This window comes from Mizuhopecten yessoensis, unplaced genomic scaffold (assembly GCF_002113885.1).
Source record: "Mizuhopecten yessoensis strain PY_sf001 unplaced genomic scaffold, ASM211388v2 scaffold11115, whole genome shotgun sequence".
Classification (NCBI taxonomy): domain Eukaryota; kingdom Metazoa; phylum Mollusca; class Bivalvia; order Pectinida; family Pectinidae; genus Mizuhopecten; species Mizuhopecten yessoensis.
Genome location: NW_018408887.1, coordinates 84,823 through 156,911, shown reverse-complemented (window position 1 = coordinate 156,911; position 72,089 = coordinate 84,823). Strand labels below are relative to the sequence as shown.

At 35.9% G+C, this 72,089-nt stretch overlaps 2 protein-coding genes across 12 annotated transcripts in view; one reads left to right on the top strand and one right to left on the bottom strand.

Moving 5' to 3' along the window:
- LOC110466056 overlaps positions 1-6,641 on the top strand; it is a 10,952-nt gene extending 4,311 nt beyond the window's left edge. Inside the window, exons 2-5 of the mRNA XM_021522311.1 lie at positions 2,962-3,082; positions 3,932-4,029; positions 4,504-5,023; positions 5,756-6,641. Coding sequence (XP_021377986.1) covers positions 2,962-3,082; positions 3,932-4,029; positions 4,504-5,023; positions 5,756-6,090 — 1,074 coding nt within the window. The 3' untranslated portion in view covers positions 6,091-6,641. The remainder of the gene's footprint in view (positions 1-2,961; positions 3,083-3,931; positions 4,030-4,503; positions 5,024-5,755) is intronic.
- An 8,740-nt stretch (positions 6,642-15,381) lies between these two features.
- Positions 15,382-62,771, bottom strand: LOC110466062 (thyroid receptor-interacting protein 11-like). Of its 11 annotated transcripts, none has more exons than XM_021522325.1 (26): positions 62,526-62,771; positions 53,075-53,151; positions 51,767-51,877; positions 51,038-51,146; positions 41,548-41,687; positions 35,161-35,235; positions 32,807-32,972; positions 32,506-32,555; positions 31,877-32,045; positions 31,533-31,636; positions 30,461-30,595; positions 29,990-30,107; positions 29,415-29,803; positions 28,894-28,956; positions 27,852-28,019; positions 26,998-27,046; positions 22,898-26,727; positions 22,502-22,573; positions 22,196-22,317; positions 21,745-21,908; positions 21,367-21,470; positions 21,099-21,198; positions 17,985-18,066; positions 17,473-17,587; positions 17,095-17,226; positions 15,382-16,856 (listed from the first exon to the last, which is right to left on the bottom strand). In XM_021522325.1, the coding sequence occupies exons 1-26, from the start codon at positions 62,617-62,619 to the stop codon at positions 16,539-16,541; spliced, it is 7,056 nt and encodes a 2,351-aa protein (XP_021378000.1). In that variant the 5' UTR covers positions 62,620-62,771; the 3' UTR covers positions 15,382-16,538. The 11 variants fall into 11 exon arrangements, with proteins under 11 accessions (XP_021378000.1, XP_021378001.1, XP_021378004.1 ...); XM_021522326.1 differs by having other exon boundaries at positions 31,593-31,636; XM_021522329.1 differs by lacking the exon at positions 27,852-28,019.
- Positions 62,772-72,089: the final 9,318 nt, after the last annotated feature.

Sequence of the window (72,089 nt, the reverse complement as noted above, 5' to 3'; positions counted from 1 at the left end):
GTTGACCTCAACCTCTATTATAACACTGACCTGTGTTGACCTCCACCTTTAGTATAACACTGACCTGTGTTGACCTCCACCTATAGGATAACACTGACCAATGTTGACCTCTAGTTTAACACTTACATGTGTTGACCTCCACCTCTAGTATAACACTGACATGTGCTGACTTCCATCTCTAGTAAATAACACTGACCTGTGTTGACCTCCACCTCTAGAATAATACTGACCTGTGTTGACCTCCACCTCTAGTATAATACTGACCTGTGTTGACCTCCACATGTGTTGACTTCCATCTCTAGTAAATAACACTGACCTGTGTTGACCTCCACCTCTAGTGTAACACTGACCTGTGTTGACCTTCACCTCTAGTATAACACTGACCTGTGTTGACCTTCACCTCTAGTATAACACTGACCTGTGTTGACCTTCACCTCTAGTATAACACTGACCTGTGTTGACCTCCACCACTAGTATAACACTGACCTGTGTTGACCTCTAGTATAACACTGACCTGTGTTGACCTCTACCTATAGTATAACACTGACCAATGTTGACCTCTAGTTTAACACTTACTTGTGTTGACCTACACCTCTAGTAAAACACTGACCTGTGTTGACCTCCACCTCTAGTATAACACAGACCTGTGTTGACCTCCACCTCTAGTATAACACAGACCTGTGTTGACCTCCACCTCTAGTATAACACTGACCAGTGTTGACCTCACCTCTAGTATAACACTGACCTGTGTTGACCTTCACCTCTAGTATAACACTGACCTGTGTTGACCTTCACCTCTAGTATAACACTGACCTGTGTTGACCTCGACCTCTAGTATAACACTGACCTGTGTTGACTTCTAGTATAACACTGACCTGTGTTGACCTCCACTTCTAGTATAACACTGACCTGTGTTGACCTCCTCCTCTAGTATAACACTGACCTGTGTTGACCTCCACCTCTAGTATAACACTGACCTGTGTTAATCTCCACCTCTAGTATAACATTGACCTGTGTTGACCTCCACCTCTAGTATAACACTGACCTGTGTTGATCTCCACCTCTAGTATAACACTGACCTGTGTTGACTTCTAGTATAACACTGACCTGTGTTGACCTCCTCCTCTAGTATAACACTGACCTGTGTTGTCCTCCACCTCTAGTATAACACTGACCTGTATTGACCTCCATCTCTAGTATAACACTGACCAGTGTTGACCTCCACCTCTAGTATAACACTGACCTGTGTTAACCTCCACCTCTAGTATAACATTGACCTGTGTTGACCTCCACCTCTAGTATAACACTGACATGTGTTGATCGCCATCGCAAGTATGACACTGACCTGTGTTGATCTCCATCTCAAGTATAACACTGACCTGTGTTGACATCCACCTCAAGTATAACACTGACCAGTGTTGACCTCACATCTAGTATAACACTGACCTGTGTTGACTTCTAGTATAACACTGACCTGTGTTGACCTCCTCCTCTAGTATAACACTGACCTGTGTTGACCTCCACCTCTAGTATAACACTGACCTGTGTTGACCTCCACCTCTAGTGTAACACTGACCTGTGTTGACCTCCATCTCAAGTATAACACTGACCTGTGTTAATCTCCACCTCTAGTATAACACTGACCTGTGTTGACCTCCACCTCTTGTATAACACTGATTTTCTTTGACTTTCAACTTCTACCTATAGTATAAACTGACCAGTGTTGACCTCTAGTATAACACTGACATGTGTTTATTTCCATCTCAAGTATAACACTGTCCTGTGTTAATCTCCACCTCTAGAATAACACTGACATGTGTTGACATCCACCTCTAGCATAACACTGACCTGTGTTGACTTCTAGTATAACACTGACCTTTATTGACCTCCAGCTCTAGTAGAACACTGACCTGTGTTGACTTCCATCTCTAGTAAATAACGCTGACCTGTGTTGACCTCCCCCTCTAGTATAACACTGTCCAGTGTTGACCTCCACCTCTAGTGTCACACTGACCTGTGTTGACCACCACCTCTAGTATAACACTAACCTGTGTTGACCTCCACCACTAGTATAACACTGACCTGAGTTAACCTCCACCTCTAGTATAACGCTGACATGTGTTTATTTCCATCTCAAGTATAACACTGACCAGTGTTGACCTCTAGTATAACACTGACCAGAGTTGACCTCCACCTCTAGTTTAACACTGACCTGTGTTGATCTCAACCTCTAGTATAACACTGAGCAGTGTTGTCCTCCACCTCTAGTATAACCCTGACCTGTGTTGACCTCCTCCTCTAGTATAATACTGACCTGTGTTAATCTCCACCTCTAGAATAACACTGACATGTGTTGATCTCCATCTCAAGTATAACACTGTCCTGTGTTAATCTCCACCTCTAGTATAACCCTGGCATGTGTTGATTTCCATCTCAAGGATAACACTGACCTGTGTTAATCTACACCTCTAGTATAACACTGATCTGTGTTGACCTCCACCTCTAGTATAACACTGACCTGTGTTGACCTCCACCTCTAGTATAACACTGATTTTCTTTGACATTCAACTTCTACCTATAGTATAATGCTGACCTGTGTTGACCTCACTTCTACTTATCAATTATTGTCTTTTACATTTGTTGAGATAAATATGTACATGTTGTTACCTGGTATATGAACCTGAGAACAAAACACTTGCAGAGACAAAAATGAAATTTGTTTCAGTAAAAGTCAGTTGGTGTATACATTTTTTATCTCTTCTGTGTATGACAATAATAAATCTCAATGACCACTTGCTATGGTGTTCAAAATTTTGAATGGGAAGACTGCCAAATGTTTGATCAACATATGTATATTTACATGTTGTTCTGAGTCTGACAACAACCCACTGTACATACCTTAGTACATTTTGTTACATATTATAATTATGTACATGTATATAATTGTTTTCAACTCTTCAGAAAATTCCCCAGAGTCTGTGGTTCTTGTCTGTGGCTCTCCACAAAAGACCAGACTTTCTACTGCAGCTCATTCGAGAAGAAACTGAGCGAGAAATGAAAAAAAAACTAAGAAAACCAGGAGGTGAGAAAATATGTTTAGTCTGTAAAATTAGTCTGCATATTTCAGGATATCATATTTATACAATGTAACAGGCCACAGGACAGCCATCAAATCTCTTTGTAGTAGTCGAAGTATAAGTGGTATACCTAAAGACTGTAAAGCCAGCCTTGGTAAAATATATCGTCCTTGGGTTGGTAAATTCTTGTATCAACCTTCATTAAGGTTAATATTTGTATATAGCTGCAAGAATTAATTAATAAATATCAACATTAGATTGTTTTTTTAAACACATGTCCATTCATTTTATATCAGAAATTAAAACAGATTTTAATGTATCTATAGCTGGCCATAAAACTTTTATTTTGAATATTTTAGGGGTTATGAGATTAAGTTTTGTTCAATATACATGTATAGTTAACTTTAAGTAGCAGATAAGTTATAACAGCACATCAATCTTTTGAAATTATGGAAACATCTGTCCTTTATATCCCTGGTGTGGTAAAATATAAGCTGCTGTGACTACTTGGCCACATGGTCTGTTGTTATTTCTAAGTTGTCTGTTTTTGAGCTGGAACATAATTCACTGCCCCTAGTTTGAAACTTGATCATTATCTCAATGAAGGATGCCATCCTCTTGTTTCCTATGATTTGACACCTGTGACAAGAACAATTGCGATAATGTGTCATGTTCAAGGACACAGCCATGATTAGCTTGTAACTGTCATTCTGTGAGGTTCAGCACCAAAGGTCAGTAGCTATATACACTGAGGCTGACACACTACCCAGCTGTGCTATCCTTCCTCACTGTTTAGTGGTTTTATTGTAGTATCTAATGTTCTGAATTTTAATTTATCTATTTCCTTTCCTCAGTGACTTTGCTGTGGACCTATTTGAATAACCACAATTTCACAGAGTTCCACCTGGACAGCATATTTAAATATGGGGATGACAACAAACTGCCAAAGGAGGTACATTCTGTCAGAACTAAACATTTGCTATTTGTATGTCACAGATATTTCAGTAGCACCTGTCTTTTACATGTATATAAAAAAGTGTTGGACTAACGTTTGTGTAGCTTCTGAAATTGATATATATACAAACTGTTTGTGTAGAATGAAACCGTTGCAGAAATTCTTGGTTTACTGTAAGTTTAAAGAGTTAAATAGTAGCATGATTCCACTGACCACCAAGAAAATTCTTTTAAAATACAGTACTGTACATTGATGTTGAGGTTTTCATTCCTGCCACTGTTTAAGTGTACCGATATTATTGTAATTGTAATGGAACTCTAGCAAATACTCTCATGTGTCTTTTATTGTTCAATCTACCAAACATAGTAGTAAGTGATACATTGAACATTGGTTATCACCCTTTATTGCCATTATGAGAAGGATGGGAGGCTCACAAATGTTAAAGAAAATTAAAACATGTTTTTCTTTCAGATCTTCCGGTGTCCGAATGTTAAGTTCTTGTCCCTGAAGTATAACTGCCTAGAAAACCTGCCATCTGACGTTGGTCGGATGCAACAGTTGGAGTACCTGGCCCTTACCAACAACAAGCTCCAAGTGCAGTCCATTCCCTACACACTCGTCTTCTGCAGAAAGCTCAAGACCATTCTCCTGGACAACAACATACTAGATGCACTCCCAGGGTTCCTCCTGAAAATGCCTTCCATTAAAACAGTCCATCGTCATGGCAACCATAATTATTTCAAATCCACTTTTATGTGGTACCACACAGATGTTGAGTTTCGAATTATTCCTGTGTCGGGGACAAACACATTTGGAACGAGTGAACCACAGAGCTTGCAGTTCTGGGCAGCCAAGGCTGTGATTGGATCCAAGCTAGACTTCTATAAGGACCCGTCTGTGGCCCTTGTGTTAAAGGACTATATATCTGACATTTATCACATGTTTAGAGTGTGTCATTTCTGCACTACAGCCTGCCTTCCTGACCAGATAGGTAAGAGAAAGGTGATACAGTCAGACCTGTATTGAGAGACTAGTGTTAGAAATTGGTTGATTTTATGATTGATCTTTGGATTAAATCACTCTACTGAAAACTCCTTAATATCTACACACAATTAATACAACTGAAATTCATCATGAATTCTATAGTCGATTATAAACAGTTTGTTGGCCTAACTGACCGATAGTCAACAAAGTCGATGAATCAGAACACCACTGTGATAATGAGAAACCAACCTTGGAAGTTAAAACAATGGTCTATTAATGAAGTTGATTTCATAATACAGGTTCAATACACAATGAAATCACAACAATGGGGAACATTAAAAGTGGTCTTTTAATGGAAGTGGTCACATGACTTTATCATTTTAGTACTGCATAGATATTATAAAGACAGTTTTAATGATGTCTAAATTAGCAGGTACATGTAGGTTCATTGATTTTGTAATCACATAACTAAAATTGTGTTAAGTTAGTTTTCAGGGCTAAGTGATGGATCAAGTTTAAATAACTATTGTTAGACATTCATGATTCATACAATGTATTGTTTTCTAAGTTCAAATTTAGGATTCATGTACCGACCACATTGGTTACATCAGTAATGACACATTGGTTACATGGGTGATAGCTATTGTACGGTAGTTCATCATAGAGATAGCGTTATAAATACCAATATATTACATTATGATACTGTATACCTCTAACAACACTTGTGTATATATTCCAGGTTACAAGGTGATAACATTTAAGAATCCTTACCTGGGAAACACCTGTGTGCCCTTTCAGCATTGGGCCTGCTCTATAGACTGTGCTAAAGCCTTGGAGGTTCCTGCACGCATGGAACAGATCCAAGCTGCCCTGCGCCTTGACAGTCTGTACGAAGAATACGTGGAGGAGTGTACACAGATGTTCTATCACACGCGCCACAGTAAGGCTGTCTGTTCCTGCTTCACCTCTCGTACGACCGAGTATGTGCCACCTTTGAACAAAGAAACATGGCTTGCCACACCTCACTCCCCAGGGGCCAGTAGCTCCAGGAATAACCAGTGTGCAATATCCTGATGGCAAATACATGTACTTGTTTTGTCTCTAATATCTTACATCTGATGAGGTGTAGATAAAAACATGAGTCCAAGATCCATAACATTCCTGATTTTCCCGAAAACCTTGTTTAGTTGATACCAGTGGGTGAATGGTTACATGTAGGCCTTATTGGTGTGTATATGTAATCATCACAGTTGTTAGTTTAAGCATCAAGTTGTAATAAGTTTTCTCGTTTTATTCTAATTGTATATTTAATTGCAAGTTGTCCAAATTTAATTTGGATTTTCTTTTGTGTCAAGCATGCAAAGTTTTACTTTCAGTCTATCGATAGTTTGGTATTTATGTGTACAAAATGAAATGCAATGATACATTTTAAACTAACTATCTCTGTATTACATGTACTATGTATGGATAGTTAAGATACCTACTGGGAGTTGACAATATAAATCAAAACTTACTCCAATCACTAGCAGAAGAGAAATTCATTGAACAGTGACAATCCTGAATGGTGCATGATAACATGAATATAATATTTCATCGCTGGACAAAAAGATTTATTTCATAACAAATTCAGAAGTTCATTTTATTATATTTTATTATTTTAATGCTGATTATTACAGGACAGGATATATTTTGATAGAAAAATTATCTCGGCCCAGGATCAATGTAAAAATAAAGATGACTCATTCCAGAATGCTGTATAATTTGAAACAGGATCTTGAAATACCAGTGCAGCACTCAAATGAAGACACTTTATACAGATTTTTTTCTGGCTGAACATGAAATTTTCTTCCAACAAAATCAATCAATTATAGTTTGAAAATATCTAGTTTTGAGAGAGCATGTACCCATTTAATGTTTCATGCTATATGAAGCAAGTGGGAGAATAAGAGTTTGAAAGATTTAAAACAAAAAAACCATGGTGGCATAGTTAACCTGTGTACATGGATATTCAATATATCAATTCAGATTTGAAATGTGGTGTAAATTAGATTGTGGTGCACAGAACAAGAGGAGGAAGATACTATGTGATATTATAATTAGGAGACAATCTCAGAGGTCAGAAACTGTTTCAAATCATTTCCAAAGAATTTTTATCAACGCCAATACTTATTGATGCTTTAAATCATAAAGATGAAACACCTTTTTTGTCACTACTACAAATTGTTAAAGTTGTCCACATCAAATTCCACTGTAACATATATCGTACATGTGCTTTTAATAGTGCTGTTAGTTTGTGTCTATACATTTGAGACACCTTTGATTACATTCTATAGTTTGTTAACATGTCATTTGCATAATATTTACACTATGGTTGAAATCTGGAGGTCAGTAACTTTGGTTTCAGAGAAGAAGACTTTCAATGAAATTATCTACTAGCTTATAGCTGTCCGCAGACAAATATTATCTCTGAACAGGAAAGTAGTCCTGTGTGTAGATTTGGAAGTTGCTTGAAACAAAAAATGTTAAAGTAAAAACCAGTTGTTATTTGCATGTTATTCTTGAAGTCTCTGCTTTATATGAACACACTAAATGAAGAATTATTGCCTTCCCTACATCATGTCATGTAACCACAGAATAGATTATTTTGAAATTTGTAATATGATACTTCTTTCGTCCAAAATAAATTCTTTAACCCTTTCACCACTGTAGACCATAATGGACTCGTCCAGATCAATGTATGGTTGAGTCTACTAAAGTTATCTAGGGGTGAAAGGGTTAACTTCTTACACATAATGTTTTACAAATACAATTGTATGTACATGTACATTATTTTTTCATGGATAAATTCATCATTGTTGGAAAAGTCCAATCACATACAGACCACTTTGTCCAGAGTGTATACGTAGTACCTAGCATTGTGGAAGGAAGTCTTTAATATCTGTTTTAGATAATAGAGGTATACTGTATACTTACTATGCTAGGGATCAGTCTTTACAACAAAATGTTTTCTTTCAGATTTTCTTAAAAATCGCCTCATCAGGTTTACTATTTTGTGAAATTCAGTCAAAATTTCCATCATACCTTAAAGGCCAAAAAATTACATTTTAAAATAAACTTTATAGCCTAAAAAAGTGTTTTACCTGTTTGATCAGGCAGGTGCCCCCATTACCATTTCATATTCAGTCAGGGAATCAAACCCCGGCTGTCTGTGGAAGGGGAGTCTGGTATTCACTGTACCACCGGACCACTTGATCTATTGAATGCTTTGATATTGTAGTTTTCTTTCTGAAGTACAGTGATATCATTATCAATCATGACATTGTCCGAAATTAGATTTTGCGTCACAGCTGGCCTGTTTTTCCTGCCAATGCTCCGTATTATTTTGCCTCAGAATCAATCTTGATGCCAAAACTCAGTTGCCTATCGATCTTGTTGTTTGTCATATGAACATTTTTGTTACATTATTTTGTTATTTCTGATTTGTAATCTTCCATAATTATCATATATATTTTGTTGTTGTCAGTTCTAGGTATTTTGTATAATTATAAAAAACCCACTATTGTCACTTATGATTTTAATGTTTCTCACTATACTTATTTTGTTGTAATGTGATTTCGTATATTTAGTACAAATTTAAATTTCTGCTTTGTTGATTTGTTTAACCATGTATTTATGTTTCAAATGTGTCCCGTTGACAACTTTGATCTAAGGCATTGCCATACTACACTGTAGACTTCTCAGCATTTGGTTTAGATTTTGAACGTTGACCGACTACCATACTGACCCATTTTGAACCAGAATCTATTAACTGTCCACCATAATGCATTGTATTCAGTAAAACCTTGTTTTACCGCCACCATTTATTTGTTCAGTCAAATATTGGTGTTTTAAAGGCGTTTGGCATCATATCAAGGGAAAGGTATGAAGGATTTAAAAAGGGGACAGTTAAATATGTTGTTGGTAAGTAAGAAAGCAAATGAAACAAAGAGAATTACATTAAGGCTCATTTGTACAAATGAATATAAAGGATAAGTTCTTGTCAGACAGTGAGTTGGAATAAGTTTGACCAACCTGGTATGTAAAGTTTGACCTTGAAACTGAGTGTAGGATCTAGTGGGTTAAGATAGTCCTCTACTATCAAGCCTATGACTTCAGAAAACAGAATTGTGCTGAAAATATGATTTAATTCAGTCATAGCCTCAGTTTCAGCTGGGAACAAGTGCTTGGTATAAAGTGGGGTTTGATCATGTAGCATTTAGCGGGATAGAACAGCTATAGTCAAACTGACTAGTTGTTAGTACAGTACTGTTTAAGATTTCTGCAGGATCAGTAAATCTGCAGCTTGTACGAGAAAGGTAGACAAGGTAATGATGGTCAGTGTGGGTTTGTTAGGACAATTAGATAATAATGGGGTTCTGAAGAAGCCGTAAGTCGATGACACAGTGAAACCTGTCTAAACTGAAACCTAACATTATTCAAGTTCCAACATGACAAGTTGCTGTGCTATGTATTACACAGGTTCTATAAACATACCTAGTCAAAATGGTAATTGTCTGACCTAGTTAAAGTTCCATTTTATACAGGTCTCCAGGTTACATAGGGTTTAGTTTGGACAGGTTATGATTCAATTGCAGCCTAGAACAAACTTGTGTTGGGAGATATATGACCTAGCCAACTGTAGAAATACTGGGTATAATCTCCTATTACTGAATATTGATCTGTGAACACATACATTTATGAAAGTCATGCATTAAAAAGCACTTGGACTACATATAGACTTAGTGTATATATATAGACCAATGGCTACCTAAATATCTATATTTAGACATGGACTTGAAATGGGACTTGGTGTCTATAAATAGACCATGGTCTGGGAGTGTGACCAAGTGCTTTTATAAAGACCACTAGCTAGAAATAATTTTTGACATCAATACTTTAAGTTTAAAAAAATGAATGATCTTAGTTACCTGAGAAAAAACGAGAAGGAGAGCACTTGAAGAATATAATAAGAATGAAAAAGAATGAGAATGAACTTTGTTTTATAAGCAAAGGATCGTGTCAACTGAGTCATGTCGACTGAGTAAATGATAAAGACTGACCTGTAGAACGAGTAAAGATTGACTTTGTGATATGATAGCAATGAGGGTGACAGGATAAGAATGACCTTTGATGAATCAAAGGTGAGAATGACCTTTGATGAGACTGAGGTTTTGATGAGTGAAGAATGAGATGAAAAGAGATTGACTTGTATTATGAAAGAATAACCTTTGATGGTTCAAAGGTGAGAATGACCTTTGATGAATCAAAGGTGAGAATGATGGCAAGGATAATAATGACAGGATAAGAACGACCTTTCATGATTCGAGGATAAGACTGACAGGAGAATGTTTTGATGAGTCAAAGACGAGAATGACTTATGTATTAGAGAACCTTTGTGAAGTAACACAAGAATGACATCGGGAGTCCATTCTGTGATCGCTGTTTCAGCCAAATATTTGACTATATCCTTGATAGATTTATAATATGTTACAAAAGCTTTGAATCATGCCATGTTTGCTGCATTAATTTTTTAATTAATGTTACATGTATTTATTGTAATAAAAAGTTTAACAAAACATTGAAATAGTTTTTGTTTTTGGCTCACTTACTCAAGAGTTGAGATTATGCCACATGGCAAAGCATCTGCCCGTCGTTGTCTACTTTTCCTTTTAAGATAATGCTATATTGAGCAACCTTGGCTTTAAAATGTGTCGGACCAAATTTAGTAAAACTCTGCTCAGCAGTTCTGATGGCGGGTGTAGCACACTAGGAAACAGAAGAGGCAGACTCAATAGGGGAAGTAAAGGTAAAGCTATAAATCCTGCTTTGTAAATCTTGTAAAGGCATTTTACCTAAATTTGGTCAGGAGTATCCTTTGCACTGTGATAAACAACATTTTATGAACAGAAGTTGAGAAGGTGTTCAGATGGACAGCAGATGCCGTGTCATTTCATAAGCTCGCCGCAGGCCACAGAGGTCAAGGTGACAAACACAGTGAAATATGCTATACCGGTAATTATCGAGGCACAAAAGTATTTGAAGTAACATGATCCTGCAGTACTGACCTAAACACAAAAACCTACCCAACTGTACATACATATTGCGAACGTACCAGGGTAACACTAAATGCCCTTTACCACTTGGTGGCAGGACATAAAATAAAGACCAGCCAACAAGTTCACATGGTCAAATATGTTGAATTTTTGAGGAGAAAAAAACTAAGAACCAGAGAGTCATGGAGCCATGATACTTGGGAACGTAGATCAGCAGTGCAAAACCTTTTTTGAAATGTGTGCTGGCTAAGGTCAAGATAGGCTATTATAGGTAAAACCCTAAAGGACACTAATGAGTGCAATAAGGCCCAATGCAGAGTCATGTTTGACTTGAAGGATGGAGTGCTTTAAAATTTCTTTATATAAATGACCTTGACCAAGATAACAGTAGTCCTGCATATTTAATATCAAAACAATGGACTTGAGTCATGATACGTTTGGTACATGTTTTAGAACAGTAGTGTCAATCTTTATGTAATTACCTGTATAAAATTGTGTAAAGGTTGAAGGTCAACTGGAGTTTTGGGTTGAGGTCAAGCACCGACATGGGCCATAACGGAGAAACAAAATTAGAAAATGTTCTTATCAGGCTTATTATCTTGATATTAAACCTGTCGTTAATGGGCTGAAGCATTTTTTTATAAAGCTGTAAAATGACCTTGACTCACTTTCATTATCACAAAATCACAAAAGAAATAAGTTTGACCAACATTCAACTTACAAAAATGGTTCAGTGGTTCAGCTCATCAAGTTTTCAAATAAATGTGCTAAACACTAACCATACAGGTGAGCATTGAAGTAAAATGTCATTTCTGTGTGTGACTAATCCCATTAAATCTGAATTCAGGAATATATTTCTGTCAATCCTATCAATACTCATATGGTATCTGTTTATGCATGTTCCCATGATTTCCAGACCAATCCTCACAAATTAAAGTTTATCGCAGCTGTCATCAGCAAACACATGCTTGACTTATCTTTTCAATATCTTCAGAAATTATGATAATACATGTACAAACACTTGTCATGTAGTTGACCTTTGATATCCTGAATGAAATGCCCCACCTTGAGCTGCTTCCTTCCCGATACATGCCAGCAATTCCTGTATAATCGAGTTAGGAATGTTTTCATTCAAGTAATACACTTGCCCGAAGGACAAACTGCACATTTGAGTTCATGCTATGGCATGGCATCTTCATCAACTTTTCTTTTAAAAGTCTACACCAGTATTTAATTCCCAAAAGCTGAAGAAAGTTTTTACTAATCTTGGCATGTCGAATCATTGGTGGACCACAGGAATTTAATTTTGTATAAATGAAGGGTGTAGCCTTCTTGGCAAAATGGGGGATAAAGGGATTTTTTTCTTTAAAAGACTACTTTTTAAAAAGAGGTGAAGGAATTTGAACCTTTTACACAGAAAATCCCTGGGCCATGATCATTTGTGAGAGTATAACTGAAGAGTGTTGTCTCCAATGATTTAAAAGGGTTGAAACCCAAATAGGCGAGGTAAATCTGCTTCTTAACTCATTCACCCCTGAAATTTCATACTGAACTATTCCAACCTTTGAATTGGAAGAGTTCAAATGTGTCTTCAGGGGTGAATGAGTTAATATGTATGGGTGAAGCCATTTAGACCTAACTTGGCTTGAAGCATCCCTGGTACAAAAACAAATTCAACGTTATATACTGGTAAATGAAGGGTGTGGTCCCCTGGGGGCATATTAAGGATGAGGTTTAAAAGAGAAATAAAAAAATTATGTTTAAACCTGAAGTAATGGTGATCCAAGAGACTTTGACCAAATTTAGCACAAACCATCCCCAGGCCTTGGGTACTCAATGTTGATTAATGAAAGGTATGGCTCTCAATCAGAGAAGATATGCTTGGCTAATTAGGAGAAATTCAGATTTTTTTTTTTTAAGACAAAAATAATTACCATGGAGACATTTCAACTTCCTCTCTCCAGATCACAAGAAAATAGGAATGCAATAAGACATCTTGTCAGATGTAGTTCCTTGTGCATATATGTTGCTTATAATGAAGAGGAATATATCCAACCTTTGATAACTGTGATATACTTGTGTCCAATTAAGCAACTTTAATACTGTACGTTAGTCTTCCGAATAAACTCATGGAAAGGCTGAATTTCCCGTACCGAAATCTGGTCTTGTAACCATTGTCGAAGTCATGGCCTCTTCATCTGTTTTTGATACCAAGGTTTGTCCAGAGCATAGCTTCCTGTCCATGTCACTGATGATCACTATACTTCATATACTTATGCATTTTTAGAAGACAAAGTGTCCCATACTGAAATCGGGGCCTGTATTCATGAAACCGTTATTATACTGATTTAATGCTCAGAAATATACAGAACTATGGCCCTTTGTACATCTTTTGACAACTGATACCAGTTTGTCTAGAGAATAACATCTTTGCCATTCCACCTATATTCACCTAATTCTCTAAATTAATAGACTTTAAATATTGGGAAGTGTTGTAGTTCAAATGAATGTCTCATGCTTCACTATATATAATGTTAAGGTCCCTTGTTAAAAAAATATTTATAAAAAAAAAACTATATATAGAGTTAAGGCCCCTTGTTCCTTTTATTCATTAAAAAGACTATACATCAAGTTAAGGCCCCTTGTTCATTTTATTCATCAAAAAGACTATACATCAAGTTAAGGCCCCTTGTTCATTTTTCATACAAAAGATTGTCTGCAGCATATTTATCTTGCTATTTCACTTATGAGAACCAAACTTGCTGTTTGTGTTTATTAAGAAAAAGCAGAATGTTGTGCACCATCTTCCATTTGTGTATATTTCTAAACATCAATCACTGAACATGATACAGATCTACATGGATACTACATGGTATGTAATAGGTGTATATTGTCCACTACCTCGGTACTCCTGGTGGAGTTCCAGAGGAAGTGTTTTATTAACTGCTTTTCTACTGTAACAGATTTAGTTAAGATGTAGACTTGTATATAGCATGATCTGGATTATTCAGTATGTTCATATGGGGTCAAGAAGACTAAGCACAAGCTCCTATATATGTACATACACCGAAAACTTCTCCAACAAATGGACAATTGATTTAAAATAATCGTGTTCATGTAATTTTGTTGGTGTCCAAACTGGATTTGATAAAAAAAAAATACCATTTCACCACTGTACTGCTCATATCACTTTTATGTTGAAGCCTTGCTCTTCCTTTCTTCACAAACCACATCATAGATATCACAATTCACTATATCAGACCCTAATAAATGTCAGCCCTGCTCAAGTTTTAGAATTGTTAAGATAAGAAGGCCAAATTGGCTCAAGCATTGTTTTAACTAGGTTAGCATTCTTGAAATTTCAAGGTCATACATTTCCTTATGTTCTCCTTTTAATTTTTAAAAGCTATACCCAAGATTTTTTTTATTAATTCAAGACATTTTATTATTTCAAAACAAAAGGATCTGACAACAGGCAAAGCCTATATAAGTCTTTCCAAAAACTTTAAGTGGATGTAGAAAATATGTAGACATTTGACCTTATACTGAAACCTTGGCCTTGGACTCAAGCACATGAAACTGTATGTGTCACATGGCCTTGTGGTGTTACAAGTGTCTGAAGCTTGTGTTATATATCTGTAGTATTGTGGAAGTTGAGGCCCACACCAGGAAAGTGCTGTATGTAAACAAATGTTGGTAGCACCTTATATACCTAAAAATATTTTCATGTGTGGGCACAAAAATTGGTTTCAGTCATTCAGAGTGGTGATTGGAAATCGGTTTAAAACCATGATCAATCATCAGTTTGTAATCGGAGGTAGTAAACTGATTGATGATCAGTTGTATAATCAGTTGATCATTGTATGGGACTGAATACCCAAATAAAGTGACAGTTACATCAATAGATAGAGTTGTTAACTATACATTAGGTGTCCTTTTTTACAATGGATGGATATCAAACTTTTATAATGGATGGATATCAAACAGTTTTGATTTTTTTCTACATTACCATCATCCATATCACAAAAATCGTAAGAATAAATGTATTTCAATGCATACTTTACAGTGTATACATTTGACACTTTGAGATCAATAATGAACTGATTATGGAATTTTTAAAAGATTAACGGAATCAGAAAGGGCAAAGCGATCAACTATTGATTATAACCGATCATCAGCACAGAAAGAGGTACCTGTATATGTCAACAGTTCAGAGTTCCCCTGTCTACAGGGTATTTTGATCGATACAACCAAGAAAAACAAAACAAAGTAATGTTTTATAACCTTTTCTTTATAATCTCTTTCCAGTTGTCGGTTAAACCACATGTACATGTATAACCTATACCAGTACATACAGATTCTATGTACAACCTGTACAGATCACAGCGCACTTATAACACCATCTTCCCCTCCTTTGCTATGATATTTATACACATATACACAAAGATTTATGTAATGTGTATGCCAGGAGTACTAAGTTTAAGATTTAATGCTTTTAACTCATTCACCCCTGAAGAGACATTTGAACTCTTCCAATTCAAAGGCTGGACTAGTTCATTATGAAATTCAGGGGTGAATATGTTAAATCCTATTTAGATGAATTAATAAAGTAGATCCAGCTAAATTTTGCTATTTGACATTATTCTTATATAACAAGGAAAAATGATATAATGAGCATTTTTAAGTAACATTTTTATCAGATATGGAAAACCAAAAACTGGAAAAATATGTCTGACTTGATAAAGTATGATAATTTCCTGTTTTATTTGCTGTGTCCCTATATAGAGTTCCCACTTCATTCCCTCTCAGTCGCATGTACCTGTACACCAACAACTTACAATGTCATAAATAAATTACTCATAACCTACTTTAAATTATGTACAGTATACACCTCAATGAGGTGATATACAAGTCTAAAGGTATTATTTGTGTACACAGTACTTTAAATATTTACAAATTAAAGATAAATTTGATGATATTGATAATGAACACTCAATCATACATGCTGATGTTTCATTCATATTTCAAACTCATTAACTTACACACATTCACAAAACATTCAATCATGCATTAAAAGTTGTTCCCAGCTAAAATGGAAATGATCACGAAAAAACAGGACATTTCATAGCATAAAATCAAATTCATTATCCCTGTTTATTTACTCATTGCACAGTTCTGAAAATGTTCTCACATAACTTCAATGTCAATTGTGTCCTGTGTAAGACTCATTTACTAATTAGCTTTCTGCAAAACCAGAAATGTAGGTCCTTGATATGTTTTCCTAGAAATCAAATGACCACTTCCAACAAAATGAAATATTTTGAAAGAAAAAATTCATGTATATATCTTACAGATTTGTTTTAAGGACAACACTTAATTTGGAAAAAAGAAGTTTTCAAATTGATCACTGGCACGAAACATTGTCCTTTGCTATCTAGATGATAGCACATCTTTAAGAATTTCACTTGAAGTGTTTATAGGTGTGCTATGTGCTGTTATTGGCGTGAACACGCCTAGCGTTGGCGACATGGGAGCGGAGGACATGAGGATATGAGAGTCGTAAGAGGCTGTACTGGTTCCTGTCTGTCCTGGCATGGCCACATGTCTGGGCGCAGTAAAGGGGTTGTAGGCCGCCTTGTCCTTGTGTCTCTGCACATCAAGGACCATCTCCTCTGCAGGGAGGCGAAGACTAGGAGGGGGAGGCGTTGATTCCTTCTCCAAGAACTTTACAAACAACTCAGAAAATGACTGAAAAAGATTGAAGAAATATCCAATGAAAAGAAGTTATTAACAAGATATGTTCTAACCCTTGATGATGATCCAGCAATTTATAAAACAATGTCATTTTCTTCTTTTTACCGATGTTTGAATATTTATCATTTTTTTTTGTTTTACTGAATTTTTAAGAACCTCTACATTTCCTTTTCTCCAAAAAGTTATTTTCTTCACATGTATCACAAAAACTTGTTTCATAAAAGTGACCTACTTTATCTGCCCGTGGTGTTGACATGTTTAGTCTCTGAGGTGTGTGGACAGATGAAGACACTGGGGAGGGCGAGCCAGCTCCTCCACCAAACCTTAGGAACCCTGGTATCCAGCCTTTATTCAGAACATTTATCTGTAAACAACAATTTCAAAGCAGTTTTAGTTCTGACAGGCAGAATAACAAGCTAATCTGCTATAATTGTAAATTTGACTTCTTTCACTCCCAAGATTTTTATATTTTCAATTTATCACATTAAAAACAACAACATGAAAGAATAGTAGAATTCACTGCATAAATGTATCCTCCACACATTGTTATTCAGTTTTTTTACACAGTTTCCATGGCCATCACCTCTATACAGCCTATTAGAGTAGCTACCTTCTCGAAGTCTGTGGGCGTGAAACTCAACACACCGCCGATTGCCTTGAGGACTTGATACTGTTGATCCTTAGGTGTCGTGAAGTATCCCAGGAATAGGTTCCTTATCACAACCCTGCAGGAAATTTAGTTATGGATACATGAACGGTTTGTACAACATGGTAAGACTAAACTTGGTCAGTACATACACCTATACAAAATTCATCAACACCCTGAAAAAAATATACCGGTAGTACTGTGTTTTAATTTATGAAACAGAGACACATTTGTCTTGATATCAAAGGCGTAACGATAAAGCCACACTTGTTACTTTACTGTAAATATTCAGGAACTGTTAACAGAGTTAAACAAAGGAGAGCCCTACAGAAATGGAATAAGTAACTATAAACAGAATTTAAGCCCCTCAAATATTGACTTTATAGTACATGTGATTTGAAATTTATCCATCACAAATAAATACGGTTCAGGATAGATCTACTACTTTGTTATATAGGTCTATTTAAGACACTCACTTTTCAACTTTAGACTCTCGGATCGTTTGTAGTTCAGATATCTGCTCCTCTGCAGCCTTTAGTGTGGTCTCTCGTAGTTGAACTGTAATGTTACACAGAGATTGAGATAGTGTTACGGTAATGTACATATAACAAAGTACACATTCTGACAATATCTGAAATATATGTAACAAGTAATGTAATACTTATATCAATATCTACAAGTATTCATAGTGTTAAATGTGGTATCATGCTGTTGTTATCATGGAGGTTAAGAACAGACAGTAAGTAAAAGTTAATACTAAAAGGCATTCCCACGTTAATATGATATACATATATGAATTAATTCTGTGAACACAATAAACATTTTCTGCAAACGTTAGTACAAGAAAAAGATAAGAAATGAGGAACTTTATCTGTCAACACTTGCGCAAGAAACAATTAATAACATTTACTTCAAATTTTAAAATCAAACAGTCTTTCAACAGAAACTAGTGAAAAGATTCTACAGAGTGTTGATCACATTACAGTTAAGATTTCAGTATTTTTCTGTGATAACCAAATTGAATATACCAGTATGTCTACAATTTCAATATCATAACAGTTTATAGAGAACTGGGGCATACATGTACAGGTCTGCAAATATTATTAAAGAAAAGGTAGCCTGTCCATCTGGTTGGTGGGTCGATGGCGCTCTGAAGTGCTGGAGCTACAAACTAAGAATACCACAAAAGGTACTGATACGTGCAATCTTCAGTACCTGATGTAATACTCACAGATGGTACTCCTTCATGCTCATGCTCACACGGTCCGCACTGCAGCCATAGGGCGAAATGCAGTAACATAATCATTCTGTTACCTCTCAAGAGGGTCTATACTACAGCAGGATACATCTATTGGAAATGAGGACCTCTCAACAGGTCTTACAGCCATTCACACAATGCAATCAGGCAAGGACATAGATGGAGAGAAATTGTATCACCCAACGTTATCAACATGTAAATATTAGATATATATAATTCCTGAAATAAAATCTTAATCCTCACATTTAAAAGAATTGTTATAGAAATATGATTTACTCAAGAAAAATAATTAGTGAGGAAAAAAATACAAACATAAATGAATCAGAAGCACCTGTTCCCCATTCATGTCATGCTGGTTACCACGGATACTGCAGGTGGAGATGCAGCATGCTGAGTTATAGTGTTATGTGTCCGGTGTTATTCTGTATTAGTGCTCGTTACCAGACGCTGGGTGAACCAGGAAGTATTTGTGTAGTCTCGGCTAGTAACTTGAGGCCTGAAATATCACTCAGAATTACCAGCTGAGATTAGACAAACACCAACATTATTGGCAGCTGCAAGGCAGGACAAGAGATCAACGCAGAAACCATGCACTATTTCAGTCACAAAGTCACCAGATCACGCAGGGCAACTCTCTCAGGGAAGCTCGCAATACTATCACTGTACTATGCCTACCCGGTCTACACTAGGGATCCAAGTATATATTGAAGATATCTTTTAAAATTTCCCATATGATATGAAAATTCCTTGTACATACTGACATGTTCAAGTCAAGGTAATACTTTACTGATAATGGAGAAGCTTTCGTATAGTGTATATGGTTCTCTGTTTATAAGTCAGCTTTTGTTAAGACATGGAAAGCAATGTGCAAGACAGGATAGCATGTTAGGTGCAGAAAAGACAAACACACATAAAAATGAAATGGCGAGTTATATACTAGAATTTCACAAGCAGAAGAGAGCATTTATGACTCAATGTATAGATTGTATTTGGATACTTTTTTGTCCAAAATCATTTAAATAAAAATATCACATAGTACATTTAATTAGTAAATATACTAGCTTCATCTTATTCATAACAGACTCTACACATAAGGATGTCATCAAACAGATGTCTCAACTCAACCTATGTTTACTTAGGTCTCTGTATTTACCATACTGAGCTCTTTTGAAAACATAAACTGTACATTTCAGTTTATTTTTTTTACTAATTTTCCCCATCTTTATGTATTATTATCACATTGAGGACTGATTTAGCAGGATCTACAAGCAAATTCCTGTGCCCCCCTGGGCACACTAAGCAAAGAGACTACAGGGAGGGATAGAGACCACTGCCGTTCTGCCCTGGACCGTTCCCCAACTGTTTGGGTAATATCTGCCAGCATCCTGAGGAGTACTGCCTCATCTCAGGATTACCAGCTGATATTAGACAACCAACTGGTCGTGTCAATCTCCTCGACATTATCAACAAGCCAAACAGTGTTTGTACTAGACAAAGCAAGATTTGGGAATTTAAAAACAAAAAAGCAAATGCTGTTTATCGAAAGAATTTTTCTTTTAAAAAAGCAGAAGGCAGAAAATAGCAAATTCAAATCGGAAAATCAAACAAAAGCCAGGAGAAGAGTAAAGCAAACTCTTTGTTTCAATAGAAAACAACACTTGGTTTGGACAGGGCAGTCAGCAGGTCTGGGTCGGAGAGAGGTTTTGATGCGGGGAAGGTAAAGGTCAATACTGTTTATGCTTCATATAAAGCAACATTAGGTTCTTTTTCACAATTATTTTTTAATTTGATTACTATGTACATGGATGTGTTACTTGGTATACCAACGATTCACTAAAAGAGTCTCATCACTTTGCATTACACTGTCATACTTTTGGAGATTATAAATGTATTTTAACACTTTGCATTATATTGTAGAACTTTTGGAGATTATTAAAGTATTTTTAGGCTTAACATATATACTAAAGATATAAAGATGCAGAAACGAATGCATGCTTAGCCTAATACAGTGTATATTATTTCCTTATCATCCAGCCAGCCATGCTTAAACAGCATGCTTCATAGGCAGACAATGAAGCTTAAAAAAAATATATTAGGCCATTAAAAATTCCTGAACACCTGATAATTATTGCATTTGGAGCATTAGCCTATTATAGTAGCTTCCTAAAATGCTTACATATTTTACATTCATTGCAGCTAGGCTAATATTATTGATTATATCCAGTGAAATAGCTGCAGAAATTGCCTACACCCAATGAGATTGCCCATATCAGTGCTGTGTGCAATATATTGTCATGTGTTAGAAAGGAAATGTTAGTGGAAAGCACACTACCTTCCTCCTTCAGGGCCGCCAGAGCTTCATCCTTTTTGTCCAGCTGTTCCATCAGACGAGCAGCAGCTTCCAGTCCATCCTCTGCCTCTGAAAGACTCTCCTGCAAACAAGAGATTGAGTGACCATTTGAAATTTAATTTATAAAGATATTGCAGGTCTTTTAACTGAATATGTGCTATCTAATTAAAATGAAATTGTTTTTATACCTTTATATTTTGAAGTTCAACAATGTTTTCATAGGCAAAATCATTCCTTTTCATAAATATACCTTAGTCTGGGTTAATTCTTTCTGTAGTTGAACTTTAGAATTCTGGAGAGAAGAATTTTCCCTTAGGTAGTGCTCAACCTCGGTGGCCACTAAAGCTTCCTTTTCTGAAAAGCAAGGTGTTTTGAAAATGATAAAACAAACAAATCATCTGAAACTGTTAGTGACACTCCCACTACAATACTTTCTGCTTACTTATTGATGAAGCCAATGTTTAACCTCTTCTGATTTCAGAAAACGTCTGTACTGCTTAGAATAAATGACAAATTCTGCAAAGATTTCTTATTCCACAGTATTTAGATTCAGATAATAGTGACACAGTATATTATTTTTTTTGCTTACTTTTTTTTTCAATAATGTTCTTTGTAGAATGAAACTGACCTTGCTGAAACTGCTCGAGGACCATCTGTAGATTTGCGAGAGACATGCTGTACTGCTGACATTGGTCCTGTAAAGCAGAGATCTGTAGATAGGCTTGGTCCCGTTGTGTAGCCGCCGCCATCAGCTGCTGGTGGAGGCTGCCAACTTGTAGACTGGCTTGTTGGCTGCACAAAATTAAATATATGACATTGTACATGAAGGGTTATGTGACATAATCTACACTTGCTACATCTCCAGTTTCGGTGGGTATTCCTTACTACTGACTGTACTTACATAATTCCTTTGATTTTTTTTTCTAATGTTGTTTAACTTCTGGGGTAAAAGTTTTATGTTTCTTATCTGCATAACTTGCATAAGCCTGAGCTCACAAATTGTTTCCTGTCAAAACAAATGTTGTTCACTTATTTTACCCAAACATATTACTTGTAAAATGTCTAGAAGAGCAGCTTACCTTGCATTTTCTACTGCGGAGGATGATGAAATCAGTGATTCCTCTGCCCCTGCCAGTCGGTTCCTAAGATCTTTCTCCCTTTCCTCCGCTTCTAGAGCTTCCTTTGTGTAGCTTTCTTCCACCTAGAACATTGATTGATGTTGCAATAGGTGAGAATTTTGAAAAACAAACAAACAAAAACTGATCCATTTATTTTAAATTTCTAAATGATGTTTCATTAAATTGTCATATATGTTAACTCTCAAGCCAGTTTGAACCAGTTTAATTAGCAGTGGTGGAGGTGTTTGAATGGTACACCACAGTTACCTGTAACAAGTGTCCTTTGAGTCTCTCCAGCTCTCGCAACGCCTTAGCTTCTCTTTCCTTCTGTGACGCAGCCTGGAGAACAATAATAACATAATTTATACATAGAAGAATGTCATGTACCTAAATTGTATGATAACACCACACATATTTGTTAGATATATATTGTATGTACAACTACCTATAATGTTCTGTAAGTGTTTTTACATGCTGTATACCAATTAGTGATATGATTATAATATTACATGCTGTGTTAGTAAAGTGAGGTACCAATTATAAGGAAGGTTTAACATATAGTACACTTATATCATATCAGCTATTACATTGTCTAAGCCATTTTCATGCACTCTGAACTTAAATACTCGTCATTACAAATCCCGATGCACAATGCTGGCTTACCTCCCTTTGTAGCTGGAGTACAGACTGTTGGTGCTGGGATACGACCATCATGGCCTGGTCACGTTCAGTCTGTAGCTTCCTGGCCTGGTTCAGTGTGGCCTCATTCTCCTGCATGAGGCGGTCAACCTGTTCCTGTTGGTCAGTACCTTTCTGCTGGTCCTGTACAATAGCTGTTAGTGTCTGGCTCTTTTCCTCTAGACTTTTTAATTGAAATTCCCGTTGCTGTAGCACCAATGTTAACTGACCATTGGCATTCTTCAGGTGCTGGAGCTGGGCAGCCTGCTCATTGGAGTTCTGTTGGAGTGATGACCTCTGGGTGTTGAGGTCCTCAAGCTCGGTCTGTAGACCCTGCAACTGGAATGTCAGACTGTCTAGTTGTTTGTGGAGGCCACTGATCTCTGTGTCCTTGCAGGCAACACTCTCCTTCCACTCCACACACTGTTGGTGTAGTGACTGGATTTTACTGTCCCTATCATTCAAGACCTCTATCATCTCAAGATTTTTTTCCTGTAGAGACTTAACCTCCTCTACACGACTGTTATACGACGATAGATCTACCGTCTCTGACGCATTTGACCGCTGAAGCAACTCCCCATGTTTCACCTCAAGCTCTGTATATTTCTGCTTGTAGTTAATTAACTCATTCTGAATTTTTAACAGGGCCTGTTTCTTGTCTTCAAATTGGGGTTTCAGTTTGTCAAAGTCCTGCTGTATTAGTGTATACTTTTCAGACTCTGAGGTCATATAACTTCTGAGGCGCTGGATCTCATTGTGGTAGGCAATACTTTCTTGGTGTTTTTGGTTGAGGAAGGTGACCATTTGCTCCCTCTCTGCCTGAAGGGTGGCCAGCTGCTTACTCAGGTTATCCTTGTCCTGCATAAGGCTACTGACCTCCATTCCCCCTGCAGATGACTCCTGCAGGACCTGAAGCAGTGTCTGATTCTTCTGTGTAAGGGCCTCTACCTCCATATCCCTGTCCCTGACAAGCCTGGACAGGTTTTGTAGTGCCTCCTTGTGCATGTCTTCCAGAGGACTTTCTTTCTTCTGCATTAATTCTTGGTTGTCTGTTGTTAACTTGTCTAGAGCAACTTTCTCAGCTGATATGATGTTCATCAGGCGATGAACTTCACTCCTTTGGTTACTACATTCCCGTGACTTCTCATTCATGACTGCTAAAATCTGTTCCCTTTCCATCTTAAGTGCTCTGACCTCGTTCTCCAGCCTGTGTACATCCAGGATATTGTGTTCACCCTTGGCCGCCTTGTTATCCATCATCTTCAATAATGAGGTGTTGTTTAGCTGCAGCTCTCGTATCACTTTATCCTTCTCTTGAATAATCTGTTGCAGCTGCTCCATTTCCTCAACCACCTTACTTTCCTCACCTTCCCAATCCTCATCCCCTAAACCTCCATTCTGCATTGTCACCGTCTGTGCTGAGGACTTCACTAGAATATCCTCATTCACCTCTGTCTCACTCTTATCTGGATAGTCCTGGCTTCCATTGGCCTTAAAATCATTTTCCGTGGATGATATCTCTTTCAGCTGTCTACCGAGTTGACTGATTTCTGAGTCCTTTTCCAGTAAAGAATTTTGAAGTTCCCTGACTTTGTCATCTTGTGAAGAAACAGTCTGCCTTGAAATAGCCAATTCTTCCTCCATCTGTGTTACTTGCTCACGGCTAAATGCCGATTCATTCTCAACAAAACTTGTGACCTTAACTTGACTTTGGTATTCAGCTATTTCTAGCTCTAGTTCTGCTATCCTCTGTTTGGTTAAGGTGAGTTCAGATTCTAGATCTGTAACAACATCAATCGTACTGGAGTCTGTACTGTTACCTTTTGAATGCTTAAGGTCCTCTAATGCTGTCCTGAGGCCCCTGTTTTCCTCCTGGAGGGTGTGTAAACTCTCTTCCAGACTTTGTAGATTCCTCAGCATTAAATCTTGTTCTCTAATCTTAGCTATAGATGCTTCCTGTTCCTCCTCTAGTTGGGCTTTTTCCTGTCCAATTGCCAGGATGTTGCTTTCCTTCTCCCGGAGAAGGTCTGACAGCTGTTTATGATTGTCCAAAGCCGATTCCATTTGTTCCCTGAGGTCCTCAGCCACACCTTTCAGGTGCTCAATCTTGCCCTGTAGTTCAGTGACCTCCACATCCTTCATGTGACAGGCCTCAATAAGTCGTTGCCGCTCCACATCTAGAGAGGTCGAGTCCAGCTCTTGCTCCTTCTTTAGTTCCCTTACATACTCCTCCCAGTCTTTGATCTTGCCTTCATACGTTCCTTGTGTTATCTTAAAGTCTTTCTCTTGTGATTCCTTCTCTGACTGAAGAGCATGTATTTTCTGTTCAAACTTTGCAATTTTATCAGATGACTGTGATAATTCAGTTTCAAAGCACTCTTTATCTTTAGACAATTGCTGGGTTAAGTCTGCATTAAGTTTGGAAGATTCCTCTACTTTTGTATTTAATTCTTTAATGTGAAGCTCAAGACATTCCTTTTCTGCTGTAGTTTCCTCCTGTTTTTGTTTATATTTTTCTATGTTTGTTTTAAGGGAAGAAATTTCCTCATCTGTAACCCTCAAACGTTCCCTCAGATTATCTGATTCCGAATTTCCTCCATTCTCTTTCTGAAGAGATTCATAAGATTGCTGTAAAGAATAAAGTCTGACCTCTAGATCACTTATCTTAGTTTGTAGCTCAACTTTGGAAGTTCGGAGTGTCTTAATAGTTGCCACTTTTTCTGATATTGTTTTATCACTTTTCTTAAGACTGTCCTCCAGGTCTTTTATGTCCATATGGAGGTCATTTACGGCTAATGCTCCACTTTGTAACTTCTGTTTCATATCTTTTATTTCATTATCCTTTTTATCACAGACTTGTTCGAGTTCTGTTAAGGATTGTTTTAACCTATTCACATCATTTTCAAGAGTCAAGTTTTTATCTTTAATATCGGAAAGATCTGTATCTGACACATCTGCCTGGTCGTCCATACCCTCCCACTCCCTGAGGGACATGAGTTGTTGTTGGAGGTTGGATATCTGCTCCTCCTTCTCCTGGGTCAGCCACTGAGCCTCCTCTAACTGCACCTCTAACTTCTGAACCATCTCCTCCTTCTCCTGCACCTGACTTCGCGCCTCTTTTACCAGTTCAATTAGATCATCTTTAGCTTGGGTTAAATTTTCAACTTCTTCTGATGAACTTTCCCCTTTGACCTCTGATTGACCTTTAGCGCTGTCCAACTGTTGCTGAAGGCTTTCACTCCTTGTCTGACTTTCTTCCAGCTTTCTTTGTGTTTCTGCTAATTGCTGTGTTAGTTTTTTGGTATCTTCGACTGCACTGTTGCCTTGTACACGAGCCTGTTCCACTTGTTTGACCAGGTCATCACGTATGCGAATGAGTTGGTCCATAGCCTCTTGATTCTGGGCATCCAGCTCCTCAAGACCAGTCTCCAGTTCAGTCTTTTCTGTCTGGGCCTCTGATAATTGTCCTTCTTTTTCCTGGAGCTCAGTTTTGAGACGTGATACCTGACAAAGACTGGCATCTAGCTGTTCCTGGATAGCATTCTCACTATCCCCAGTCTTCTCAGTCTCAGCCAGACTTGTTTCCAATGCACTTTTGTCCAGTTGTAGTTGCTGTATATCCTGCTGTAAGTGTGATACTTGATCAACACTGGTGCTCAGCTCCTGTTGGGATGCAAGCACTGCCTCCTGTATCTGCTGCTGATGTTGAAGTGTCATCTCCTTTATGTGTGCCTCCAGACTTTCCTTGTCAACAGTCATCTCCGCTATCTGGTCGTCTTTGACTGCTAACATCTTCTCCATGGCAACAAGTTCATCTGGAACACAAATAAGTATAACATTTATCACAGAAAATAGAATACAGTGTACCAGTACTATAACACTTTACAAACAGCCTGTTCTAGGTTTTACTTTGGCCTAGTCTTTGTGGCATTAATACTTTTTCTGTGTGTATTTGATTAGCGTGATATGAAATTTTGTATTACATTTCAGACATTTTGAGTCAATTTCAATGACATTAAATGTAGCTTAAGGAACATGATAAAGCATTAGATAGCAAACAGTCTATCATTTGTGTAACACCTTACCTGATTTGGCACCGGTTTCCTCTTCAGACACTTCATCTTTACTGTAAGCCTGAAATAATTGAAAGCCAATTACCAACCCTGTTAACAGTGTTAAATGATAGATATATCAGTTAATGATTGTTAGTATCACTAATATTTAACTGCCACCTTATATGAAAGCCCCTATATTGCTATCAATATACACATTGTTTGACCGTGTAATAATTGTAGATTCAAACCATTTTATTGCGTAAGTAAAAGAGATGTATCTTCTTGTATTTTTTTAACACTATAACCTGTGTAAGTTGAGAGATTACTGGGTCTGAAATAGTTGGTCAGTTAATTATTGAAAATGTACTACAGATATAAGTAGTGGATAAAGAAAATCCATAACTCTGAAAGTTTAATTATTACTAGTAAGTAAAAATTAATACATCACATCTTTCAGCCTGACAAGAACACTTTTGAGGGGATATTTGTCCAAGGAAAATTGAAAAGCCGAAATGAACAGTGTTCTTACATTGATTCATATATGTATAACCAACACAACTGGTGAAACAATATCAGTTTCTAGATTGGAGACCGTTCAGGTTAAAGATGGCTGACAGGTTATATAGGGGAAATAACCAGACCAAATATTAGATCCTGTATAGGCAAGGATCTTGATTTGGACCAATTTAGACAGGTTATTTACTTCATTCAGATTTCAACATTAAAAAAACTCTTTTATATTAAAATTTTAAAATTTAATTTTTGTAAAAATAAATAAATTAAGAAGCAAAACCAGTATCCTATTTTTAACAAAGTTTTCACACAGCAGACAAAGTTAATGTTAATATTAATAGACTATGTTATAAATAAGCTGAGCTATCAACCTTTTCAGATATTAAGAGATCTCGCTCATATTCCAGCTGTGCATTAGCCTGAGTTAGTAGCTCCACTTTTTGACTAAATGACTCGAGCTCCATGGCAAGGTCAACCGAGCTATTGTCAATGTCAGAGTCACTATCTACAGGATCAGGGAGGGAGGCGTTCTCAGCACTCTACAAACGGGCAAGCATGATGTTATTACCGCACACCACACGTTAAATGAATGCAACTATATAGAATATATCAATGCATAACCATATTCCATGCTTATTATCTAGGTAAGTACAATTACATGATGCATAAGTACAAACAATAAAAGCATATTCTTTTCACCACACACATAAATGATTTATATATCTATATATTATAACCAATTATAAGTTAGTAAATATAATTTTGTACAATTCCTGTTAAACAATATACATTCAAATTCCATGCCCATTACAAGGTCTCACCATCCCATCTAACTGTAACAAGTACAGTGAAAACTGTTTGATCTGACACTGTGAGACACGATATATTGGTCAAATTAGACAGTATGATGCAAAACCCAAGTTTGATTTGGTGTTTTTATAAGACAGGAAATCCATATATTCAGATGTTAGATAAGACAGAGTGTCTCAATATTCAGAGGTCAGATTGGACAGGTTTCACTGTATATATGTACTTCTACTAATACATTCCTCATTTATCTTAAAACATATTCATAGTCCCAATGGTTTTGATAATTCAAGTTTTGGTTTTAGTCAAAAAGTGCAATGTTGAAATATTTTTTGTTTTAAAAAATGTACAGCCAAAAGCCAAACAAAATGCAAACCAATTAGTATATTTTCTCTAGAACAAGGTAAACTCTATCAGCAGAAAGAGTTTTTCATTTCATGCAAACTTCTATGAACAGGCATAATTTAAGGTCAGAAACAATTAGATAAATTGGAAGTAATTACATTTCCTAGTTGGTTAGGTTTGGTATGATCATTAAAACATTAAAGCATGCAGCTTTCTATTCTGTACTACAATACACAAACAAGCAACAGACGAGGTACAAACCTCTGCCTCAGTTTCCTCCAGCTCCTGGGCCCTCCTTCCTCTACGTTCAGCCTCGGCCAAACCCTGAAATAGTACACTCAAATATGTTACTCTGATCTCTGAGAAAAGTCTTTCCATGTAAGTTATTTAAATTAATAAGCAAATTTCTGATATTGTACTATAAAATTTCTTAATGCAGTCTATACTCAAATGTTTTATTTAATGAACTCACAATATATTCATAACAATAACAAATGCAAAAGTATTCTATTTTTCTTCCTAATGACTTAACCAATTTGAATTTGAGATAACAAATTAATTATTGAAATGTGCAAATGACTGAAGTTCAGTATAAACTACAGTGAATCACTTTATTTTTTAAGAAAGATTATTTTTCTTATTATAATTCACAAGAAGATTAGTTCATGAATTTTAACCATTTAATAATATCATTTCCTAAATGCATAGTTCATGACATAAAGTACACACAAATACAAAGGGATTTGCAGTGTAGCATTATAGGTCAGGTAGTGGTATCTCACTTTTTCAGCCTGTAGGATGTTAAGGGAGTTTTCTTTGTCCCTTAGTTCCTCCCTCAGATCCATCAACACATCCTCCATAGCCTCCTTCTCCGAATGCCAGTCAGACTTGACCATCTCAAACTGTTCAATATCCAGCTCATACTGGCTGATCTGCTTCTGTAACAGAGCCACCTGCTCATCTAGCTGTTTGTTGCGCTGTGAGAGCTCGGACATTTCCGTTGTAACAGAAAGCTGATCTTGGTCAGAAGCTGACTGCACCCCACTGTCAGATCGTTGCCTCTCCACGCTCACAGTCTGTAATGCCTTCTCCAATAGAGTTATCTGCTCTTGATGTTCTATAGCGTTCTTTTTCAGAATCAAGTTTTCCTGCTCCATGGAGTCAATGATACCTGTCAGATAAGAAATTCTCATTAACTTCCTGTTCCAGCTCTATATCAGGTGTCATACATCTTTGACTCCATTTCATAAATTCAGTGTTTTTCCATTGCCTAACTATGGCAAAGGCAATTCTTTTAGCGAAACATATTTAAACATGAAATTTACAATCAAATTTACCAAGTTGTATATGTATGTACCTGCTGTGAGTTTTTGATGCTCTGTGTTACCCAAGTCTGTAAGTATCTCATTGGTTTCTGTGGTGACGGCGTCTTGTTCCTCTTGTAGAACTGCCACACAGTCCTTCAGGTTACGCTGCTATAAACCAAACATGGATAATACTCAAATGTCATGAAGGTTTATTTTCAAACGGATACAATTATGTTAACCTCCTTTTAACAACATTAGTTGACATAAATGACTACATCTCCAACATTCTTGCCATTCCAACATTTCACACACAGAATCACACGCATACCCAGCCAGTTTTACAGTGGCTTTCAAGCTTAATTCTGCTGGCAACTGAGAAGGAAAATCACACTGCAATCGACCATATCTTGCAATTTTAAAACTGTACATCTTCACTCAATCTTTCCACCCAATATCTCCAGGAGTCTGCCTTAACATAACCAGGTAGGACAAGTGTAGTTTACATAGGTGGGAAGGCTAACCTTGTTGCCAGATTGTATGATCTGATTGACCAACTCCTGTTTTTCCTTGGCCACTCTCTGCCTGTGTGTCCTTGCCTCAGAACCCATGACCCTTCTGACCTCCTGCAGATCTCCTAGCAAATCTAGTGCCTGAGCCTACCAGTGTAGAATTGCATACAAAAGCACATCCAGAGATATTCTATTCATAAGTTTGTGGAATTTCTCAATTTCATCTTGAACAAAATTGTTTTTATAAAGTTATTTTCAAAACTAATATATTTTTTCTATTATTGTTTAAAACTTTAAAAAAACCCATTAAATGCTATATTGAATTAGTTTAATGACGCAAACAAATTTATTATTGTAAATTTATGCTCATCGGTTTCCAATGAAAAAATTGCTATTCAATAAGCACTCGTCAAGCAAAAAACAGAAAAAAAACATGCAGCGATTGCATTCAGGAGTTAGGGGCAAACTCATTTCATTGGCACTGATGGGTCTTGGCAAAGCACATTCTACAGACTGTATGGGACAAACGAACACTAACATTATCAGACAGTCTCAACTAACATACACATTTTACATGCTCTTTATTTTTACAACACGTACACACTGATTGTAACATTCTTTATCTATTACTACAGACATACTACATGGTCTCATTACCCAGTTCTATAAATGTATATCACATGAAAAGGTATAAATACACTTCTTTCATGTTCTGTCATTTCAAAGCTTCATGCTCTAGCAAAACAAATGTGACAAAAATAGAAAATATAATGAAAACTGTTAGTAAGTACCAAAATGGAGAGAGTTGGATGCAATGACTGCACATGCAAAACCAGGCCAAAGTAAATCATGCGTGGTATAAAAGAAGGCATATTTAACTTTTTAACACTTTAATAAAACATGGTTGTGGATTTAAACTGTGCAAAATTTCCTGCATAACAGGGAATTATTCTATGAGGAAAAATTAAAGCAAAAAGAAAAACTTTGGGTTATAATCAAAAAGCATAGCAGTGATATAGCAAACCAAAAGTAACTTATATAAGGGAGATAACTCTATATTATGCTATTATATTTTGGTATGTACATGGTTTGCATCCAACTGGTCCAGAAGATGGTATTTAGTGCTATGCAAACTGCTGCACACCTTCTCATATTCCTTCCTTAGAGCTGCAACCTCAGCCTCTCGGTCTGAAAAAAACAAAACATTATGAGAATTAGATGTCAAGTACATGTATTCACTCAAATAAAGAAATGGCATTGGTTTTAGTTAGGAAATTCATAATAGAGAGAACTTGATTGGTATTTTTCTTTGATATTTGGGGGAAAAAAGAGAGAAATATACAGTTACTAAAGAGAAAAATACCACTGATTCTGTACCAGGTATTAGTAATACATGTACACGTTTTCCTGTTTCCAACAACAATGTACCTTGGAGTGTTTTCTGCACCTGTGCAACATCTTTCTCTCGATTTGTCTGTGATGATTCCAGATCATCCCCCAACTGCTTCACTTGGATGGTCAGTCTCTCAATCTGGGCCAGGTGATCTACCCTCTCCTCTTCCAAATTCTCTACCTGTGTCTTCAGGGATGCAGCATCCTTTTTATAGGAACAAGAAATGTTATCAATCAAATACCTCAATTTCTCTTTAACTTTCAGTATTGTTGATGCCAGGTAGCATCAACAGAATCAGCTCTCTGACCCCAGTTGTTGCAAGACATGAATGAAACTATATGTGTTTTAATCACTTCAGAACCACACTTAAATAGAGTACATCTCTGTATGACATATTACAGGTGTAAATATCTCACTCCAATAATTCATAGGCTGATTAAAAGTAAATCATAATATGGCCTAATGGAAAATTTGAAATTGAAACCATATGACTAAATAATCCCCTATTAAAAAACATTTTCAAATTTTTAGTTTCTGTAGATATTTTTAGAAAGATGGTATATATATTCTCTGACTGATAAATTTGTAAGTCCAACCCATATGACTGTTTCTTGCAAAACGAAATAGCGGCTATCAGGACAGGTGCAAATTATTACTGACTCACCTGAGATAAATTTTCAGGAGATATTGATTGATCTGTTACGGAACTTTCACCTAAAATAAAGGGAAGACATGGTCACATGGGCATACTGTATCATGTTTATGAAATACACATTGACATTGTAGTTTTCAGTATGTAACTGTAAAATTTAACAATTTTCTTTTTTTTACAGAAATGCTCAAATGTATTGTATATACTTAGCAGATTTTAAACAGGTGTTATTGGATTGATTCAAAACACTTTCAAGAACTTATAAATATTTAAACAAATGCAAAACTTTCTATAGAATCAGGCAGAGTCTTACATGACTGAAGTTGTTTCCGAAGGTCCAGAATGGTGTCTTCCTTCTCCATGACCTCTGTCTTGAACTTCTTTCGAAGGTCGTTGAGTTTCTGTTTGTATACATCCTGCATACAGGCCACTTCCTGTTGTTGTTGCTCTTTGCCATGTCGCAGCTGTTCTTCTAACTCCTACAACATATACAGGTAGCATGGTGTTAACATTTACATTTCATGTCTTATTTAAACTCAACAAACACAGGTAGCATAGTGCCAGCATTATTTTATGTCTTGTTCAAACTCCTACAACATATTTCCTCACCCCCCCTTCTATGTCATACGTTTATGAAGAATGTACTTTAAAGCAGGGTCCATTTAACAAAATCTTAACCTTGTGGATAACTGCCTTATGTATCTAAGTAGAATGAAGCATATATTTTTTTATTTGAAAAAAGCTCGACTATATGCACCATTGATGCTAGCTGTTTGGTTATGAAATAAGATTTCCACAAAGAAACTATTACAATGGATGTAAGAAAACTTTTTAATTCCATTAATGCTTGTTTAAGCATAGTAAGTAAAGTGGAAAACAGGTCAGAACTTTAATATAAATATTTTATTTGACTTCCATGCAACAATATTTGATCTCTCAGACTACAACTTAACAACTGGAAATTTTGGCAAAAACAGTTATTTGTCCAAAAAGGTAAACATTTTGAATATTTTTTTTGTTTTTTTTTAACTGCATTGCACTAAGTTGGGACCTCAATGCTAATACATACAAGCATGCTAGTACATATACTGAAGGTCATATTAATTTATTTCAACACTTGCACCAAATCCTTAGCCGATGCCTATGCCAGGAGAAGAGGGGAATGGGTTAGGTGGCAGGTAGAAGGGGGGAATGGGTTAGGTGGCAGGTAGAAGGGGGGATTGGGTTAGGTGGCAGGTAAAAGGGGGGAATGGGTTAGGTGGCAGATATAAGTGGGGAATGGGTTAGGTGGCAGGTAGAAGGGGGAATGGGGTTAGGTGGCAGGTAGAAGTGGGGAATGGGTTAGGAGGCAGGTAGAAGGGGGGAATGGGTTATGTGGCAGGTAGAAGGGGGGAATGGGTTTAGGTTGCAGGTAGAAGGGGGAATGGGTTTAGGTGGCAGGTAGAAGGGGGAATGGGTTTAGGTGGCAGTTAGAAGGGGGGAACGGGTTAAGTGGCAGGTAGAAGGGGGAATGGGTTAGGGGGGAGGGAGAAGGGGGAAATGGGTTTAGGTGGCAGTTAGAAGGGGGGAACGGGTTAAGTGGCAGGTAGAAGGGGGAATGGGTTTAGGGGGCAGGTAGAAGGGGGAAATGGGTTTAGGTGGCAGTTAGAAGGGGGGAACGGGTTAAGTGGCAGGTAGAAGGGGGAATGGGCTTAGGTGGCAGGTAGAAGGGGGGAATGGGTTTAGGTGGCAGGTAGAAGGGGGAATGGGTTAGGTGGCAGGTAGAAGGCAACAACATCACAACCAGTAATTTCTCTACCTCCATTCGATAGGTGGCCGTGACTGGGAAAATAACACGCACAAAAAGCATGAATTTTGGAAGTTTAAGTGAATTTTGCATAGATTTTGGGAATATAACGCAGAAGTTGATGTGGGAGAGGGACCTTTATAATGGCCCCAAATTTACTCTAAACAAATTAAATTTAATGCTCGGCCATGTAGTAGCATCAAAACATGAAACAGAAAATGATCAAGAACTGAGAAATTAGATCAATCAGAGTCAACTAAGAGGCTACCTGTTTGTATGAGGAACAGTATGAATTAGTCTGCAAGTACTTTAATCAAATACACAGCTTTACTAAAATTGAAAACCATGGAATATGTTTCGTTTGATAACATTTCTACGAATGTAAATGAATTTCTGAGATATGACTGAAAAGTGAAACTGATTTCAAATTCAGTGAGTCATCATATGTGCTTGATATGCACATGTACAAATTCTCGCACTTCTCTATGCTGTAGAAAATTGCTCTGCTGGTAATAACTACTAACCGCCTGCCATAACAATAGGGAAGCTATTTACACTCACATCAATATCACATACATGGATCTGAAACAAATTGTATCATGCTATATATAGCCAATACCTATAGCAACAATCCAATATGATTAACATATACCTTCCACGTTTAACTACCTGTATTTTATTTTTTTAATTTGTACCGATTTACCTGGAAAACTTAAAAGCTAGAGACCCAGCATTACTCCATGAAAAAGCAATTTAAAAAAAAAAAAAAAATATGAAATATCTATTGAATGATATTTTGCATTACATAATATACTTTTGTGCAGTTTAAAATGAAGTTTTCTATATTCTGTGATACACAAATAATGCTAATGACTACCAACCTTTAACTGCTTTTTCAGTTCCAGCACATCAGAGGTTGCTCCATTCAAATTCTGCTGACCTTGCTTTTCTGAATTCTGAAAATTAAAATTCAATAATGTATCCCTTGATAAAGAGTATTGATATTAAAGTGTTTTACACTCAAGATCAGCTGTCTTCGCTTTGTGGGACACCTATTCACCAGCCGGCACACACAAAGAGCTGCACAGCCTTTAAATGGTGGACGATTCACTGCCGATTACAGACATTACAACCATGCTCAAACATTAACAGTAATCAATTACAAACCCTACACACTCCACATGGCTGACACACTGTGGTCGCTAATATCACAGATGGCATTTCTGTCCTCAACCTGATTCTGAGCTGTGAACCTGAAAATTATCCAATGAGGCGACAAAAATTTACCTGTATCTGAACCACGTCATATAATTAACATTCGCACCGATGTTCTGTATATATCTAGGACTAATACTAAACATATATGTTACAGTGTGACCACCTGAAACTGAAGTCCTACACTGTCACAGCTGATGAATAGAAAGCCGGCTCTGCAGTGAATAGCATCCTGAAATCTGATCCAACTCAATCACTGTATGTCGTCAAGTGTTATTTAAATCCAAGGTAAATGAGTTTGAGTCAAAAACCAGAACTATACATTCAAGTAGCGTCGGTTGTGAATAAAAACAGCCACACAGTTTGAATATTCTGATTGCGGTTTTTTGAATGCCTTAAAAGTGTATAGCCTTACTTACACCAGTGCAGGTAAATGTACTACTATACACAGTGACTAGTGTATAACCCCTGGTAACACGAGGCTGTAACAGCTGATGGGCTAACCACGGCCCAGCGACCAACCCCAGGGACAGACAGGTACTGCACACACCAACGCACGGCCACTCTTACCTGTGTATTATTACCTGGACGCTTACCTGTATGATCTGATGAGTCACCCTCTTTATCAATAAGCCACCCAGCCCAAGCTTTCTTACTTTTTGACAAGAACAGATTTATAATACTCTGATAAAACAACATCAACTCCATGCATGCTTCTTTTATCTAGAATATACACGTTACCTTTGAATGTGTCTGTTACTTGGATACTGAACAGGAAATTGAATATTTAATCAAACTACAACTGAATTGGGGGAAAAAAGAAGTTAAAACTACCCTGAGAAAGACATTACGTATTTTCGTGTAAGGGCACTTACAGGTAGAACATGATAAAGGCCCTAATCCAGTTATGTATTCAACGTCATACCTAGGTGCATGAGGTATGCCCAGCCCATCCCCTATACCAGGATCAAACCTGAATTAAGCACGATCACTATGGTGAGAACCTGGGGCCAGTTTTCCCTGTAGCTCTCCATCTTGTACCTCTCAAACACTGATCAGTAATTTAATACTTAAATCTTGTATAAAAAAAAAAAATCCATAATACAAATAGGATTTCTCAGTTTTCATTATTACCAAAAAGGGAGGCATATACACCTTGTACTTAGCTTAGCTTTGAATTTCAGATACATTAACACCTGTGTAATGGGCGAGTCTCTTCCAGAAGAATTAAGGCAAATACCTCTTACTATCATGTGCAATTTGTCAGTGGAGGATGAGATATAAAGTATAATGCGACATTAACAGAAATATTGTATTCTTTAAAAAGGTAAAAAAAAAAATCCACATGACATAAAATAAAATAAATTATATACAATTTAAAAAGAGAACAAAATTGTGTTTTATGAAAACACGATAACAGAAATGTGGCATGAATGATATTAAGTGGGATCCACTGTAATGCTATTTACAATGCTTGAATACATATGAAACTATGTTAATTAGCAGCACCATCAACCCCTTTAGCATTTAAATGGCTACTTCAAGCATGATCTTAAAGCTTTTAACAATATTTAAATATTTCCAAACCAGATCAATACACAGACAGTGGATATAATAATTAATTCAAGGTGAAATAAGAAATTAATGCCTGATTCTAACACTCATGTTTAATAGTTGGATGAAAGATTCAATGTGATAGTTTGAATACTTGCCAACTACTTTGGAGGGAGACTCCCTGATTTTGGACCTTAATATTGAGCATTTTCAACCAGTGAATTTGCTAAATTATTCCTATTTCTATGATCTGACGATTTCTTCAGAAAGAATAGCTAAAAATATGCAATTCAAACATACACAAATTTTATTTATGCTTTTAAGTCTGACCACACGAGATCTCCCCCATGGAAATTTCAAAAAGTTGGCTAGTTTGTGTTAAACTCATATTACCCATCAACTCTTGTCTAAAATGATTAAATGATTACGGTAACTCGATAATTATTTTCAATTTAACATGAATAACTTCACACTTTTTCTAAATATTTATAACTAATTATAAATGATAATGAAAACTTGCTATCTGCTTGAAATGTGAGGTAAAAGTTCTCTTAATTTGTGTGCTCAGTGTTAGTTAATTACACATCCATTAATTGTCCATTACAAGCTAAAACTGTGCATATATATCCTGTCCTGCCTGGAGATCTGTGATAACTCCCTTGCTAAACAGCCTGTGTGATCTACTAAGTACATTTAACATGATGACTAAGTCATCACGTATAACTGTCAACCTTTGAAACCGTAAAACGTATTAATTTTGAATATTTTCACCGTTTGCTTTTCCTGTCTGTGGCCGGTGTGTCTGCTTGTAATTACACTGACTACACGGAGTCATCAAAGCAGGGATTTCTGCCCCTGAAACAATACATGGCCCTGTGACTGAGCACTGTGAGGCTCTTACACAATAATATGTACACCTGACAGTGATTGATGGAAGGCAAATATAGTTAATCACCTCAGAACAGACCTACACACACTCTAAATTTACACAACATGATGCACATCCTCCTATACCAGGGACAGCCATGGAGCGGCCTGCCAGTAGATCATATACAAGTTTTTTGTACCGACCTGATCAAACTACCTGTGAGCGTGGCACTGTACTGGGATGGTCTGTTTGCCTAGAGATTACACATCCTGTTTGGTCCCCGAAATAAATGACAAGTAATGCAGACAAATGTCAACACATACCACGAGTGCTCCACTTGGTTTTGGCGGGATTTCGCTTGAGATTTTCGCTCACCTGACAAGTCCTTTAAACGTAGACTGCCTCAGTCTAAATATGGGCAGGCAGGAGAAGGAGATATGAGGGACGCATGACCTTTGATCTATGATAGCGGTACCCAGGAGTACCCAGAACCAGGAGCACCCAGAACCGGTGTGTGGAGGTCTTGTCAGATTCAAACCTCTTAATGCGTTTGTGGCAGTACTGATAACCTCAGGAGGGAAAACTGGGCAGTGTATAATGAGAGATTCCTGTGCTCCTAGGTAACAGGAAACTTGGTGTGATAAAGGGCTTCAAACTTGAGGTAACAAGCCCTTATCTGGCACAGCCTTCTTAAAATGCTGGGCTTGAGTCACCTTATCTGTAGATAAGAACGCTTACAACTCTGACAAGGAAGACCCAGTGAAACAATGGCTAACCCAGCTAATAAAGTCCAGTATCTTAAATATATAATGTCCAGGAGAGATATTAAATAAAATTCAAACAATCTAAGAATGCCTTAATTCAAACAGGCCTTCTCTACTTCAGTTTCAATTTCAATCATGACTGAAAGTGTCAAGATGACAGAAATCCAAGTAAAACGAAGAAGCACATTCTACATGAATCTGAAACTTAAATAAACTCTTCAGTAAAAAAAAAATCTGTAATGAATAGTGCTTGTTCTATATATCAAAACTTGGTGGTAAAGTTACCTAGTCATGAAAGCTGACATGTAATGGTATTTTAAATTGTAGTGATTTAATTCTAAAACGTTAAACTTAGATAAAAAAGATTGTATAACAATGCAAAAATTTGAGCAAATAAGTAACTCTACTTCTAGTCACCCACAGGTAAAACTATGTACACTAGTACGACGAGGATCCAACTTGCCACATCAAATTCATATCTGTTTTTGAACCAATTTTAATTAGTAAAGAATGCAAACTTGAAAAAAAGACACTGGAATCATACAAACCCTCAGTAATAAAATGTTTGCTTATTAAAACAAATCATAGCTATCAGCACCAACCAATGTCCCGTTAATGGGTCTGACAAAGGCAGAATACCATAGCTAGACAGTATTGTGAAATGCATTAGTGAGTATTGTGAAATAGTCTTTTGCAATAGTATTACAGGTTAAGGCAGGGTCGTTACCTGATAGCATGGTACATCCGGAGCGGGCCGCGGTTGTCTCTAGATGGCCTGGGTTACAGATTATTAAACCTACCCTGTTGTCAGGAGGTATCGTTTGAGGCCAACATTACGACTGCCACTCTGGCACACAGAATGTCCAACCTACTGTAGATAGCACCTCTCTGTGAAATGTTCCACAAACCCAGTGTTTGTACATACTTAGCCATGACCTCCCCATAACAATGCCTATCACAACCTCTGATAACACTTCTCAGCCATAAATGGTTTACAAATGCAAACACCATTAAGTGGTAGTCACGGAGAAAATAGCAACATCTAGTCACATTATATACAGTATATTTTATTGAATTTTCCACACATTAGTTTCACATTTCATACACAATGGTGTTTTTTAAATATGATTAATTCCACTCTTTTCTTTCATCTTATATAAAAACTCTTCAAAAATCAACAGGCTGCATCTTTAAGCAAACTAACGTGGACTTTTATAAAGGATATCCAGATAAGGTCTAGCATAAATCGGGATAGTAGATATATATGCGTATTATACAGCATAGGTAATATAGCCAGCCAACTAGTAATGCATGTGTGCAAAAATGGCCAATACAGTCCGTATTTTTATATAATAAATGCTTAAGCGTCTAGCTCAGTTGACAAGGTTTGCCAACACTGTAATCGATTCAGCATACACTCTTCATTGAGTGTTATAATTGATAAAACTATTTAAACAGAAATGACAAACAGCCTTGAGCCACAGATGGACCAATGATGATCCTCCACACAGACAGCTTTAAATACTTCGGCAAACAAAGCTGTGGCCAACAAAACAGGGATTGTAAACGGCTATTTACCTTAACTATTGTGATCATTGTTTTCAGTTTAAAAGAAATCGAAATGTTGAGAAAAAAAATACAAACTGATGAATGCCAAGTCAGTATGAGTCGAGATTATAAAGTATACCCTGGCACCTCTTGGATTCATTGAAGCATGAAATATATTCAAATGGCTGTGCCTTGGAATGAACTGGTCTATTTGTAGATGTCTTCATCTGTAAGAGCATTATTGACTGACCTTTGTGTATACCGACTGTATACTGAGTACATCTGAAATACTTTTGTTACCAGCAACCTTAAATGGCCTATTTGAAGCGGTCTACATGAATCTGAAACAGTTGTACATGTCCTCAGCAGGACCGTCTTTATACTAACCTGCCTTGTTTGATTAAAGCTTGTTAATTCATGCAGAAAGTCTTACACCAGTCATAAACTTACAGGTGTAACAGAAGTCTAAATCTCACTCTGTGTCAGTGACCTTTAAAGTTACATTTCAACACTCACATCCTCAGGAACTCCATCCTGATCCGTATACAAGCTTATTAATGAGATGCCACAGAAATGTATTACCTTTTCCCATTCAGAATTTAGACATACTAAGTGAATATGCAACTCTTTTGTAGCAACAAAAACCTGTTTTGAATTTCCACAACAGCTTCATGGGACATCCATTACATTTGTGTTTGATATTCATAGAAAAGGATTATATGACAGCATTCAAAAATCTACCACCTTTCTCTCTGCAACCTTGCCCTTTGACCACGAGTAAACACCGGACTACTCCCTAGCCATACTGGATGAGATCTGGTACTGACTCGGCTTAATGACTGTCTGGTTGTACATTATTAATGACGTTCTTGTAATCTCACACTCTGTAAAACGGGTTATAATGTAAATTTGTACATAACGTACCGGGTACACATTCAAATGAGTGAACTACAACAAACAACCCACAAGGTGAACACAGTCAAACATAGCTTGAGTAACCACACACTTGTCACGTTCCCTCCAGGAGAAAGAGTTTTATACAAACATTTAACCGTCATCAATTTAATACTGTTTTTTCCCCGAAGTTGATTCAAACACTCCTAGGAATAGCTATAAAATTGGTATGTGTATGGTGTCATTATTTAGTAGTTAAGCAAGAAATCTTTAACATGTATATGAATATCGACATTACAGCAAAGTACAGGTCTGCTAATTCAACAGCAAGTACGTCCTACACACAATGAACATGCCCTTGCATATTTTGAAGGGTGTGGGTACTTAAATTAAGACAAGTAGGAATTGAAAATAAGGAGACTTACATTGGATTGTGCTACTGATTTCCAGTGCTGACATTCAGACCGTAGACGTTGGGCTTCTTGTGTCAGGCGGTTAATCTCATGCTGCATGCCAATATTGTCTCCAAAGTCAAGGTCATCCGACACAAAACTGCCATGGTACCCTGCCAGGTAAAAACCAAAAGTCAAACTCATGTGGGGAAAAGCTAATAAAACATCATTAATGGCTTAAAAATCAAATGGATCAGATTTTCTCTGGATATCCCTCCAGCAAACATGGAGACCATAATTACGTATATTTTACTGATCAGATCAAACAAACCCTGGTAATTACTATAATCACACTGCATGCAATAGACTTTAATACCTCTGGTGATTCTCCTATCCTCGATATCTGTAGAAGATAAAACTTCCTGTTAAGGAGAAGGTACAAGTACATGTCAACCCCTCCTATACCGTATAGACTGGGCACACACATCCTTATAAAGAATAGATGGCCTATAGTCTGGCCTGCTCTGTACTTGATAGTTGATAAGTACTGTGGATATTATGGATCTTCATTTATTACCCTAGATTGTTGACTTTGGCATACCTGGGAAAAAGGATTGTAAATTATTCAAGTCTAGTACTGTATTCTCTCCATGTGTTGAATGAGACCAGTGAGGCTAATATCTGACAACAATTGCTGTCCACCCGAGGAAATATTCCTATTTATTTTTAATCATAATTTTATAGCATATTTAGCTAGTTGCTACAACAAACCCTGTTTCAGATCCACTTTTAATCATAACTTCTTCTTCTAGATCAAGTATTTGACCTTTGCCTATAAGAGACAAAAAATTCAGTACTTAATGAACTTTCCAGAATACAGTACTCATAAATATGTTAACTTGTGTGTACGTGTGGGTGGATGTGGCTGTGCACTGTACAGGAGCACTGAGCCAAAAAACTTCCCGTTTCAGTCCCAACTACAGGATTCACAGTTCTGTCAAAGAGCCCTGTAATTTTTAATATCATGTGTTCATGGTGAAAAGGACATAAGGTCATATCAAAAAAAAGTGCACATTGCTCAAAGATGTTCGACTTGAGGACAAGATTTTCTTTTAGCCATGCACTGAAACTGACAGATCTTGCAAGACTGTTTAAATTTTTGTCTCAAACATCATCGTGTATGGCTAAATTCCACTCAATTATAAGTATATTGGTATGCTCTCTATTGAAAGTGAAAACTTAATAGATTTTAGAATTAATTTAATTGGACTATTCATTTCCATTGTTATCCTTATATTGTGAAATTGTACATATCATATCACAAATTTCTTTAATATCAAGATATACACTTGGGTAATCTCATTAAACTCTTCCATCATAAACTTGCAGTGAAACATTATAACATTTGATTTAATTACTCAGTATTTACCTGTACCTGAACACATGTATCTAAGTTAGATCAGGTGAGCTTAAATTGATTACATTTAATCCTTTCACCGTTGTAGACTACAATGGACTCGTCCCGATGAATGCATGGTAGAGTCTACTGAAGTTACCTTGGGATAAAAGGGTTAACAAACCAAGAAATTCTTTTGAAAGAAGTACTGCATTACATAATTCTAACACAATTTATTTTTTCTTGAAATTGCCAATCAAATTTCAAGTATGTAACAATTAAAAATTTAAATGCAACAAGTGTCATTGTCTGGAAAATACATTAGAGAAAAGATAGAAATGCTGACAGTCAGAATGCATATATGGCTCTATGCAGAAAAACCAGGAACAAGATTGTGCTTCATTCTGTCAAGATATGAAAGTGGTGACGTAGCATCTGGTGATTCATTCATGAAAGAGAAATGAAACCTGTTGTTTTTTCTTTTTAAATATCACTTATCAACTATTCATCAATATATTACATAATCCCTGAAAAGAGGTTTGTAGAAAGCCTGAAACGGGTACCAGGATGCAGTATCTTTTATTGATTGTATGATACAAACTAAATTTGAGAGTGGTAATTATCTGCTCAAAGTTAATCTTTGATAACGTTCACTTTACAGTCTGAACTGAACGCACATATTACACAGGAAGAAATAAGATCTTGCCTTTATATATCTACAATTCAATTCAGGAAAAGTTTTAAGATTGCCAAGTCTGGACGGGATATGAAGATTCAGTTCACCGCCATAACACCTGAACGCTAAGGTATTATATCACACTAGAAGTAAACGACTTGCCCAAATTTGAATAAAACTAAGCAGCACCCGAGCCGATACAAGGTATGACATAATCGAGATATATGATAGTCTGGCGGTCAAACAATAGTCCTGATCAAATAAAGCTTGTTGGTGGCGGTACCTCTAGTTTGTGTTGACTTAATGTGATAAATTGTCACTTGTAGTTGCACATATTACAAAAGGCTTGTTTGTTTCTGCTCATGATAACTCATAAAGATACACTTAAAATCCTTAGATCTTTTATCAAGTATTTTACATCTGTAGATTTAATCTGTTTCAATGATAAATGATAAATCGTAACTGTTGTAGCTACTATGGGGTGACAATCTGTATAGGAAATAATATTTTACCTTAACTTTGGGGTTTCTGTATGAGAATGTGATAAAATTTACTCAGAACAGGTTATATTTGTGGACAGATGAATCATCAATACAAAACACTTGAATAACTTCTAAATAAATATATCTTAAATCAAACAAAAAACGAAGCATATGAAGTCTACCTTTTAAAAATCAATATGTTCTATGGTCTACAACTGGTAAAGGGAAGTAACTCCAGCAATACCAATGTAATGACTTTTTAGCACTAATGTAAGATCCAGATCATACACAATTAATATTTACATTAATTTAACAACAGATATGTGGTGAATTTGGCCTTTATCAATTTGCTTGATTCTTCTGTAATGTGATACAGACAAGAAGATGAAATGTAAGATCAAGGTGGCAATTTTTTTATTTCTTATTGGCCTAAAAAAATAGAAATAACAACCTACTAACCTTTTTTATTATACCTAATTGAATCCCCTGCCCCATGGATGCTCCCAGTGATTTTTCTACCTCAGAGGCTTGTGTCTTAGGACATTGGGAAAAAGCATAATGTTGGGAAAATAAAGTGATTTTCACATTGATTTTGGGAAAATGCAGCAGAAATTATCTGTTATCTAGGGGAAAGGCCTTTAAGGCCCCAAATTCACTCAAATAAAATATCTGGCTACAAACAAGTTTAAGACATTCTTGACTAATAGGCTTTCAAAGGAAAGGCTAATGACTCCTACGTCATCAACCTTACTTGGCCCTTATGAAAAGTTTATCTAAAATCCATTACAATTTATGAATTATTCAATAAAAATTAATAGGTTGTGAAAAATATACAACTTTCAAAAGAGTTTATGTAAGGCGACACTTGCCAGATTATAACTTAAGTTATTTAAAAAAGAAATATTAAGCATATGAAGTCAGTAGACATCTTTGGACTTTCGACCCAAGATAGCGTTTTAGGCGGGAAGAGCGCCACACCGGCAAGGCAACATACAAACAGTGTCTACTGAAGTGACACTGAACACATGACTCAAACACACAAGTGGGGTGGCTTAAGCATAATTAAGTTATAAATTGTAGTCTGTATTAACTAAAGCCTGTGTAACCATAGCAACCTGGCCAAATGAAAATCTTGGTCTTATCAGTGTTTTTGATGTTTATAAATACCTGCATTACATAAATTAGTGATAAGGGCCCTTCCTTGGTAGAAGCTGGTGTTTTATCTTAAGTCAACAAAACTATGACTTGGCGTCTCAACTGTCTGAACAGGTAAAACCAATCAACAGGTGTACAACTCAATAGAAATTGTTCTTTTTAGTTTCAAATTTTAGTTTCAGTTAATAAAGAATGTGATGTGATATCTAACAAAAACCTTCATTTACAAAGTAAAATCGCCCTCAACCCATCCCCAAACAATTGTTCTATTAAACTCTCCCACAAATTTTGGTTGTAAGAGCCTGTTGCAAGCACATTTTCAGCCATACATTGTATGTATATGTATCTAGGGTGAGACTTCAACATCTTGTATAATGGATATTTGATTTCTTTCAACATTTACATTTGACATGTCATTTTTGTGCTTATATTGTCCACGCTATATTTTTAGCTTTAAGTCTAATCTTTGAGTAAGTTATTTGTACAGCCTTTTTGCCCGTAAAATCAAAGATGAATTTAAGTGTGTTACATGTATTCAAAAATGAATAAGATGAATTGATATTTGAATAAGTTGAAAACAACGCATTTACTTATAAGGAAGGTATACACTTATCTTGCTTTAAATATATCAAAAAACAAATATAACTGAAATATTAATTTCAAGTTAAAAGCAACATGTATATTCAATTTTTCAATTGGCTCTGGCTGTCCCTGGGACTGTGTTTGTTCAACTGAATTACTCCCTGGATCTGGTAGGTATAAGTGTACGAGGCCATATCCTGCCGTTATCTCTGTGTTCTGTGGGTGGCCGAGATACACCCAGGGTATACAAGGTGACATTGAAGCCAAGACAAACAGTATGCTGTGACACAACCCACCAAACCAACACTACAGACCACAAACTACCACTACATAGCTCCAACGGCACTTAAGCATTTTAATGGTGTCAGCAAAATCTAATTTCCAGTCAGACATTTATAATCTATGTTGTTGACAGTTCAAATCTGAGGGATGGAATTTCATACACTGACATCTTGAGCATTCTGTATCAGTATATTTCAACCAGTATTAATTTTGCATTGTCGGAATGCTTGCTTCTTTTATACTAACTTACTTTCTTTTCATCTAACCATGATTTTAAGACTCTGTAAGATCTTCTTGTGCTGATTGGACATTTGAAAAAAAAAATGTCGATCACAAAGAAATACTAAATCAATAGCAGAGTCTGCATCATTGCTTAGTTCAATGTCAATGTTTCTGGAGTTTTGTATTCTCAAAAATATAATTTGACAGGACTGCAATTTTTGTTGTTTTGCAATATTAGATCATGAACCCATTTCAAAACCCTGATTTTCTCCTCATGATCAGGTACCCGTTTTAAAATGCCTAACAGGATTGCAAAATGTATGAACTAAGTATGAGAAAAACCCTTCTAACAAATCACCTATCAAGTGATCAACTGAACCATTCCATTCGGTCAATGGCAATCAATCTATTCCATGTATAAGATGAAAAAACTATATGTATGAGTAAATCTTTACATTTGTGGAATGGTTCTTGAAAACTAACTCTAAAGGATGGGTGCTGACTTTAATGCTTCTGTGGGTTACACATTTTACAGAAATTAAGTCTGGGGTTAAGTAATCATGAAATGGGGTTTTCTCTTTTGATCAATTAGTCCCTGCATAGAAAATTAAGGGGTTAAAGTTGAAAAGGGAAAATGATAGTATTTTCTTTATTTAGATTATCATAGAATTATAATAAATTTGTTATTTAGTAACAATATGTTATGTAATATTTTGTGGGTAAAGATGCATAGCACAAGGTGCTCCACTTACTACATTCTCTTTTTCAATATTTTAAAAATGCTGTTTTAAATTTTACCAATAGAATTTAAAATGGGGTCAGGTCCTCCACTTTCTGCCATTTTCTTTTTCAATTTTTAAAAATGCTGTTTTAAACTTTACCAATAGAATTTAAAATGGGGTAAGCTGCATAGCACAAGGTGCTCCACTTTCTTCCATTTTCTTTTTCAATATTTTAAAAATGCTGTTTTAAACTTTACCAATCGAATTAAAAATGGGGTAAGATCCATAGCATAAGGTGCTCCACTTTCTGCCTTTTTATTTTTCAAAATAAAAAAAATATGCTGCCAATAGAATTTGAAATAATGAAATGCATATTATCAAGTAAAATACATACAGTTGTTACTACAATAAAAATGTTTTTAAAATAGGAGCTCTAGTTCTTTTATCATCGAAATAAAATACCATATTTTACCCTTATACAGGAACTGAATGATTAAAAAAAGAAACCCCATTTCAGAATGACCTAACCCAGCAAAATAAATCAATGTTATTCATGTTATCCAATATGGCCTACTGAGGTATTAAAATGGGCACCCCTCCTCTACAATGATTTTTTGGTGATCCCAAAATGTTTTAAACTATAGTCAAGTTCATATGAACTTAATATTTTCAGACAGGGTCATCCGGTTTTTATCTAGACCATGACCTTTTATGTCCAAACCTGGTCAATGTATAAATCAATAAAGACCCCAACATGTATACCTTAAGTAAATAAACAGTTTACCAACACACACAGTCAAGTACCAGGTATATAAAATGGTTTCCAAGTGTTCTTTAAAGAAAAAGAACTTGACATTTGGTTTAATTCTATAAATCATTTTGGCAGAGGATGTCATCTCAACATTAGCAGCTCCCACTGTTGTTTAATATTTAAATAATTAATTGATAAGGAAATTTTCCTAATGAATTTCCAGTTAATATCTGCCATGTTGGGTTGACCATATGTTACTTGTCGGAGCTGACTTCCGATGCGAGCCCAGTGTGTCGCCAGTCTCTCTGACACAGAGACGGGTGGAGTGCCCGTTCCTTGAATTGCTGTGCCATATTTCATTAAAGAGCGTAAATCATTAAGCCATGTGTAAACTCTGCACCTACAGTAGTTAGGCAACACAACATTACAGCCGGCACGTCTCGTCGTACAGACGCACCAAATCAATATATAGTTCCGCCCAGTTACTCTGATAAACATGTTGCCGCCACATTTTCTATTTGAAACAAATAGGTGCATGAGTAATGTGTACTTGGGTAATACATTAGGAGTGGAATATGCCACCTGGGCATAACACATATCCCCACCCTGCAGTCCAATGTACATAATTCAAATACACAGACGATTGGGTTGGGATCTGCCACGCCACTGTGTCAGTGCTACTATTGCAAATAATTCTGGTGGATGATTACTGGTTAGTGGTGCCGTTTTACTGTTAAATTGCATCTGGTGACACTATGTATGCTTCATCTTCAATGCAAGTGAACCCATGACCCAAGTAAAAAGTTCCAGTAACTAGTAGTGTAGGAGACAGAGCCCGGACAAACATTTTCTTTGATGCAGGTCAAAGGTCAAAAACAGAATGACCTACTTTGGTATACGACACACACTGCCTCACCAAGATGAACCCACACTCCAAGTATAAAGTTCCAGTGACAAGTAGTGTAGGAGATAGAGCCCGGACAAACATTCTGCTAATTACATCAGCTGAAATGCAATATTCTTTCACAGCCACACATTATATTTTGCCAAGCATAATATCTCTCCCAAGTTTCTCAAAAGTTTATCTTCTCTCATCAGAAGATGAGTGTCATCCTTTGAATCAAAAGATTGAGTGCTGGAATGTTCTTTTGACAAAAATGGCCAATGAAAAATGTATGTGATACTCAGAAAGTGTTTTTATTTTGGTACAACCCAAATGTGTTGAAATCTGAGACATTCCAATACAAAATATAGAAACTTACTGGAAAAATTCCATATTTTTTTCAAATAGTTTGTTCCTATTTACTTCCCACATATTCTGATGAATGACGTATGCCAGTAATTGAGTTATACAATCTTTTTGAATAGATCATGAAGCAGATAACGTGCCATTATATAAGTAACATGATAATATAATCCAGTATTCTTTAAGAATCAACAAGATATATTAAACTATTTAAAAGAATTTTACTTGAAGTTTAGCCCTCATTTGAACTTTGACCTTGCAGTAGAACTTAATGAGCAGAGATTACTGAAATTTCTACTTATTTGACCTTTGATCAACAAGTGCAGGACATGAAATAAAAAAAAAGTGCCCTACAGATCTTTGGGTGATGAAGATATATTTTATTAAGCTTCGTCTCAAGATTCATCAAAATATGTAAACAACAGTTAACAAGCAAATTTGTGGAATTCATATCCCTGCTTGCAGGACATATTGTAGGTAAACATTATTGAGGTTAGGTTTAAACATGTGAGGATCGTACTGTTGAGACATAATGTATAGCTTGAAGCTCGAAGAAAAAAACCCACCTTATCGTTATACCTCATTAATTATCCATAAATATGCACAAATCACATTGGCTGGCAAACTTAGCATGAGTCGGATGTGCATACGGAATTTGGTTGAAATAACCGCACAATATCTACAGCAATTATCACACGAAAACCAAAGAGTGCCCGAGATGGGTGGAAAGACAGAGGGACATAAACATTGTCGTCATCAAGTTTGAATGAATTTGGCTAATATTTGCTAGAGTTATTAAGCGGAAACTGCACATAATGACGTTTTACGTTAATCAAAGGACCATAACTCTGCTAAATGGAGTCTTATTAAAGTGGTTGTCTAACTCGGTCGAGCCCTTTATGCGTTGAACCCTGTTACCAAGTTTGAAGACAATCGGATAATATTTGCGAGAGTGATGAACAGAAACGGCAGATGACGTTTTTCGTTATTCAAGGGGCCATTACTCCCCTAAATAAAGTCTGCTGAGAGTGGTCATCGAAATTGGTCGAGCCCTTAAGGCATTTAACCCTGGTACCAAGTTTGAAGAAAACTGGTTAACATGTGTTGCAGTTATTGCACGGAAATGGCAGATAATGATGTTTTTCGTTATTCAAGGGGCCATAACTCCATTAAATAAAGTCTGCTGAAATTGGTCATCGAAGCGTGACAGACAGACAAACAGACTAACGAACCCAAATTAATATCCCCCATTTCGGTGAAAGCGGGGGATACAAATTTACAAGCCCAGACATTTTACTATAAAAAAGGGTTTGTACTTCGACTTTTGACCTAGAAATGAATGTCACCGTAACCTATATACTGTGCACTACACACCTTCTATTAGTGATGTAGGTTTCCTTCAGTATCTTCAAGTTTAGAAGTTATGGCCCAACCAGAACGATACTTTCTAGAACCAGAAAACCTGAACAAGAATCATCACTTATACAATTACCTCCCTTTCCTTCATAGAAGCGACACTATTATTTAGTTTTCTCACTACCGCTTAGGATGATTGCTATTCAATCACCATTGAAGTTTTATACTAGTTAAAGTCAATACAGCAGGTCATGCCAAATCACACCCTCAAAATACCAGGGATTAAGCTCTCTTGCTTTCTTTGTGTTCTCTGAATATATCATGACAAAATAGAAGGCTCTGTATGCGTTACCTTGCAAACTATACAAGTAGACTAGTTTAAGTGATGTTCTGATGTACATCAAATGAATAGCATGACAGCACAGTAACACTGACCAGCTTTGAAGCTTGGTGTTGATTCTCTGTAATCTTCAAATGATTGGTATCAGGTTAGTTTGCGGACCTGAATCCAATCAAATAGCTAACTGTGTGACTTTGAATTTGTCATATCATATTCCTTGGCTAAAGAGAAGGTAACTGAGCATAACCCCTTGGAATTTCGAGGATGTCACTACCTTGATACTTATGGTACTTGTAATATCTAATGGACTGACCTGTGCTGGAGTGTGCTTGCCCTGTGTGGCCTCCATAGTCTGAGGTGACTGACAGTTGCTGATGCTGGAAAGCTTCCTGCTGGGACTGCTTTAGCACATTTATCTCTTTCTGTTGAAAAATAAGACAAAACTGAAATTTCTGTGCTATACAAGTGAATATTTCTAGTTAAGTATTTCCTTGTCATTTGTGTACCCATGATATGTCCTTTTTTCCAAAAGCAACAGAAGAGTTGAAAAAGTTTCCTCTAAAGAATACTTCACATTGGATATAAAATTTCCACAGAAACAAATAATGGTTTTGAATCAAATTTCTACATAAAGACCCTTTCTCTTTAAAATGTTGGCTGGAAAAACCTCAAATACATATTCATGGAAAGTTAGTGACATCATAATGTAAAATGATGTCTCGTGTTTTGTGGTAGCACTCACGCAGACATGACCATATGGAAGTTTGCCAACCAACCATAGTCTCGCAGCTAAAGTGAAAGAGTCCAATATAACCCTATGAATGCAATTTCTTTAGCAGAGCTTCGGACACATTACCATGTAATTCATAGCCCTATGAATGCAATTTCTTCTGTACAATGACTTGTATCGGAATATGAAGTGAATTTAGCGAAAAAGTAATTGCCGAGATAAAAACAGATTTCGAAGACGAAATGAAGTATTATTTCATTCTGTGATTGCTTGCATCACTAGTAAATCAAAGTATTGTTGTGAGTGCCTCACCTCTTTCTCCTCCAGTACTCCTCTGTACTGTGCTGAGATACTGTTGATCTGAAGCTCCGAAGACTCAGCCTTCTCCTCAAGCTCATGGATGATCTGTTTAAATCGGGCACTCTGTCAATTGAGCAATTCAAAAGATTATGGTTCAGTTTTCAAAATCTGACATGGCAAGCTTTAAATAATTCCTCACTTCCTCTTTCCAGTATTTATTCTATCAATAAAAAATATGGCTGAAAAGGACCATGATTGAAACATTTTAAGCACAAATAACCCATTATCAGGATTTTTTAGAAACTCTTTTGTTGCATTATGATTTCTTTTACAAGAAAAATCTATTTGATGTTAACATGAATTTAAAAAGATTGCATTTTCAAATAAATATCTCACGATGTTTTATAGATTACTAACAAAGGAGTTTTAGTTTAGTCATCCAGGCCCAACGAGCCCCAGGTCTGAGTCCTACAATACCCTGTTGTAGCTGTACCAGTTTGTAGTGCTATGTAAATAGACATTTCATTGACTTTGTTTACCAATAAACATACGTCTGGTTATGAATACTCTCCAAACAAAGACTATGACATTCCCCCAGTCAAGAGAGCTACTCAAGGCTTTTAACCCTTCACACAGGCAGGAAACACTAGAGCAGGCAGATAGACAAGGCAGTTATTGGGAACCTTATCTAAACTGAATCAAGTAAAATAGAAACTTGTGTTGTGAGAACAAAAAAATCCACTTATTGACCATTATTTTCTTTTGTCATACTTATGTTTCATCAAGATATCTAAAAGGTTTAAAATTCAAAGCCTGGACAAGATATTTTTTTATTTTATTCACACGTAATTAACCTTTGACCTAAAGGTAAAGGTCACAGTTACCAAATTACGATGCACACACCAGTGAATGATGCAGGTATACTTCAAGTTGCATTAAAGAATATTGAATGGTATAAAAGTTATGGCCTGAACAAGACATTAAGAAAAGAACGTTTCAACTGCCCTTGGAAAAAATACACCAACTAGAACATACCGTAGTATGCCATGATAAAGGATACTCCAGACCAACAGAAAAAGACTATTTTTGTACTTCAGTCTTTCTCAATATACCAGGGACATCATCTAAGCCATCTGACAGGTTTTACAGTTTAACAGATCAGGTAATTTTAAATGTTGACTCTGTTGAGATGGCCACCAATAGAAACAGTCATGAAAATAACCTCAACAAACACCCTGTGACGCAATTCTCGTGAGCGCTGTACAAACACACGGTCAGCAGGACAGGAACTCATCCAACATTTATTTAGTCTCCACTTACCTCATTTTTCTGTGCTGTTATAACAGTCTGGCACTCTGTAATCTTTTCCTGGGCTATCCTCAGCTCTGTAGCATGATCTGTAAGGCAAACACGTAAAGTAGATAAATTTTGACAAGCACCTGCTAGGCCTACATCCCTTTATGGCATGCTCAGATAATAAATAGACTAAAATGATAAGTGGATCATGTGCCCAATTGTTCAAACACTTAATATCATGGAAATATTTCCGTTTACAATGTCCATCAATCATGCTAGCGCTGATGGCATACAACATACATATAAAATGCAATATAATTTCACTTTTACCGTGTCTTAATATCATCTGACAATTTGTTAAAGTTATCAGATTCAGTAGAAGTCTGCAAACCTACACCTTAGAGAACAATACAGCTACACTGCACATTATTACTCATAGCATTCAATTTGAAAAACTTAAAAACTATCATAATAGCTTTTTCTTTTTAAAGTCTAGGTCATAAAATTGATTGGTATATCAGCTTTCTATATCCTTCAGCCTGTAATTACGTTTACTTTCAAACATTTGAAAATGTAACTCAATGACGACTATTCAACACACCATTGTTAGAAAGTAAACAGACACCAACCGAGACATTCAATAAAACTAAATACACCTCAACAAGAGATCCAGCAATATCTTACCTCATTCTAATTTTGAAACCTGGAACCCTCGGCCACCAAACACATTATACAGGCGAAGTGTTTTTTTCACTTTCAATTAAAGTCAAATAATTCCAGTTCTTAAATAAAACTATTCATAACTATCTACAGCTCTGATCACTATAAAATCAAACTGCAAAACTTTTTTACAACTGTTGAAGTTCAAAAGTCTGTTGAGCCAATTTTGAAATCCAGCCGAGTCTGTGTCGCGTTACCTGCCCAACTGTCCTGAGCCTGAGATTCCAGGTAAACTGTGGCTTGTGCAAACAAGCAATATCAGCCAATATAGAGCCCTGAATTTTAGTCTCCACATAACATATGACAAGACCCTGGATAAATCTCATAATACCACGGTAACCAAGCCGCCCTCAACCAACCGGCGGCCGCAGAGTGGCTTATAGGTCAGATAAGGCGCAGACTGATAAGCTCAAATGCGGCCCTCAAAAGTAGGGACGTGCTATATAGGCATGATTCATTCACAGTGGGATTGTTTTATCAATATTATATTATTTATTCTTGACCAATCGTTACGCAGCATGATGTAATGAAGAGCCAATTAATAGCTAGAGCTAACAATCTGAACATGAAAAGTAAGCATGTGGTCTCAACAGTTGTCCCAGTTAATAAAATTTGTTCAAATACAGGACAAATCGAAAATGAATACACCCAACCCGACTATACTGATCTAGTACAAAGGGCGTGTCCCAATATCAATATATACCTTATGACTTTTGATAGACCGAATGATACATACGATACATAGTGAATATGATGTACGTGTCAGCTTCTTTCTGTTCAACGAAACATCTTGTGACATAATCTTTGATTACTCATTTTGTACACAATGTTAACGGTTCTTTACATAGTGGAGATATTCCATACTGTGTAAACCTTCTTATATTTAATTAACAAACCTCTGACAATCAAACAGTCCCAACAGTTTTACACAAAAGGACAACTTCCTCTCCAAGGTCATAATATAGGACTTCAGAAACTCAAAAACCAATTACTGCACCATTAAGTTAATGTTTGGAGGAAAACTTAAGACAACAAATACAATAGAATGTTTTCATTCAATATATTCTGTACCAGGTGCACAGACATCAGTCATATATAATGTATTTTGATTTCTGGTTGCCAGCGATTTGACCCAACCCAGTTCTGCTATATTCCTTCCTCCTTTAACAAAGTCTTCGACCCTTAAGACACACAAGACTCTATACCACCTTTTGTGGGTATATTTCATTGTGCGCCAAAGTAACTGAAGAAAGAGAAATGCACGGCCATCGGGGGCTCGAACCTTGGACCCTCCGAACTCCAGACTGATGCTCTACCAATGCAATTGAGCTATCTGGTCGGCAGCGTTCAACCCAGTCCAGTTCCACTACATAAGTAAACTTATGGCCCTAGTCAAGCAGCATAGTGCTAGAATGTATAATACTTCATATTATAACAATCTCTACTCAAAGTTGTCGTTCTTTACACTCACATACACCAATGGACATCAAAGAGCTAGTAAATGTCAATAAGACATGATTGCCCTTGCTTCCATCATTTTTTAAATTTCTGTGAATAGAAACAATGGCTTTATGGCCTAAATGCAAATTCATTCGAGGTATTCTCATATCTGTACTAGACATTTGTACAAATTTTTATCAAACTAATTAATATAGGAAGCTACTTGAATGATTGGCACTAAATTAATTGACACATTTCTTTAAATAGAAAGGGTGACCTTGCCCTTGACTTTAATTTAGAACATCCTCGTTCTCGACATATGTATTAAGTTTGATTCAAATCTGTTCATAAAAAAAATTCTGTGGAATAACTTATGACAATGACACCAGTCTTTCTAAGGTATGCTGGGACATGTTCCTACTCATATGGCTGAAGAGACTGATTTGCATAAAATACTCCGTCCAATGATAAAAAAACCCACCATGTGGTAAGCATTCATCAAGAATGTAGCAGAGCTGGATCAGATGATTGTACTGCAGAGCCTTATATTGCCCCTACTTCAGGAAAGTTTTACTTGAGAAGTGAAAATCTCTTTCAATTCCTTGGATTGGTTCAGTATTTTTTATTTTTTATTTGGAGAATATACCAATGCTGTTTAATCACATTGGTGTGTCATCATCCAAGAAGGGGAAGGGGTATACCTATGCTGGGGAAATAGTAGCATCAACTATCAAATACATCTACGTTATCATACGACCTTAACTTTTGGAGAATGCAAAAAATGCTTTTTCTATTACATGAATTGTCAAAACAGTAGAAAGTAAAGTGGGAAATTCTGCTAATACCTAGTAAAACATGTTTGACCTTCATGACCTTGACTTTACATGTCTTTGCCCTTTCAGATTTACATTTCAAGTTACAGGGAACATTCCTGGGTGAGTAACAAGTTCTATCATACTTTGGTTATATCACAAAGATGGCCTGGTAGTGCTAAAAACCCTTTTCCAACATGACTGATGTTAAGCTGACAGCATAAGCTAATACAGACAAGTCTGAAACGAAAGGGACCGATCGTTACAACCAAATTGAAAACGAGACAAGTTGATTGACTACCGAAGTATCTGGACCCAATAAAACCAGGATGTATATACAACAGTGTAATCCCTGTGGACAGGGGTAACACCCAGTATGACTGTCAAAACCGGAATGTTCACAAAAGTCTGTGGATATACCTCAGGAATACCACACTGCACAAAACAAAGACAAGAGAATTTCCATAATCTGTGACGAAGCAAAATTTTAGGCAAAAAAGACATCACTGAACTGACACACCTTGAATCCAGAAGAAAATCTAGGAATACATGAGGAATATTAGATTGCATAACATACAGACAGGACAGATTACCATAATCCGTGACAAAGCCAAACTTAAAGCCAAATTAAAGATTTCGGGAAAATGTCAAACCTTGAATGAAGAATAAGGCATTGCCAGTGATACCAATCCCATGACATTTGGTTAAAGATTGTGTATGGTAACAGTGCTTTGATTGGTCTCCCACTGGCAATGTAATACTCTGATAATTAACATAATGATGTCAGTACATTATCTCCATGAAAAGTCAGCCATATGCATATGCCAAACCAGAAAACAACTGTAATATTGGACAAGGAAAATTACATAAATCTAATAGATTTATAAATGAGTAAGTAATACACCTACATGTATTCCAATGTTAAAATTGAGTTAGAAGTGTAAAGATGATGATATAACTATGGTTTTGTTAAAAAAATATTACTGCAGAATATTTCCATAATATCAAAATAAATCGTAAAAGGACATCTTACTTAACAAATCAATGAAGTTTGATAAAAAAAAAAATCAGAGATGAAGTGAATGAGAATGATGAAAAAAAATCTTTAAATAGTAATGGTGACCTTGACCTTGATAACCCGAAACACCAACTTGTTCCAGATAATGTCATACTTGACCAATTTATGAAGTTTGATAAAGATCCTCTCAGAAATGAATCCACTAGAGCAATGACGAAGTGCAAAAATATCAGTACCTCAAAACAAATGGAATGCTTTATCCCCTTTCCAAAACTTGTTATAATAAAAAGGTGAGATTATAACATATATGCATAACTATGTCTGATAAACAGATTTTCTGGTAAATAGGTAACTGTCAGTTTGTTATATGTGACCTATCTACTTGTATAACTGTTTTTTTGTATAGGAAAGAGATTTCTTTTTGGTTGGCAGACTCAGTGGTAATTGCCAAAAATAGTTGATTCATGTAACATATATCTTGTCAAATGAAAATATTCCAATAAATTCAAGACAGGTTGTGATAATGCATGTTTAGGTAAAATTAATGACTGTCCTCTGACATAGTATGCAATCATGTGAATACATGTACGACCCAGTCTCAATGTAAAATCCTGGCTGTGCTCCCATATCAAGCATTTGAATGGTTTGTGTCTCCAGAATAACCAACTATGATCAATACCCTTTGAACAAGTATGTGCATGCCTTTGTGACTTTGTGTCTTTAGGTAAAACAATAAATGTCCTTTGACCAAGCATGTACATGCTTTGGTGTCTTTAGTTAAAACAATCAATGTCATTTGACCAAGCATGTGCATATGCCTTTGTGTCTTTAGTTAAATCAGTCAATGTCCGTTGACCAAGCATGTGCATGCCTTTGTGTCTTTAGTTAAAACTCTCAATGTCCTTTGACCAAGCATGTGCATGCCTTTGTGTCTTTAGTTAAAACAGTCAATGTCCGTTGACCAAGCATGTGCATGCCTTTGTGACTTCTTGTCTTTAGGTAAATTATTTAATGTCCTTTGACAAAGCATGTGCATGCCTCTGTGTCTTAAGGTCAACCAATCAAAGTCCTATGACCAATTCAACCAAATGCACACTTTAATGTGTCCAAAAGATAAACCAATATATTTTGTGTCTCAAGAGTAAAACCAAGCATACACAACTGATCCATTAGTTCCAGCAGGTACACCCATTGGTGTCTCCAGGTAAAACTAAATGATAAGACCTGTCCAAACATGAGAACACCTTTTGTGTCTGAAGGTAAAATCAATAAATATGCACTGATCAAACAAGGAAGTTTATAAAACTTTCAAGATCAATGACGTAATCTACCGCACCCCTTCACAAAACTGCAAAGTTGACAAGTAATAGAAGGAAACATCACAATTCACAAAACATTTTTTCACGTATGAAAATATTTCCGTATTTAAATTAATATGTGAAATGAGATATTGGACCAGCAAGAAGTGAAAGTGGATGTATTTTCTTTGAACAGCGGTAATAATAGGGTAGAAGTAGTTATGGAGACAAACTCTAGCCTAGCAAATGATAAATGCGTCCCAGCACACATAGGGCGTGGGGGTACCATAATTCCTAGGTTGACAGGCTTAACCAGCCGCTTCCTCTGATAAGCCGACACAGTATGCTATACAAACTTCCAACTTTGTGAAGTCCTATAAAGTGACTTTTTCAAGTAGATAAGCAAAAATAACATATCGATTAATAATATAAACATACATTAAACTTAATCATAAACTTATCACAGAGACAACACATTAAACGTATAAAAGTTTAACTTTGAGAGCAATTTTGTGGTTTCCATTTGTCCTCAGGTAAACAATTTATAATTACCAGGTATATACCTGGTACCTGTTCAATGGAGGAATGACATTTGTAAAGTACAGTTAGAGTGACATATTGTTTACTACAATTTAACAGAAGATTTTTATCTCATATCATGTTACATCATGTTCTTTAATAATTTACCACAGTAAACTTTATTACAATGCCACTTGTGCGATTAATTTTTGGTGTTATCAGGGAATTTGGTGATACAGTGACAGTATATCGTAGAAGACATATATAAAGGATCTTGAAATATGTTAACAGTGAATTTTAAATGTGGTGGCAAATAAAACAATGTTACTGTGAAGCGGTACATAATATGGCCGTAACACATTGAATGAGTAGTTGTTTGTATTGTTGAAATATACAAAATATTTGTGAGAAAATGATGTTAAAGGAGAAATAATTCATCCTACCTGGTTATAGATCAATGAGTGCAATAAAACATCACCGAATACATGTACTGGTAGTATTGCATTAATGAAACCCAAGGGAGCAAGTCTATTAATAGTGGTCAGATAATTGTGATTACATTCACTCCCACTGATTCAGGGGGCATAACTCTGTTAACTACAGTCATTATCCAATTTGTCTTATAGCTTTCAGGGTAATTAACTTTCCTATGAGGTTTGAACTCAATCCATTGAAAATTAACTACAGATACCAAGCGAACACTAATTCAGAAATTGAAAAGGGTATAACTCCATAAATAACAGTCAGACGATGGTGGTTGTCAAACTTTCATTGGAATTAGTTTTCCCTTGAAGTTTGAAGTCAAACCGTTGAAAACTACTCAAGAGATCAAGCTGACACCGTTTCAGCAATTGATTAAAGGGGTGTTTCTCAGTTTAATTACAGTCGGAAAATAGTGGTTATCAAACTTGTCCAATCTCTCATGGTAATGAACTTTCCAATGAAGTTTGAAGCTAATCTGTTGAAAATTACTTGAGATATCCAGCGGACATTGTGCTGTCCTGCCTGCATGATAACATAATACGTCATATATCAAGGTTTACTATATTGATATACTGTTAACGATAAAACCATTTTTAGTTTTCACAGAAAACCACTATAAATATAAGTCTTAAATTTTCTACCAAAGATGGAATCCTATCCAGTTTCTAATAAATGGTTAAAAAAAAATGGGGAAAATAGCTGAATGAAAACATTTAGAAATGACAACCAACAACAAAAGTTGTATTACCAGCTACATGAACATATACCTGTAGTTAGTTATATACAGTACTTACACCAGGTAATTTATTCTAGCAGTATATTTAGAAATTATATACACAGAACATACAATAAACTTGTGAGAAGGATTAAAATATGACTTGTATGATTCCCAATTTATTATCTTTTATTAATAAATTATGATGGAAACAAAAACGTATTGACGTAATAGCAGCCTTTAGCATACATACAGTGTATGTACAGGTATCATATGTAAATAGCCTAGTGATAAAAATAAATACCAGTACTGTGGGTGGTAAATGTGCATTTTAAATATGCTTCTTCATAAACGTACATTCTCAAAGTAAGTGCCTAACACGACTAGAAGAAAATCAAGAAATTGCATTCATAGGGCAATGAAAGCAAACAGATTTCCACTTACCTACCTGTTAATAATGTGGAAAAAAATGTAAGAAGACAATATTTAGGTGACATTAGGCTGTTTCAGGAGTATCTTTGCCAATATCAATACTTCAATACTGCAAATACTATGAATTTCTTGATTAGATCAACAATAACTATAAATTTAGGATTTAAAAATAAACATATTCAACAATCAAGCATTTATACACTGTACCAGGATGCTATACCTTCACTCTGCTTTGACCTGAAGATAATGTGATTCTACAATGTTTCCTGTAACCTTTATCTGCAGTACAGTAAAACCTTGTTATACTGTTTAATCATGGCATTATAAAGGAGTTTGGTGATTAAGTATGAGTTATATGCTGAACACAAACCAATTTCGACATTAAATATGCAATAATTCAAAAATTGTATTCAAGGCAAGCATTGCAACAATTTGACCTTTAAATCATGCATATTAAGACAAGTACAGATGTATTATATGTATCTTGTAACTATGTAGGATTCATCATAACCAAACTAGGCGAAGGATTGTCATATATAAAGATCCCCTTTTGGGACACACTTTGGTATAAAAGTACAAAAGGGCTATAACTCTGTATATAATCAAAATGTGACAGTCAGACACATGCACCAGTCCCTGCCATTCCAAAAAGGTAATCACATAAAAATTGGGGCCAATACCAATCAAATAGCTATCTGCATACCTTTGATTTTTTCATGACATATTCCAAGGGTGCAGAAAAAGTTAGAAAGCATAACCCTTGGAGTTTTGAGGATGATAGGTATATAGTAATGAAACAGAAAAGTATTGCTGTGAATTGATCTTTTTACTTTTGCTGTCAACTGCTCCCCTGGCTCTTGCAGGCCATGTATCTAAATTTATCATTATCAGGATGAATTTCAATTTCCCATGTATAACTGATACACAATACATCTCCAGCACACACGCAGGCATACACACATAGGGAGATATTAGCCAGGTGGCATAGGACTAGTAGTCAGCGCCTGATAAGGCAGCTCCTGCTCATTCCTCACAAATTGTATATCCTAATTGTATTAATTGTATATCTATGTACTGTAAAGCGCTTTAGAGTGGCTTATGTTAGCTAGATAGGGCGCTATATCAAATGTTGTATATTATTATTATTATTTATTATAACTCTATATATTATAAACCTGGAGAAAACTCATGTGGTCGGGCAGGTGACCCCATACGTTTTCAAGTCCAATCAGGTAATTAACAAATCCTGGCAGCCTTGGTGGTTTTTTTATAGTACATTTTTATTTGTATAAGGGGTATTTTTTTTTATCACATAATGTACTATGTTATCCAGTGAATATACTCATGCCTATTTGTTTGCGTATTAACCCATGTCATATGACCTATCAGCCCTGTGATTGGTTATAAGTTTCAATTGTTTCAATTGAGACATCACGCCTAGGACAAGTACATAACGTCACAGACTTTTTTACATTTCAAGGTTGCATTAAAAATTGTCGTTTTACATAAATAAATGCAACAAATCTTGATTACGTAATGAAAAGGATCTTACACCGACTCGTTTTTCATTTCATATGAAAGTTAAGAAACCTGTCACAAATTTTTCATTTTCTTAAGACTCGTTTCATAAATCTCATATGAAATGGAAACTCATGTAAATTCCTTTATATATATATACAGATTGTTACTGTTAAACATCAGACTCCTGTGACAGTACACTATCCAAAACGTTTATTAAAATACTCCCAACTAAAAGTTAAAACTTTAATAAAATCTAAAACAGTTTTACTTTTCAATATTCATCAGACCATGTGTACACTTATAAGCAAAGGGTACATATATAATGGCAGTCGGGTGTCAAATACACTTGTTTGGGTCGAGTTGACTTATAAACGTATCGGCAGCCGATTGTTGACATCCATGCTACAGAGTCAGCACCATGTCGTGAGCTGTCATCTCATTTTAAATTTATGAATGAAATGCCATCATGTACATTTTGCATTATAACTACGTACTATATATAACAGATAAACCGTACCACTTATTTCTTCTGTACCCTCTGTCAAAATATCTTTGGTCAAGTTGGACAGCTGACCCGTCAGGTTCGATAGACTTCCGCCTATCCATGACATTCTCGGTTTTGCTACGTGAAAATGAAAGGCCAACGGACCATTATATGTGTTCTACTTATCTATATGCTAAGGTTGAGATAATATATACTGTCATGACGACAAAGTTGATCCGAACCAACGATGTGCCAACACGACGGTCGCCATCTTCTTTTCGGAACAGGAAGTCATGCACGAGCATGCTGGGAGTCACACACGTCGTCTGCTACACGTGCTAGGCCTATTTTAGTCATGAAAAAAAACAGTGGGCAGTAGGTTTTATTTATATATTTTAGAGGATCTTTTGTCAGATAGGTACGATCCTAAATAGTGCAGTTTTCTTCCCTTTTCATGGAAGTAATGTCCCTTTTGCTTCACAACTCCTCCCACAGTCTTAGTATATAGTATCAGAACGAAATCGAGATAAGTTCGCCTGCCTCTTCATGCAGTTTTATCCCCATTTTAGCCTATTTGGCCTTTTAAGTTAAGTATTCATCATCATCATCATCATCTTCCATTAAGTGACAGATCTCCTTGATGGAGCGCAATTGTCACTGTGAGAGGTTCCTAGAGGTGGCAGTTAAAAACTTATTTTTTATGGTATTTTCGTATTTAATAAAACTATTTACAACAAGTATACATGAAGTTAGTATAGAGGAAAGTGTATTAAAAACTTATTGAATCAACTTCTGCAACAATTCTATTATTAGCCTGATTTACTTCAAGATTAATACACGGTATCAGTACGAAATTTTACCTGCCTTTTACATGCAGTTTTGTCCCCTTTTCAAGGAGTTATGCCCCTTTTACTTGTTCAGTTAAGAAAGACGATTTTTTCCATAGTTTTACTTCAACTACGATATACACTGTACTCAGTGGGCCCCTTTCGCGTATCCCGGCGTTTCACCCGGTTTGTCTGTTTTTAAATGTATGATTTTCGGGCATAAATCTCAAAAATACGAACAGCCAGTCCAACCGTTTGGATCGAGACAAACGAACACGGTCCTGGTAAAAGTGTAAATCGTGCTTCTTTATTAAGTTTTCTCCCTTTTCATTGAGTTATGCCCCTTTATTTTTTTTCAATAAAGGAATGGTTTACGGTATTATCATGACATGAGGACGGACATATGTCTTTACCGTTCCACCTTCTCCTTTTTTCATGGAGTTATGCCAATGTTGTGTTTTGCCCGTAAGTGACAGGGCAATGGTAGGGTCAAATCCTATGATGTGCAACATATTCCAACTGTTGTTTTGATACCAAATATTACTTAAAACATGCGTGATATAATTAAGTGTTTTGGTATGATACAAAAACAGAAAATGTATTGGTAGTATTATTACTATAATAAACATTGATAATCAAATCTCCATGATTATGTCAAATTTGGCATTGATCATGTTTGGCATGGTAAAAAAGTACTTAACCGGTTTTGATATAACATAAAACTGATTCTGTAGACAGAATATATATATGGAAAGTTTTTAAAGAAGTTAAAAATATAGACTACCATTGTAACTATATAGCCAAGTTGACTCAATGTCTGCTATATTTTAAATTTTGTGAAAATTTGGCATGCTTTTCTAATTAAAAGTATCACAAGGCTTACTTCATGTATACATGACAGATTTAGTATCAAAATAACAGTAATTCTATACACTGTACACTGTCATAATTCATTTTTTTAAATAACATTCGCCTGTGACATTTATCTACCATTTTGTTAGGTATACAGGGAGGTCCATTACGGTTATCAGTAGTTATAATGAATAGTAATTTATGAAGTTATTGTTCAATTTTATATATCTACATATGGCGAATTTTTTTTGAAAGAAATGAAAGTAGGGGCCGAATGTTGACCCCATCTTTAAAAGAGTAAGCTTCATTTTGAAGATACATTGTCTGTAAATCCAGATGCTTTGAATGGTCAAATTAACACCAAGCAAATATATTTTCTGTTTCCGAGAAGCAAAAATAACCAAGGTATACAGAAACCTTTATTTGACTGTTTTCTTTAGCATAGTAATTGAGAAGATTAAAACATAAAAGATGTATAAAGAAAAATGGTGAATATTTATCTTGCAGTATGCCATCCTAATATTTTCTTTTCCAATATTATATTTCATTATATTACATTGCCACTGTATATCTATCTTAATTACTCTCTAGACAGTCTTATCGAGTTTAGTCGGGTACTGCTGTTACTCGTGCAATGATAAGGTACCAATATGTAGGTCAAGTTCAACGTTTCAAAATAAAAATCAACTCTTTCGGTTGTTTGTATTTTATAGAGATTGGAGAGCTGAATTTGATGTCCTTTTTGTTCTCACAACTTCAATGGTCAACATCACAGATGATTTTCAAAAGCTGAATGTCACAGATAATTTCAATGTTTCCTTTGGTTTTCAAAAAAAACACCTCTACCTCCATTTGGTATCGGACGACCATGCCTATCCAGAACGTTTGTACTGGTTGCATACAGTCACTATGCCTCAGTTATGTTTAGAACATTTGTATAGCGGGGTAATACAGCGATAATAGTCCACCAGTCTTCAAATATCATGACCAAACATGGCGATCATGGTATCGGCATGAAAAAGGTTACCAAAGCGCTTATTGAACATTAGTTTTGGACAACGTGTTTTTGGTACAATGATTACAATGACGGATGAAGTCGAAAATGTATCGATTTCGTCGACCACTATTGCAACCCTTCGAATAGTCGCAACCGTGGTTGCACCTGCTTCCACAGGTGAACCGGGTTATACTAGTTGGCGGGTTACACTAGTTGGCGGGGTTACAATAGTGGGTTTACACTGTCTATACCGCTGCTGTACTCAGTATTTCGGTGTCTAGCGGTGAGTGTTTTATCATAAATCTACCACAACGTCTGAGACGATGATAATTAAATGTTGCTGTTGTTGTTGGATTCCAACTTAATAATTGTGCTTTGTTCTTGGACTTTCTTTAACTTGCCATTTAGGTCTGGCTGCCATTTTGGATTTTCTGCGCGGAAAATCTTGCTTTTTTTTGACTCAACAGGTTTGTATATTGTAGTTATCTACTCTTCACCAACCATCCTAAAATGACTTCGGAATTAGAGTCGTCTGTTTGGTTTGAATAATGAATGCTCTCTTTGCTTGATACAAGAAACAGACGTTTTAGAAACCTTGCAAAAATGCTCTTTGCTTGATGAAGGAAACAGACGTTTTACAAAGCTCGCACGTTTGTTTTAATTGAACGTTTGAGCGGAACCTGAATCTCTGACGTCAACTGACGTGGCGCTCAGTAGTACGTTTAGTGTTTCTTTTATTCCTAGTTGGTGAGTTTCCGTGACGTCTAGAACGTAGAATAGAGCTGGCACTATATAAACTGTTCTGGATTTTACCAGTTATAGATCAGCCTTCACAAGGCTTGTAGCTGGACTATTGACAGTATGCAAGCAACGTTTATCATCTAACCATCCTAGAGGGAAACCCCCAACCCCGAAAAATATTGAATAAAAACCTTAATTGTAGTGCTACCTGGTGGCTTTGAGAGCAGTATATTTGAAAGCATTCTTCCACATTTTTTGTTTTATAAATGTTTACTGTACAGACAATAACTATTTTGGACCACATACAATAGATACAAATTAAATAGTTATTTGATAATTTTGTTAATGTGTTTGCAACTGCTTATATGCTTACATGGAAGCTACTCGCCTGATAACAGCATACATCTGAAGTTCTTTCAGCATCAGGAAAAGCCCGCATTCTCAAGGTATGGTCTGTCCTGTTTCAATATTAATTTATACCAGTTTGAATTTCCAACTACTTTTTTGGCCATCAACATCTCCGATGAGTCCTAAAAGGACGAAAAATCTGTATGTTGTCATGTCATTCATTTTCGGAATACAGGGTTTCTATTACCAAATGGTATAGGTGTATTCACGTGTATGTACTACGTTCATTTTTCATTGATATATGGTGATTCATTGATATATGGTAATTATATGGCGATTCATTGATATATGGTGATTCATTGATATATGATTGATATATGGTGATTCATTGATATATGGTCATTGGTATATGATTGATATATTGTCATTGATATATGGTGATTCATTGATATATGATTGATATATGGTGATTCATTGATATATGGTCATTGATATATGATTGATATATGGTCATTGATATATGACGATTCATTGATGTATGGTGATTCATTGATATATGGTGATTTTCAATCATTGATTTGAATCCAAAACCTTGGATGTACGTTAAAAATCAAATTCAATGATGAACGCTTCGAAGCAAAATTTGGCTCCCGTTTTCATTATTATTCTTTGGCACTTAACGTAGAGAGTGCCAGCTATTTACTGTAAATGCAAGTTACAATTTGATAGAGGTATTTTTGACTTGCTCATTTATTTACTATACGAAAACAATTTTGTCACGAAGATTTGCACTTTAATGCAGAGTCTTTAGAACATGTACTAAAAGTACAATGTATTCCGAACTACGTGTGTTACATATAGAAAAAGTGTTCATGAAACTAGTTTCAGAACAGTATGAAATAGAGGGAAGCCAAATAAGACGATAATGCCTTGGGTTCATCGATTTTCGGAATCTCGAAAATTTCTTGATTTATTTTACTACATGTTGCAACTGGTGATTACCTGACTGACAACTACACACCACTTATGGGCTATAAAGGGCGAGAAAAAAGCACGAACGGATGTGAAGGTTCCTTTTACCTAAGATAAATGTAACATTCTCTTTCAGTAACCAGAGACAAGACACGTACCATTCTGCAGTAACATAAGGCAATATTTATTCATCTGCAGTCACCCACCCCTGCAGGTCGGGAATTGAGAAAGAATACACTTGCTGTATCGTAAGAGGCGACTAATGCGGGAGGTGCCTGCAAGATAGGATTTACGTTTGTGCCCTTTACTTTAAAACACAAAAACGACCAAAATAAATCTGCTGCACCGAATGGAGTATTTAGGGTCTTCTTGTTTATCCATACTTTTTACTAACTTTTGCTTCCTAGCGCCTTGCTTGGCAATACCTAACGTTTGGCGTTAATGTTGAACGTTCAATGGGTTCTGTCCTCATGTCGGGACATACTAAAGTCCATAAAAGGTAGTTCTTATTTCCTGCTTAACGTTCAGCATTAAGTGTAATGACAACAACTGGTTCACACGTTGTCAGTATAATGTGACCAGATGGAATGCTTAAATCTTTTAAGATATTTACACTTCTCAGAATGACAGATTGCAAATCATCGGAAGAGCAGTCACAGATTGCTACATTGGAGCTGCTGGGAGGATTTTGCCTTGATATACTAAAGTATATGGCTAGACAGAATCTGCCAATGAGTCATGACACATCAGTCAGCTGAACTTGAATCGGAGAACTTCAATGGCAGGTATGTGGTTGACTCTAGGCTTTTCAGTTCTTCAGAAAAGTTGTTTCAAATTTTTAAGATATTTGACCTCGTTGACGTTGAAAGTAGGTCAAGTTCATTTTTATTTGAAAACTTTGTAAGGCTCTAAACCATGAAGCGTCCTGTAAAATATCATGATTCTAGACATTCCTGTTCTTCAGAAGCAGTCATTTGAAGTTTTTAACAAAATGACATAGGTGACCTTGAGAGTAGGTCAAGGTCATTGTTGTTGGCTTAACATGTATACGGGTTTGTCTAAGAAATCTAACATCCAAAAATCATGGTTTTTAGCCGTGTGGTTCTTCAGGGGAATTCATTTTAACTCTTTAAAATAGTTAACCCTTGTGACCTGGAACGTGGGCCAAGGTGATTGTTATAATTCGCGAACTTTGTAAGGCTCCAGCCCCGAAAGCTGCTAGCCAAATATTATGACAAAGTCGTTTGATTTTTTAAAGGTTTCACATTTGACCTGTATAACTGAAAGTAGGTCAAGGTCTTTCATATTTACATTCTTTGTTGAGCTCCATTCAAGGAAACTACAAGCCAATATCATGATTCTATGCCTTTCCTTTATTAAAAGGAGTTATTTAAAGACTATGACACATTTGACTCTGTGACTTTGAAAGAAGGTAAACATAATTTTTGTTTGCAAACTTTATAAGGCTCTAACACAGAAGCTAGCAGCCAAATATCATGACCCAATGCCTTAAGTTTTTCAGTTGAAGTCATGGAGACCTTGAACGTCAGTCAAAGAAATCTTTATTTGCAATTTTTTTAAAGCTCCAACCTGGGGAGCCAAATATCATGGTACCAGGATTGTCTGTTCTTTAGAAAAAGCAGTTTGAAGTTTTTGACACCTTTGACCATTGAGACCTTGAAAGTATGTAAAGATTATTTTTATTCATAAACTTTGTTGGGCTCTATCCAAGGAGGCTACAAGGCAAGTATCATAACTCTAGGCCTTTCCGTTAATTAGATAAAGTGTTCATAAGTTTTTGACAAATTGACCCCTGTGACCTTAAAAGCAGGTCAGTATAATTTTCATTCGCAAACATTGTAAGGCTTAAAACCCAGAAAGCAACCAGCCATATATCATTACTCAAAGCCTTTTGGTTCTTTAGAAGAAGCCTTTTTTAAGAAAAGATTAACAACAGACTAATGATGGATGCTGCGCCACGGCATCGAAAGGGCCAGGTGAGCTTGTAATGAATTTAGAAGCAGTATTCCTTGTATCTGAAACAAGATCATTATGAAACTGTTATAAACATATATATATATATATACATTGTATATTCATTATGTGAAACATAAATGAAGATAACAAACAAGTGTTTATTTTCAAATCATTTATTATGCATTGCAGCATTGTTAAGAACAGAATGATATAAACAATATTGATGTTGTTCCTGCATGGAGATACATACAGTATACTTTGTGTGTGTGTAAACATAGTTTTGTTTGCTCGCAAGTGAAAGGGATATATTATATTCATGTGTTCCTGCCAAGTACAATTTTATTGTACTCAATGGCCCAAGGTAAACAACCTATTACCAGTTATTTACCTATTAAGTAGCAGTTTATTTTCACATTCTTAAAGAGTTTACAATGAGAAAGAAAATAAGATCCTTGAATTGAATTGCACAATAGTATCATATTTCTCCTGATCAATTATTTAGTACTTTTACAGTCATGCAGTTACATTTTGTTGTCAACACTTTTTAACCATCTCCACTATTCTGCAAATAAAACTTTTGATTTTTTTACAAACCAAACCTTGATTTTTAAATATATGTATATATGAATTTTGTTAATAAGACCAGTACTAATCACAAAAGGTCATGGATCTTACACCGACACACAACCAACATTTTAGTATCTTATAGATTGTTTTATATAGAGGATGATTTGTTAAATTTATCTTATTTGAGTTTTAATAGTTTAATTTTATTTGCGTCTTGTTTATTTATCTCCAATCTCTCTACTATGTATACATGTACATGTTACCTCCATACCATCAAGGCTAGATAAGTTATTACTTATTCTGAATTCAGCTTGACACACTTTAAAGTATGCTTAGTATTTCAAGTATAGGTGTTAGAGATAAGGTGAATATAGTTAAATGTTTGAAAATGTTTGATTTTATGCTTCAGCTCAACCTTACTTCATTTTTGGTTTTCATGATTAGTTTTCAAGGATTTTTCAATATGCCTGTATACCTAATATTTTGTTCAGCCTTCAAAAAACATAATTTATCAATTAATACTAAGAAATCCTATCCCAAGTTTACACATTAGAATTCTGTTTTAATATTTTTTTATTTTTTATTTAGATCATGGTATTCAGTCTTGAACTCGCAACATTTGAAATATCTGATAATATACAAAGATTGTCTTAAAACAAAACTTCAGACAATTTCTTTATGAATGGAAAAAGATAAAATTAATTGACCAATAAAATACAAATAAATTCCCGCAGAATGAAAATGCTTACTTTTTGAGTAATGGTACAGGAACTTGCTTGTGTACACTGAATGAGTGGATTGACATTTTCACTCAATATTGAAAACTGAATTAGATTTCTCTATTATTTTATAATAATTGAAGATAGAAGCTACGCCTCTACCTCCTTTGCTGACAGGCTGATCAGTTATACTGGAATGCCATGATTAAAAGTATACAACATACAGAAACAACACAACTAGCTATCTTGGTCTAAAGGTCACTGACTTAACACACGAGACCAGTGACAATGCTGTTGATCACTTTAACAGCTCCAGGTGTGTACTGCCTGTTGGTCCAAAATATTGACTTCTTTACAAATCAGATATACAGAAAAATCGTAAAAACTAGTGATCTGACGGTGTCAGCACTCCAAATCATAGAAAGGTTTCTACACGAAATAAAGTTTTAATTAATTATTGGTATACACAACAAGACACAATGTTACCTTCTACCACTGAATCCATCAACATAAATAAAATCATTTCACTAACATTAATAAATACATTATAACATAAACAAATGATAACTGCTACTTTAAATTGCTGGAAGTTCATGCGGGGTATATGAGGAAGAAAAACTTCTTTGGCCTGAAAAAGTAATTGAGTGCAGAAGAAAACTTACAATACACTCAAATTCAATATTTTGGAAGAAAATATATTTAAAAGTACAACTAAGAAAGAATGAAATACTTATTACAGCTAAATAAAAATCATCTTTATGTTTGTTTAGAGACAGTTTTTTCTATCACAACAATGATTTTGCTAATTAGTGTTAGACAGGAGCCTCAGAAAAAGCACTTAGCATTTCCATTCAATTACTCAATTTAAGAGTTGTTCTTAGAAGTTCTTCACAGATCTCAATAGTCCAAGATTTTATGTCAATTTAAGTACTAAACTAACTGCACTCCTAACTTTTCATCAGAGGCATCTTTGATCATTTTTAAATTCATCCAAGCAGATCTATTTAGATTTGCAGGATAGTTCCATAAAAAAATTCTGAGAACATGTCTCAATAATCAAATTTATAAAAATTTATAGAATTTCTATATAGAAAGGTGTATTTTCACTGGAATACAAGTAATTTACAGTAGCATTAATAATATCCTGACATATACATAGGTACATAATTGTTGAAAGTCAGGGTAAAAACAATGTTATCTGCTCAAATGGCAGGATACACGATAACAGCTCTACAAACTGAAAACAAAAACTTATTTAAATATCATACAATGTAAACCACAATAAATATTAACCAATACCCTTGTGTGGTTTAGCAATAAACAATAAGAACTGATCTACCATGTCCCTGACAATGACTAAATGTACAGTGTTATGTACAACAAAATTAATATACAAACCAGTAATTATAGACAAAAATAGAAAAACGCAACCACAATGATTCTATTGTTTCATTCAAAATACCTATAATTTTCTGTACATCTCAAATTAGAGAATCTTTTTTATACAAAAGTGTTCAGGCTTATTCTAAATCCTCATATAACCCAATATACTGAGAAGATACCAAAAGAAAATAAGTCTCTAAAGACTTTATCCCCT

Coding starts and splice junctions, on each gene's coding strand:
- LOC110466062 (XM_021522325.1), bottom strand. CDS start 62,619: ATGTCATGGATAGGCGGAAGTCTATCGAACCTGACGGGTCAGCTGTCC. Junction 51,878..53,074: donor TAACAGCACAGAAAAATGAG/GTAAGTGGAGAC, acceptor CTCAATTGACAG/AGTGCCCGATTTAAACAGAT. Junction 30,596..31,532: donor ACCAGTTGGATGCAAACCAT/GTACATACCAAA, acceptor CTACACTGGTAG/GCTCAGGCACTAGATTTGCT.